The following is a 72089-nucleotide window of genomic DNA, read 5'->3' as shown; positions in this document are numbered from 1 at the left end:
TTTCCAAGTTGGTGATCAAGTCTGGCTGTATATCAGCAAAGACCGAATGTAGGGTGAAGGTAAGAAGCTAAAGCCAATAAGGTATGGACCTTTCAAGATACTTGAGAAAATTGGTGAAAATGCTTTTTGCCTTGATTTACCAGCTGACATGCACATCTACTCAATTGTTAATGTAGACAACGTGAGACTGTTTGAACCTTCATTAATTGAAGATCCCGAAGAGAAAAGTCAATTGCCTTCTATTCATGATCTATTGCCTGAATATCTCAATGAGTTGCAGGAAGATACAATTCTGGACAAGAAGGTGAGAACTACACGTAGAGGGGATGTTGAGTACCTTAGGATTGGACTCAAAGGTTCAAAACCAAGTAGTGTGAAATGGATAGAGATTGAGCAAGTGAGGAATCTATACCCTCACTTGATTGATGCTTAAAAAAAACCAACTTTTGGTGGTCCAAAAGATTTTTCAGTGGGAAGGCCATGATCCGAATTTGATCCTAAAACACTCTCTAAGTTTTCATAACTCTGTAAAATTCATGCCAAAGTTTCAAGTCTTACAAAGATCGAGCTTATTAGAAATATCCTCTAAACAGTTGCAATTTGTGAGCAGCGCGAAGCAACGAGGACCCTTAGTCAAGCGCGCAGACCGTTGGCCCATGGTAACACGCGCTGTCATGAATTGGCAAAATGGGAGGTCTTTTCGAGAAACGGGGGAGGTTTCTGATATGCGATTAGTGGCAAACCCTTTAAATATGGAAAAGCCCCGAGTGACCCAGACCCGAAAAGTTATAAAATGTACGGATATCGCGCCGATTTCGTCAGAGGCGGGGTCCCACACAAAAACTAGCAGGATATCGGAAGGGCTCGAGGTGGTAAGCGGTTTCAACCGAGTCCCACCCAATGCCACACAATGGGTGCCACGCATCCGGCGGAAGAGAGAGAAAACCACTCACATCGGACAGGTAAACATCATGCTACTTACCCGCTTGATATGGATGGAGACCGTAGGATCTAGAGGCCCCAGATCGACGGCGGAAATGTGATCCGATAGATGACCGGATTCAATGGGGTAAGCAGGCCGAGTTGTATAAAGTTTGAAGTTCGGCATGGACGATGAGTTGGCAAATATTTGTGTTTCGCGGGAAATCTTGGAGCAAACAGAAATAACGACCGTTCAAACATTTCTAAGAGAACTGACACTCAGTTCGTTACGAAAAAGGTGGCCACCTCCCTGTGAGGCATTACACAGTGATGATAACACAAAATAGAGGAATTCAAATGGACAGAGGCAAGAAAAGCAGAAAGCCGGGAAGTGGAAATGAATAGTCAGAAAGCAGATTGGCTTAAAAGCCATAAACTGACAGAGAAAAAGGAAGTAATGAGAAAAGCGAGTAAGAAAGCTAAGAGAAGAGAACAGAGAGAAGAAGACGAGTTGAACTGAAGGCAGCATCGAGCCAAATAGAACCAGAGAGAGTCAGAGAGTCTGTGTACTCCAGAGAAGGCTTGAGAGGTTCAAGTAAACTCCTCTGTACAAGCCTGTCATTTATGAGTCTCAGATCGGGCTCATACTACTGTGACCAGTAGACGTCGAGTTTCAGTAAGGAGAGTCTGTGTACTCCAGAGACTTGGGGAATCCAAGTACAGTCTTGTTGATTATATCTGTTGAGTAAGACTTAGATTGAGCTCACTGTTGTAAAATCCTCTACTTTGAAAACATAACAGAGAGGTCACCTCTGAAGGATGGACCAGGAGACGTAGCCCAACAGTGTTGGGTGAGCTCCTTATTAAACTTGTTGTGTTTATATGTTTTCCTGTTATGTTTTCTCTAACTGCTTCAGTGTCTGTGTATTTCACAATCTTATTGATCTGTTGCATAAAGTAACATAAGCACATCCATGCACATGAGTCTGTAATACCTTAATTAATTGTCTTGGATCAATTCCAGATCATTGGAGGGTCTTTGTCGCAACGACAACACTTGGCGACACACTGGGACAACCCCAATTTCTCTGGTTTAGTCCCTCTGTATGCGTGAATTTTAAATTCATTGGGAATTATTGATTTACTCATTGGATTGTATCGACTTTCCCATTCCACCCAATTATAGATATAGTGTCCAGGGTTCCATGATTTAGTCAAACACAATTCAACATTTTCCAAATGACAATTGTTTCGATCCAAGAGAAGGTAATATAGTAATGGTGAGTTAAAGATAGTAAGAGTATTAGTCTTCATCTCTGGTGTTTCTGTGCTTCCAGCAAGTCTGTACAGTACCCCAATAGAGTCATTACAAGAGCGCAAGCATTGATTCACTACCAACGAGCCTGAACAATACCCCGATGAAGTTACTTGCGTCACTTGTCTGCGTAGGAAGCCTTTCTCTTAATTCAGCCCCTTTTATTATTTGTTATTTTATAAAACAGATATGCATTAAGCATTTCTTCATTTTTCTTAGGGTAGAAGAGGGATCTCGACTTATTGAGAGCAGGAGAGGTTTCTCCTTCAAATAAGTGTGTGTGTGTGTGTGTGTATATATATATATACATACCTCTGATACCGGTTTGCTCACTAATGATTTTTCCCTTTCCTTTCACTACTTGATTTCACCAACAAAAGAATACCATAAGTTAGCAAGCCGAATCTAGGAGCAAGGATCCTAAACATATGTGGGTATCGTGGTTCCACCTATGATCTCTCTAGTTTAATGGATCATGTTTTCCATCTAAATATCATCGACCTTGAGGGTATAGACCAAAATAAAGAAACAAGGTAACGAGTTAGCCAAGGGTTGTATGCACTATAATCTTCCCTTTCTAGAATAGCGATATTACTTCAAAGCTCAAATCCAACTTCCATGCAATGTCCTTTAAGGAACAGAAAATTTAAATAACAAAGAGAGACAACATAAGGGATGAGATAAAGAAATAAAAGATGTAATGGAACTAACTAAATGCAACCTAACCTACCCAATGTTACTAGTTAATAAGATCGGGATAAGTGAAATGAAACTTCCAATGCAGCCATAAAAGTTGCTTTTGACCTTTGAACTGAAAGATGTGTTTGCGAGAGAATAAAGATAAAGTGCAGTGAAAAAGATAAACATGCAAAATATTTTCATAAATAAATAGAGACAAATAGTGCAAGCACATCGGTGTGACATTCTTAACTTCTCTATCTGGCAAGAAATTCCACAACAAGATTTCTCAGGCTCACATCCATATAAGGTTTGGTTGGAAAAATGAAGGGTTTGAATATGAGCCATAGGTCCTGATACGAGGATTTCTCTAGCCAAATGCAATAGCATCATGAAAGAAACCTTTTGAAAATTCCTGCAAAAATGAGTTAACTACATACATGTCCATATCATAAGTAAGATCAATGTCTGATTGTGAACATATAGATGGACCATAACTTGTACTGGTGTGTAAGCTAATCTCTTTAATGGATGATAAAGAAGAAATATTGGATCGTGAGATTCAAAAATCTTTAGAGTCATCCTTGGTTTCTAGGTTCCAGATTAAATATTTAGATGGGAAAGAAAATTTCAATGAAATAGGAAGAAAACATGAATCCATTAATAAGGAATCTACTTCCCATGAGACAATGCTAATAACAGAATTATGTAGGAATATCTTAAATTTCTCAAATTCAAAGGAATAATTGGGACAATGGGAACTTGACAGAACCATCCAATAGGCTGAAGTGTCCTGTCTTCTCGAAAAGAATCCAAATTTTTGAAATATGAAAACTTGAACGGAGAAAACATGGTCAATTTTCTATCTAAACAACCCTTATCAAAATTCCTATTATGGTTCAAACGTGATTTAATCAAACCGGAAGCCTCATGGAGTGTTTGATCTTCATTCAATCGATTAATCAGACTGCAACAAAAATCTTCAATGATTGATTGATCACCTTCCTAAGGGGAGGAAGATATACTTGAAAGGAATTCCTCCATGATTGATTCTGACTCTATTTGAAAAATTTGCAAATCTAAATCTTCCTGAGAAAACAAACACTCATCCATAGAGTTTGGACAAATATCATCATGTAGTTCAAGAGAGATAGTATGATCAGGAAAATGTTCGACCAAGAGTTCAATTTGATTAATGGGTTTAAGATAAACAAGTTGATTATCAAGATCATAAGATTAATGATTGAGAAGAAAAGGAGAATCCTCATCTAGGGAAATAGAAGAAAGGAAAATTAATTCTTCATCAGAATATTCTTCAACAATTCAGGTTACCAAACTTATTGATTTAAATAGGGTCGACACATGGGACGTCGAATGGAGGAGGAAAAGGAATCAAAGGGGCTTTAGATTCCTCCTCAGGGCATTGAACTATTCTTGAATAGAATTACATGAAAATCTGATTCAAAATATTTCCTTGAAATTCTGACCAAGAAACAAAATCACTCATCCAAATATTTCCAATCCATGTCTTCATCTAGAAATTCATAACAAAGGTGAAGAAATATGTCATCAAATTGTTCAAGAGATTCATTCAGTTCCATTCTAAGATGATTAATTTCATCAAGAACATTATGATAATACTTTTCAAAGACGCAACAAATCTCATTAATCAATTGTTTAAAAGAATTGATAGAAGCAACATGAAGTGAATAACACCACTACTTAGCACAACCATCCAATGTAAGGGTGAAAAACCTTGCAATAATATCTTCATAATACACTCCACTTGCAAAACAAAATTGAAAAAACTCAATTTCATAGTCAAGTACGGTAGTCAAACCCTTGCCATCAAATTTTAAGTGTGACAAGTTATGCAAGAATTCCATGGGGATTAAAAGATCTAATGCTTCTAAAAAATACCTCAGGATTATGATTTAGTATGAAGTCATTATAAGTAGAATATTAACGTGGGCTTCATGGGGTTTAGCTTTTCATATGGCCCTCTTCCTAGCACCAAGAATTTTGATGGTGTTGGATGTTGCCAACATACATGGGATCTCCCTGATATGAAGTCTCAATTAGACCTCACACCGTTTAGTATAGGAGTCCTATCCAAAAATGTCGTCTGAATACCATTGTGAATGGTTTAGATATATGCTTTGGTTGCAATACAGACACAAGAGACCATAACATGACTTTGGGGCAACAAGTATGTAAGCTTTATGTGACACCAAATACAGAGTGTAAAGGAACTCTCACGAATATAGGGAGAACAAGCCTCTTATTGGGAAGTAATAGTACTATCCTAAGAGATACCCACAAGCATAAGTAAACAAACACTTGTTGGTTAACATGCAAATTAGTTCACAAGATAAGCAACAATCATGAAAATCATAACAACATCTATTCAACAAGATACATATCTAAAGAAATAAAATAGTTCATTATCTTTAGCATGTTATACCAACATATACCACAAATATAAAAATAATAGTCTTACTACATTCACCATACATGCATGAAAGAGCGCTGGCTCGAAGAGCTTCTTATGATTAATGAAAGATTCCAAATACACAATTACATAAATGGAACACTGGCTCCAATAGTGGAACATGAAGCTACAACTTGCTTCTCCAAAGACTGATTTTCTCTCCTATGCACCACTAGAGAAGCCAAAGCCAAAAAATTCCCAAGGTCCAAGCCCTTTCTTGAGTTATGAGGACCTATTTATAACAAATAACAATGACTCTTGAGTTTCTTCATGACTCTTTCAATTATATGACCTATGGGCTTCCATGTAACCCATCACATTTTACATATGACTCTTAACATTTTTCTCTTCACATTCCACTTGTGCCACTTAGAGTCTTTTGAATTGGATTCATTATTTACAAAAGACAAAATACATATAAGGCGATGGGTACTTAAGACAAAACTCTAATATGACAAGATATCTTTATAAAGAAGAAAGGGAAAAATCAATGGCTTCATCATGGATTTCATCTACGATATATGAATGTGATGATTTTAATTCTACTACGATAACTTTGACTCAGACCGATAGCTCTGCGACATATTGCATCTTCACCTCCAAAGCTTATGACAATATAGATTTGGAGCTAGATTGCACACTATTCCATATCCAAGAAGTTTAACATGAACCTTGGTCGGTATGATTGCATACTGTAGAATAATATCTCTGGTGATGTCCAATCCTTCCCGAGCTACTATTTTCTTGATTTGTTTAATGTACTGCCTCATTTCCCACATAATGACATCCTTGCTCCTTGTTTCTCCTAATGCACCCACAGTAGGAAACCGATGCTTCTGTACCAAGGATTCCAAACTACTATGTAATCGACCATAGGTAGCCATAGTGTTGGTCGATTATTCATAGAGACAAAGGTAATTCTTAATAGGAAGTTTTAGTTTTACCCTATCCATTTCGGTAGCAATTCTATCTTTTCTAAACAACCGCTCTGGAATATCTAGATACTTAGCAACCCACTCCTATATTAGATCAACTTCCCTATTTTCCACCTTAACGAGTTTCAATATCTCTTGAGCTTTATTTTGTACTCCAACTAGGGGTGCTACCATCTCATGTAGAAGAATCATTTCAATGTATAAATTCCTCATAATATCCTCCTTTGGCTCTAGTTCCTCAGATATGGCTATTTGGAATTCCATTGTACTGAAATTGCTAGAAGACAACTGTTGATTTTCTGCAGTGAGCTGATCTACCTATCACTTTGTCATAACTAAATCCCTTCTGTTGGAAATAATACTGAGAGGGGGGGTGAATCAGTATTATCAAGTTCTTTTAATAAATCTTCCTTATTTATTCTTTGAATTATTTTTGCATGTCAGTACCATAAAATAATGAGCATGAACAAAGAAAACAGATAGTCACACCAAAGAACACAAGATGTAAGGTGGAAACCCAATGTGGGTGAAAACCACCTGCTGCAATATGTCTCTATCTTCTTTCAAATTAGAAACTCCTTTTACAATGATTTTGTACTGGTGCAGTCCTTTACCAGTACGCAGGCTGCAACCTGCAGAGAGCTACAACTCTCTCTCGTTTTCCAGTCTCTCCTGGAAGGGAGCTACAACCCCCTACTTCTTTTCTTTCAAGGACCACTTTTCATACATTTTCAAACTGGATCCAAGAACATCAAAAACCCATCAACTACACTTGCATCATCAATCTCTGATTTCACCAAAGCCAACCCGCATACAGATCTGTAAATATTTCCTTATAACTTTGCAGTTGTTACATCATACATACCCAGATCATAACATGTGTAAAATAAAACATGCATCAATAATTCAGACCCAAATTATTAGATTTATAGATCAAGCGTATGCCACATATCACTGATCAAAATCATATAGAGATACCACTATTCCAGCCTTAAGATTTTGACCCATCAATAGAACTTATCCTTCTCCTTACGCTCAGGTTCCTTCTTCATTCAGATCCAGATCTGCACCAAAACCCAATCACAATATTCCAGATCTAGCACTTTATCAGATATTCGATAATTCAGAAGATGCTTTGCCAAATGATCTCCTTCCTCTTTTATAGTCTTAGGCCTTTCACAATACCACGGGCCAAAACCATAGGATCAAAAAACTGTTGGACTAATACCATGAACCAACCATGAAAGTACGTGAGATCAACACTTTTGACGAGGTACCATGGTCCAAAACCATAGGTTCAAATACCAAGGACTAACTACCATGGACCAAAGGTAAGTTCTCCAACATATACGCTCTTTTCCTTGCATGAAAGTGCGTACCATGGTCCAAAACCATAGGTTCAAATACCAAGGACTAACTACCATGGACCAAAGGTAAGTTCTCCAACATATATGCGCTTTTCCTCATAGGTTCAAATACCAAGGACTAACTACCATGGACCAAAGGTAAGTTCTCCAACATATACGCGCTTTTCCTCATAGGTTCAAATACCAAGGACTAACTACCATGGACCAAAGGTAAGTTCTCCAACATATATGCGCTTTTCCTTGCATGAAAGTGTGTGAACTTTTCTCTACACTATAATTTATTATCTGAGATGAGTGGGTTTCCATCAAGTACAACATATGTATCATAATGCCAACACCTTCAACCGTGCATTTTTTCTCATACGATGTTCAAAATTGTCATGTGTCGCTGATGAAAAAGTGACATTAGCTACATGGATGCTCGAGAGTTCCTCCTGGTGTTGGAAACTATCAACTTCTCAGTGGATACAAAGACTGGATGTTCAAGATTGTTAAGGAAATACCTTCGTCTCTCTCACACGATCCTCTTCTTCAACTAATCAAAGGTGACATTACATACATCTATGACTCGATCCTCTAGTGGAGGTGTAATTCCCATCTCTCTGAATGGGAGATGACAACCTATTAGCGAAGGATTCGATGGAGTGCATGATTAATCTTCAATAGGCTCTATATCATTCTCCTCTTCTTATTCCGCCTCCATTTCCTTGGTCAATTGCTTTTCCTCCAACAATTGTGTAGCTTCTTCCTATTGTAACTAATTTTATTGTTCTTTTGTTATGCTCCTCTTTTCTTCTTCTGCTCTCCTCATCTCTTCTTTTGCTTCTTGTTGTTGTCTAAGCAAATCATCTTGTTGCTCGTTTTTCTCTTCTTCCCTTTGTAAGTATTCCTCCTTTTCTTTGCTTCTTGCCCCTAATCTTATTTTTCCCTCTTCTCTTTATTTTCTCTGCTACTCTGCTTCAATGGCACCCTTTCTCATAGGGTCGACTTTAAATTTCATGTTGGTTTCCGCCACTGGATCATGCTTCAGTTTCTTTCTAGGTGTTGTAGTGACTACTTGAGCAACTATTATTTGTTGTGCTTCCTGCATTTGTACTTATGGAATCTGTCTAATCTTGGAGGGACCTGCTTCACGTACTAGGCGATCTTTTCTTAATGTGTTGTACCAATTCTTAACCTTTTCATCCTCTGATATAATCATTGGTACATATGCCCAAGTGTACCCTATCCTGTCACAATGTTGCCTACACACCTTCCTAGGATCATACATGTGAAAAATTTTGGTTCCAAAATGAAGGCACTTAAGTTATTCAATTTTTGCATTCACTGCCTTAAGGATCTTTAGCTCATACAATCCAATCCGCAAAGGCAAGGTGGGTCAGGAAGCCTTTTTCCTCCTGTGAAGTTGTACAAATAGTCTATTATTTAGCTGATAGGATACTTACTGCAAGATTACATTTTTAGTTACATATCTTGGCATGACATGAGGAGTTTTATGACATCCGAGACATCTTATATATGTACCATCTAATGCAGTAAACCAATCTGTGATGTCATGCAGTGCCTTGGCAAGGAGGTTCAACTTCAAATATCAACTAATAAAGGATGACAAAGAAATGTTCTGCTAGCTGATCATACACCCCTCGAAAACTGGTCTCTAATAGAACTCTATAATGCCAATAGAAAAGTAGCTTCTCTCATGGGGTCCAGTTCCAATCCATCCCAGTGAAAGAATATCTAGCACAAATCCCATCTACTAGGAAGGCTAACATGTAGAAATTCAGGGCTTTCTTTCATAATAAAGTTGATTTGGCGTGCTCAACATGGCATTTCAATTCATGAGAAAGGATATCATCCAAGTTGAAGATCTTTCTTCTTATGACAACCATGTTGAGCAGAAATTTCCAATTCTCCTCAAAAATTTATGCATTCTTTCGCACATACAAACTACACATCATAGCAATGAGGTACTGATAGACCTTTCTTAAGATTCTTGTCGGATATATTGCACATGGTCTGTCATGGAATTTGGCAGGTTCTTTGCACCAAGACATAATGATGCTCTTTGTGTTAAGACTTGCCCATGTAGTATAGAATTGAGTGTTTGCATATTGATTTGGATTTACCATATTTTAGCAAGAGTGCATGTCATGAGGATGGTAAGTGGCAATCTCACTTCCACTTTCACCGCGTAGGACTAAATTTGTACTATCCATGTGTAATATGATCCATTCAATGACCTCTACACATGGCATGACAGGGAATCTACATGCAAACCTGAGTATCCTGGACTGTTTGATATTGATATATATTGCGTTGTCTTCCAGTTTTTCAAGAAATGTTTCTTCCAAGAAAGTATCCTTGATTTGTTTCCACGAGTCCTTGAATAATTTATCAATGAAGAATTGTGTATCTGAAAGGATAGGCATTGTAGGTTTAATAATCTCCATTTCCTCCTTGGTACATTCTTCTAAGGTTTCCTTGGAGACGGGTGGATGGGTGGTGGGAGGCATGGTTCCAACATATGATGAAAGAGTGACATAAATTGTACCTGGAACACCTGCATGTGGAGATACACTCAAGGAAACCGAGAATTAGTTCCAAATAATTTCCTATCTAATGCATGCAAGATCATTAAATGACAGTGTCGAAGGGAAAATAAAGTCTAGCTAAGAACATAAGCTTATCAAATATGCAACATGGTGTTCACAAGTCATTGGGAGTGAAAATTTCATCAAGGAAAAAGGAGGGCACATGTCGGAGCAACAATGGTCAATTTAGGCCTGCTTGGGGCTTGTGAGTGCGCCATGCACTCAAGAGAGAGAGGGGGGGCTCAAGGACGTAGGGTGCATGCTCAAAGCATTGGGAGGGCTCGCTAGAGCTTAAGAATGCATTATGCACTTAGGAGACCAGTGATGGCGCAAGGCACATGAATAGTGGCCAAAGGAGCAAAACTTAGTGCTTTCCAGTGTGTTGTGCACTCAAGGGAGCTAGGGAGAGCACATGGTGCATGCTCAGTGATAATGAAGCTAGACTTGTTCCTTGTCATTGTACCATGCGCTCAAGAGAGGAAATACTTGTTGGGAGAATTTTTTCAAGGGAATGAACTCTTGCTTCTCGGGAGTGCGCTTAGGCAAGAGATTGGCCTCCGATAGTGTGATTTTGCATGTGATGGCTCGAAATAGACTAAGTAAAGGCCAACTACACAATGGAATTGGAACAAAATTGAGGGGAAGGATATACAAGTACTTATCCAGGACATGAAGGGTTATGTAATGCGAAGAGTCACTTGTGACAACAAGTTGACACTGGTAATATGAAGAATGGATATAAACACCACTAAAGAAACTAAAGCAGAGATAAATGCTAGCAAGGAAAACAAAAGCAACAACAAAAATCATGAAAGCAATCAAGAAAATTGACATGCAAGACTTACTTGTGATCAAGATCGAAGAGGATATCCTTGATGAAAAGAAGTGCACTCAGCCTAAAATGAAGAATGAATGAAATATTGGGTTGTTTATAAAGAAAATCTTCATGCAAAACAGAGTCATGCATGCCTGCCACTTGTCGATTGATGAGTTAGTTGAGTAGTTGAAATGAAGTGGTCTCCTATTTTATAGGAGTGCACTCACCATGTAAACAAGGAAAGTGCATGCATGCAAAGGAAGGAGAGCGTAGTCCTTTACATGATGGAGTGTGCTCTACTGGGACCATAAGGGTGCAATCATTGAGCTGAAGGAGTGCACCCAACTGGGGCACAATTGTTGAAAACGAGTGTGCTCTACTTGAAGACTTGGAGTGTGCTCCACTATTTGAAGGAAGTGCACTCCCTTAAGAGTCAGAAGTGTGCTTTTGCATTGGGGGGGCGGGCATAGTTTTCGACAACAATGGCTTTTGTGATTTTTGAGTAAAGAAAGTGCACCTTTATAAGAGTAAAGGCCATGCTTTTCTTGCTTTTGTGTGTGTGCATGTCTTAGAGAGGAAAACTAGTCACTAAGTCGAAGAAAGCTAGTGCTTTCTACCTCAACAAGATAAATCAAGTGTTTCAAAAGATAGAGCGACGAAACTTAATAAACCTTGACTCAGGAGAAGGAACGATACTTAAGCGTAATACAAGGATGATAGACACTTAGAAAACATGAACACATGACAGGACGACGCAAGAGAAATTGAAATGATAGTTCACATAGGCTCCAAAATTTAATTAGATAAACAATTTGGAGGGTTGTTTTCACAACGACAACACTCCCATAACAACATCAACATGATATGGCCATCATAGCGGTTAATTGTTTATTACTTTATGAAACAGTTGTGCTCATGACTAAATTTGGAACAACTTTGAGCTACAGGGGCATCTGCTGGGAAGAGTCATTCACATTCATTGTCTTCTGAGGAGAGAGGAACAACACCATGCAAGAAGGTACTGATTGTAGGAGTTGCATCCAAAATTAATAGATTGACCACTCACTTTGTAGAGTTGGAGGTTTTGAGTCCGCTCCATGTCCCATCACAAAGGAGCCAAGCGAAACCTGTCTTACAACGGTGGTGGGAAGGAGAATAAAAGAGAAAACAATAAACCTAGATGTCATCGTGCCTTGAAGTGTGATTGTTTGATGAAGATAAAATAACTATAAATTATATTCAAAAGTGATTACCATAGTTCAAAAATAGTCCTTGTATCCATTGCACTCTATTTTTTCAACAAATGGAGGAGATCATCTTCAAGAATAAGGATAATATTAAAAACAATATTACTTCCAAATTTAAAGATAAGTTGTGGCACAATTAGGAGTTAGAGGGGAAAATAAGTTAAGATATTATAAGGAGGTGATTAACCCCAATCTTGAAAAACATAATTATCTTTCTTTCTTGACCAGTGCTAAGAAGAAAATGAACATTGTCAAGGCAAGAACTAATTCTCACGAGCTCCAAAGTGAAACCGGGCGTAAGTCTATTCCCAAAACACCTCAGGACAAAATAGTTTGTCACCTTTGTGATACTGAGAGGGCTAAAGATGAAAAACACTTTCTTTTGGAACTCTTATTCACATACGTTCTAATTTTCATAATCTCTGCCATACTACCAATCTTCTTGAATTGTGAAGTCAACAAAACTACGGGGATCTAAGAATGTTTGCCTCCCTTCTTTTCGATCATAAAAATAGAATGTTAAAATATCTCAATTTATCTCTTATTTTCTTAAGACCCGATAAACTATATTAATATTAATAAATATTAATATAATATACATATATATATAATTTATCTATAATATTACATTATTATTATATAATTCAATTAATATAATTTAATAATAAATATTTTCTATTTTCTATTTTCTATTATATAATTCAATTAATATATTTTAATAATAAATAGATTTTATTTTTTATTTAAATTTAATAGACCGCATACAAGCACGTGCTAAGAAAAAAATCATACAACATTCCTGCCATCACACTTACAATTATGTGAATCCTCTTCATGGTATCAGAGCCTGGACCCAGGTTCGATTCCCCCGAGTTGCGTTTGATGGGGGTGTTGGAAGAATCACCGCACCTCTATAGAATCTGTAATTTCCATCCCGGGGATCCTAGTTACTGGTTTGGGATGTTTACCAACACATACGGGTTTTGGTGTAACGACAAACCTCCACATGGTATCAAATCTTGGACCCATGTTCGATTCCCCCGAGTTCCGTTTAAGGGGGGGTGTTGGAAGAATCACGCACCTCTATGGAATCCGTAATTTCCACCCTAGGGATCCTAGTTACTGGTTGGAATCCATAATTTCCACCCTGGAGATCTTGATTTTGGTGTAACAGCGAACCTCCACACTCACTAATCCCAAAATTGCCATATAATTCTAATAAATTATAATTCTCTTATTTGTACAATGAAAGTTTTAGGCACATTTTGTACACCCACAAATTTATGCTCATAGAAAATTAAATTATGAAAATTATTTAATTATGTTGAAATGCCCCTTATAACTTAATATAGGAGATATAATATATTATATTAAAATGAATAAAATAATAATACATTAAAAAAATTAATAACTAAAAAATATTTCAATATTGAATATAAATATCAATTAAAAAAATTGAAGTAAATTATAAATAAAACACAATAATTTCTATTGTAAATAATATAATTAATTACATCAGTTTTATATGTAGAGAGAATATTTAATAGTAAAAAATTCTAATGGTCTCCATAAGTATAGGGAGATCAATAATTCCTTTACTATTTCACATGGAGATTATACTTAGGGAGATCAATAATTCCTTTACTATTTCACATGGAGATTATACTACATATTTATATTAGAATTCACTCTAAGGAGATGTGGAATTCATCCCCGGCTGGATATAGAGTTAACATTAGTATTTAAAAAAAATATTAAACAAAATAATAAAATGAATTCATCCCCGGCTGGATATAGAGTTAACATTAGTATTTAAAAAAAATATTAAACAAAATAATAAAATCAGTGTTAATTTTGTATATAGAGATAAAGAAATTAAATACTACATATTTATATTAGAATTCACTTTAAGGAGATGTGGAATTCATCCCCGGCTGGATATAGAGTTAACATTAGTATTTAAAAAAAATATTAAACAAAATAATAAAATCAGTGCTAATTTTGTATATAGAGATAAAGAAATTGAATGTAAAAAACTTCTCATATGTTACTTTTGCAATAATATTTCAATTTTCATATTAATTTACATAAATTTTATATCAACTTTAGAGAGAGAAATAAATTGAATATAAATAAATTCTTATATTTTTACTTTTGCAGTATGAGTATTTCTCCATTATTGAATGCATAATTTGAATAAAATATTTGAACATCCCTATTAACTAAGATTTTAGTATCATACATAAAAAAAAAGAAGCAAAATAATATTTTAATTCCAATGTCCACCTTCCATGCTTAATATGGAGTTGACATGTAGTATTTTATAATAATGTTAGTGACAAAAAAATAAAATTGACACAAAGAGAAAGAATGAATCCTTTACATGCTTTGTAATTCTGAACATAAGGAAGATTTCTATTTACACATATTTCAATATGAGCAATGTATAAAGCAATTAAAAATACAAAATTTCTTATGCTTAAAACATTTTATAAATGTTTTGCTCAAAAATGAAAGTGATCTAGAATATTATTATTATTATGTTCAGTTAAGAGTTGGTTCCGGGTATATATATATATATATAACCAACATAAATTCATATATCAAGGGCACAAGATAGCAGGGAAGGTGAGGGGGAAACGTGAGAGATAATAGCAATGGCCCGAACAAAGCAGACTGCTCGCAAATCAACCGGGGGGAAGACGCCTCGCAAGCAGTTGGCAATGAAGGCAGATCGTAAGTCTGCACCGGCAATGGAAGGAGCGGAAAAGCCACATAGGTTCAAGCTTGACACTGCTGCTCTCTGGGAGATCCGAAAGTATGAGAAAAGCACCGATCTGCTTATAAGGAAGCTCCCTTTCCAGTGTCTCGTAAGGGAGATTGCCCAGGACTACAACACTAATATGAGATTCCAGTCTTCTGTAGGGGTGGCGTTGCAAGAGGGGAATCTGGGCGCTTATAGGGCTAGATCTGGCAGCCTATACGACATAGACTCTGAGGTAAGGGACAACTTGCATTTCGTATACCTTTTCCATAATCCCGATTTTGTCAACACTGCATTTGTATGGCCATTGAATGGATCTGGGTCGATCATTCCCGCCACGGAAGGCAGTAATATGCTCAGATCCGCTAATGATCCAATAGATCAGGCACTTAGAAGAATGAGCAGCCCACACAAAATCCAGATCTAGGGGCATGCAACCGTCAAGACACCTCTCTGCCCTGAATCCCAGGCCATAAACGCATAAGAATGCCTGATAGGCAAACAGGACAATGGTGATCTAGGGTTTTGGAGCAGGACGACCCGGGTAACAGATCGAGGTCATTCTCAAACGGATTCATACCCTACAGAGGCGGATCTCACACAGTTCTTCATCAAAACACCGGAAGGCAGGCATTATTGCTTGAGGTTTTGGAAGGGCAGCAGGATCCAGGATCTAAGATATAAAATACAGAACCTCCTTGGTATACCAGAACATGGGCAAAATCTGATCTACATGGGACGCAACTTACAGGATAACTACACCCTTCAGGATTACAACATAACCACAGACTCGACCATCATCATCAATCTCTGTCTGCGGGGTGGATGTTCTGGAACTAGCTCAAAGAACATAGGCTCTTTCAAGGATGCAGTCAAAGGTAAAGGGAAAGTGCAGACCAAACCAGTAACAACGCCTGAGCTTCCCGGGCCCTACATTGTAGAACAAAAAACTGAGAATCCTGCTCTCACCATTGCAATGCCTGAGGTAAATGCTTTGTATACAGATCTTTACTCCCATTCAATTATCTATAGATTTAATGGATTTTGGCCCAAATCTGATGTTCTGCACCATTGGATACATACTACATGGACACCAAACTGCGAAATATACTTATGCCCCAAGGGTTTTTTATAGTAAGATTCAATACAGAACAGGAAAAGGAATACATCCTCAATAAGGGACCATGGTTCTGGGGCAACGCAGGGCTCTTCATGACCCCTTGGTTTCCAGACTTCGATGCCAACACAATGGTGGTATCAAAGATGCCAGTTTGGGTTAGGTTGCACAACCTTCCATTACACTTCTGGCACCACAAGGTTTTAATTGCCATAGGGAACACTTTGGGAAAATTTCTAAAGACTGATGAAGACAGACTCACAAGGGGAATATTTACATTTGCCAGAATTTGTGTTGAAGTAGATCTCAGTCAGGGACTACCAGAAAGTATAACACTAAACTTCAATAATACACAGTGGATACAATCCTTGGATTATGAAAATACAGTGTTTCGATGTCGCGGATGTCTACAAACAGGCCACCTCCTTAGTGCTTGTCCACAGGCAAGCCACATCCCCAAATGGAACAAGAAGCAACAGAGGAAGCCTAAAGGATGGCAACATACAGATCCATTGGATGAAGAAGAAGACACAACAGAGACTGCAGAATTCAAAGCAAAAATGGATGAACAAAAAGTCCAGAACAACACACTAACGAAAGAGGAAGCCCCCAATAACCCTTTGCAGCAACAAGCTTCCCAGCCAACAAGAAAGGAAATATCTGGCAACAAGAGAACTCATGGATAAGAAGGATCTGAGTCGGACAAGGACTCTCCCATAACTATAACCGAAAATCAGCTATCCATTGTAACTGCTACCCCCAACACTAGAGGATGGCGAAAGGTGGAGAAAAAGAAAGGGAGAAAAGAATAGCATTTTTTACTTTTTATTTTTTGGTTTCTGTGAAAATAGGAATGGACCATTTGCATATGCTCTTTAGCATCTACAAAATGTAATTTTGTCTTATGAATAAAATTATGACTTTTTCCACGGGAAAAAAAAATATAACCAACATAAATCCATTTTAGCTCTCTATCAAGTGTTAAATGGATTAAATTTCTCCAAGTAAAACCTTTTTCTCAAATTTTGTACTTTAAAATTGGTTTGCAAGAGATTTGATCCTATCTACTATTAATAGATCTGAACTAAGTGTTAAAATATATTAAATTTCTCGAAATATAAACTTTTTCTCAAATTTTACACTCTAAAAATAGTTTGCAAGAAATTTAATCCTATCTACCATTAGTAAATCCCAACTAAAATAACTCCATACTAATAATAGTAGAATTTCAATATTCACTTTATATTTTACAAGAATACTTCAAAAAATTTATAATAATAAATCACATTATTTTTATTATTAAATACACATTTATTATTATATACCATTTTAAATATATGGTAAATTTTTAAAAATTAAAACCATTATAATTTTATTATAATAACAATTTAATTTTAAAATCAGAGTAAGTTACATATCAAATTAAATTAGCGCATAAGATGCACATAATGGAATAAGAATCCACTTTTATCCAGAAATCTAACTATATTAAAATATATATACATGTACAAAGTTCAAACCCTATTCAGCTCTAAATTTTGAAAACTATGGATCTTCAACTAATCTTCTATTTGCTTATTATTATTTATTTTTTCAAATTTTCTTTTTACTGCCTGAGACGGATCAGGAACAGGATACACAGAGATAAGAATATCTATGAGGGTATTTGCTTTTGCACCACTGTTTTGTTTAATGACTGCCACTCCTGTCCTCTACGCGATAAGATAATGTCTTTTCTTCGGGCATTGCATCAATATATACTTTACTGGTCTCATCAATCTCCTCTCTCAGAAGCCCTTATAACAATGAACATAAGCATTTGTAGATGGAGGACAATGAATACAAGCATTCGTAGATGGGCCCTCATTCATAGGGAGCAATGGCCTTTATCTAGGATTTTTAAGGTTGTCAGCGTTGAAGTGCTAGTACAAGAGACAGAACATTGAGTTCTAACACATGTTCTTAGAAATTTACTCTGGGTTAGATAGTTTGACAAACAACTTGAATTTGTCTCCCCGTGAACTCATGTAGTCTCTAATTGAATGACCTAGAGTAACCTGCCATTCTCGACTAGAGATATGAATCAATAAGAGGATATACGACAAATTACACTAAGGTTTAAAACCTGTTTGTGACGCGAAGTTTTGTGGTGGTGATGACTCATTGATTATTTAAGGACCCAATAATAGTGATCTAAATCTTTCCTAATGGACCGATCTATCTAGTGAGGCAATTGATATCCTCTATTCCATAATCACAGTCCAAATTGAATGGTAAGGAATGATCAATGAAATGGCCTCAATAATGGTGGCTCACATCAATGTTCTAGTCATGATAAGTTTTTTTTAATACAATTGAGAGTTAATTCTCAAATGCACATCTAGAAATAAGGGAAGGGAAAAATCCCCGGGTTAGGTCAATGATCTTTTTATGAAGGTTGTTGGGGTTGCAAGATGTGTTTAAGAAACATGCATGCATGTCATGAATAAAAATGAAGTTTGGTGTGGAGGGTATCGAAAAATTGAGTGCAAAAACCACAAAGGGGTCATTGGCACTAAATTGGTTGCTATGCATCGACTATTGCCCACATTTTCATATATTAGCCTAATGATGGATGATCTTTGTTCTTTGATCTTAAATGCATATGGAGAAGCTACTAATGCAAAACTAAATATAGGAAAACTCTTCTAATCCTTTACAAATGGACTCCCGTCTATAATATGAAGTTAGAGAAATATTCTCTCATGTCAGATTAGGTTAAGTTGCTAGGTCATTATTATGGTCACCAAACAAATTTCAAGAAATTCAGAATTCCATTGGCTCCTTTATGGAAGCGAATATGAGCTATGAGGAGAAGGGGTTTGTGAAATGTAGTAGAACAGTTGTAGGGTTGGACCTTCATGAGGGACTAGCAAAGGAGATCTAATGCATTTAGGCCCTATCACCCACATGCAAATGTTGGATAATGAGTATCCTATTCAAATTCAAAAAATGCCACATATATGAGCATTTTGTGGCAGTGAGTACCTAAATCTTAATAAGGATCGTGTGGGTAAAGAATTTTATGAATACAATATTTAGTGAGGCTATAGATAACAGTGCTATTAATTCATCGATGGTTTTGAAAATGGAAATTATGCATCATACCAAAATAGAGGAAGATACACAAAATTTAGCCTCCATGATGAAATATGGAATTGTCATTAAGCTTGGTCTACATGTTGATCATGGGAAGGACAACGATGCACCTTCACAATCCGAAGGAAAAGTGTAAATGCAAATGTATAGCTGCAATTCCCCTTTGTTTCCCTGTGAAAAATTGGACAAAGTAAGGCTTCCTTTCTCCTATTGTGTCACCTTTATAAATCCTTAAAACACAATCAAAATTTTTAATTCAAAATCATTTATTTTATTTAATACATATTTTTAAAATTATTTTAATGTCAAATGTGTATAATAATGACATAGTAGTTGTATAGTTTCAAGGAACATGGTTTCATGTGGTACGAAAAGTTTTTTAAAAATATTTCTTATAGATTGGTGACTTACTCAACACCCATTAGTGCTAGGCTTTTATTGAACTTTATAGATTTATAAAATGTATATGGATCGTATCCTCGATCCCTTTTAAGTGACAATATAACTCCTACTTATTGAAGTAGTTCCATAAACATGAGGGGAAGGAATAAACCATTGATGATTTGTCCTTATGTTTTTAAAAATAGAGTTGTGTTTGCAAATTAATATAAGAAACTAGATTAATTTAACAATAACATACATTAACATTTACACTTCCAATTTCCCATCATTCAAATATCTAATTTTTTCGCTTCATTTAAATGAAATATATAAATCTCAATTATAAAAGGTTAGTGAAAACAACATTAAGATTTCTCTTTTATTCAAATTGGACTACATTGATATCGCATAACATGTCACATAATTGTTCATCTATGCTCTTTTTTCATATGCTATCAACTTACAGCGTTTCCTTTGCCACATTTGATGCAATTACTAGTTTAACTAAATTACACATCAAATTAGTGCATAAAATACATATAATGAAACCAGAAATCCACTTTGATCCAAAAAACTCACTATATTAAAATATATATACCTCTGACAACCCTATTCACCTCTAAATTTTGAAAACTATGGATCTTCAACTAATCTTCTATTTGCTTATTATTATTTATTCCTTCAATTTTTCTTCTTTACTGCCTGAGACGGATCAGGAACAGGATACACAGAAATAGGAATATCTATGAGGGTATTTGCTTTTGCACCAATGTTTTGTTTAATGACCGCCACTCCTGTCCTCTACGTGATAAGATAATGTCTCTTCTTCAGGCATTGCATCAATATATACTTTACTGGTCTCATCAATCTCCTCCCTCAGGACCATCAAAGACAGCTGAGATACAACATTTCCTTCTATCCATCGCCGTAAGGGACGAGCACCATAGACCTGCGAGTGCAACATTATCCATTTTAAGGTTACACAGAATCTCTGACTTTAGCTCTTTCATTATACTTACTAATTTTGATCTGAATTGCACACGAAAGAGGAAGAAGCGTATCCAGGACAAAGAGAGATGCAGGGACCCTAGCAAGACAGACTCTGACTAAGAAAGAAAAAAAAACAAAGTGATTGTTTTACTTACAGGATCATAGCCTTTCCGAAGAATAAAATCCAAAGCTGCGATACCTCTCAGCAAGACGAATCTCTACATCTTTCAACTGTAGTCTAACAACTTTCTTGAGCTGATCGTGAAGGAGAGTATTAAATACAACTATCTCATCGAATCTGTTAAACAGCTCAGGTCTGGAATGTGTTCTAACCTGCCACAAAATTCATAGAAAGGCGTGTCACAGCACCGCAGCCACCTTCATGATAATCATATAAAAAAGATGCAGAAACGTAGTCCAGACAATGCACATACTTCTTGCATAGCGTTCTCTCTTGCTGTTTCTATTGTTGTGTGGCCAGACAATGCAGCAAGGGTTCTGTTCCGAGATTGGATGTCATGATAATGATTGTGTTTGAGAAGCTAACTGTGAGAACTTGTCCATCTGTGAGTCTACCATCATCAAGCACTTGAAGCAAAATGTTGAGGACTGACTTGTGTGCCTTTTCAACTTCATCAAAAAGGACAACACTATAGGGCCGTATCCTTACTGCTTCTGTTAGTTGCCCCCCTTCTTCATAACCAATATAACTGCCATTTCAAAATCAGACGCATCTAACCATTTTAGGTCTGTGCAACAGCAAATTTATTAAGAAAAAAATTAAATAGTTTCATTGTGTCAAACAATTTCCATTGACAACATTTAACTTTTTCACATACCCAGGGGGAGAACCTATAAGCCTTGAAACTGAATGTTTCTCCATATATTCAGACATATCAATCCGGATCAGCTGTTTTTCGTTATCAAACAATTCAGCTGCAAGAGCCTTTGCAAGTTCCGTTTTCCCAACTCAAGTGGGCCCCAAGAAAAGGAAAGATCCAATCGGTTGTTAAGGTCTTCCAAATCCTACCCGTGATCTTAACACAGCTTTGGCAACTGCCTGAACTGCCTCATCTTGGCCAACAACTCTTTTCTGCAACCTGCCCGCCAGACCTATCAGTCGCTCCTTCTCATTCTGACCAAATCTTGTAGCAGGAATACCAGTGCAGCGACTCACAACCTGCAGGCAGCACATAGTTATATATCCAAAAAATCACCGACTATAACTATCATTAATTGTTAAAATTTATTAGGTCAATCATATGCAATGGAAGGCATGTTTAGTTACTTAAAATTCAGACGTTTAATGTACCTCTGCAATCTGCTCAGGTCCCACAGATTTTGTTAACATGAAATTTTCTCCCATCGCAGCTTCACGTTCAGCAATTGCATCGTTTATTTGTTTCAGGTCCCCTTCTCGAACATCAGCAACTCGTACTAAATCCATCCTACGTTCTAGTTCTTGCAGAGATAACAACAATTCCCTACGCTTCTGCTTCAGTGGCAGGATTTCATCCACTTTCTCTTTTTCTTTCTGGTATTTCATCTTCAACGGTTGCAAAGTACCTCTCACGTCATCAAGCTCCTTGTGAATCTGTCACAATCAAAAGAAAAAGAGTATGAGAAAAGAGTATGAGACTAGGGGTTCTCACCGACCAACAATTTTCACTCTATCAAACAACACTGAACACCCCTACATACCCAGAAGTTTCAATACATATCTTTACATCAGAGCATCGCCATCCTAATAAAAAAGCCTATAGACTGATCAACAAGACAGCCAACTTGCCAAGAAAGTTGCAAAGTTATCTCCGACAACTGACCTCAACCAAACGAGCTTTACTTGCTTTATCTTTTTCTTTTTCGAGGGCATGCAGCTCAACTTCTAGTTGAATCGTTTTCCTTTCAAGGGTGTCGATTTCTTCAGGTAGACTGTTTAGTTGCACAGTTACATTTGCACATGCTTTGTCTACCAGATCAAATGCTTTGTCCGGAAGACACCACCCTGTTCAGACAAACAGATTGCAAATCATTTTCATAAAGCCCAAAGGAGTTCTTGATCCCTCAAGAATTAACTGAATATGTCAAAACTTTTTCACAAGTTAAATACTGAGTTATACACATATCACGTATTGTAACACTCCAGTTTTTAATTCCAGATGGGCAATGTATATGTGTATATGATAAAAAGGCAAGAGCTCAACGATGTAATATTTAAATATTGTACACCGAATATTAATATTAAAAAATTACATCATTACATAAGGAGAAGGACAAACAAAAAAATGGGAGGCTATGATTTCACAATAGAAGGATGTAATATTTAAATATTGTACACTGAATATTAATATTAAAAAATTACATTATTATATAAGGAGAAGGACAAAAACATAAGAGGCTATAATTTGACAAGAGAAGAAAGAAAAAGGGTATAGGAAGCTCAAAAGGGGTGAAAGGGAAATAATATTATTTTATCATAATTCTAAGTCATTTATCTCATAGTATCCTAAGTTATATTAACTTAACTTTGAAGTTAGTGGAGGAAGTGAAATATGTGGGCTTATTAAAATTCCTAATGTTGTGGACATGCAAGAGAGGTTTTTTAGTCATTATTCCCTGAAGAATGTTTGAAAGGCTACACCACCTTAGTATGAGTTCCCTTTAGAGAAATTTATTGGCCAGTCTATGTTGAGGCCTAGAGGGAAAGTGGAATAGCCCAATGAGTTGCATGACGGAGAAGAGGATCTTATTTCTTCGGTTGTGGGGGTTGAAGGAGAAATAATGTTGGTGGATTGAGATTGCAATGACACTTTTTATATTGTGGATTGTTGAGAAATTGGGCTATGTGAAACGACTAGAACCATCCATAGGTGACTTCATCCTTGTAGATTCATATCCTCTATAGGGTTGCTTGTTGCATATAGATGAAGTGCAACAAAACCTAAGGTTGGATAGAATGTCCTTTGTTTGCTGCCAATTAGTGTTTAAATAAAAAAAGGTAAGTGTTTGAATTATTTATAGTTATGTTGAGTTTAATGATGTTTATGTTATTCATTGGTTGTTTTGTTTACATAAATAAGTTTACCTCTGTAACATTAAACGATTAATTATATTTGGATAAACTTACTTGTCATGTGCATGCATTCATTATTTCTGAATGAGACAATGGGGAGACTAGCATCAGAGCAAGAAATGGATGGATATTTGAGGCTCAGAGAAGTATCCCTTATCCTCATTAGTTACAAAGGGTATTGAGTATATTACAAATTGGTATTAGAGCTATAACAATGATGGATTCAAGCCAATCACATGGTTAGGCATGTGAGAAAAGTGATATTCAAACTTAATTATAAAATTTAATGGGTGGAATATTGAATACCCCACTACCCCAATAGTGTATAGGTGCGGTTGGGTACATTACAATGTGATATCAAAGCTACTAGTTGCATTGATTGGATTATATAGGCTAGAAACTAGAGCTATTGGTTGCAACACTAGCACTATATGGATAGAAATCAATTTGGACCAAAAGAAATTGTAGTCTGGATATTATATGTTTGCTAAAATGTTTATGTGAAAAAGTGATGTGAAGGTGCAATTGAGAAAGTCATGGGTTTGAAATTTCTCAAACAATGTGAAGCAAATATCATATGCCAATATGAAAGTGTTAATGAGGAAGATTGATAAACAACTTGTCGGAAATAATGATGGGGGGGTGAATTAGTATTTCATTACTCTTTTTACTTAGTTAGTATTGTAACAAAATTCACATCACACAATCAATAATCCATAATGTGTGACCAAAAGTCAAAGTGCAAGTCAAGACTTGAAGAAGGAACACTTGAAAATAATCTACAATTTATTACAATGATTTGTGAAGACACCAATCCTCTGTAAGCACCAACTTACATAAATTGCAGTCTCCAACCTGTTAAGAAGATGAGAAAACAAATCCCCGGTAAGCTCCAACTTATAGTTGTTTTACTATTCAAGAAACAACATTTGGGCTTAGAAATTGATCAAAGAAAAGGTGTGCCCCCTGGCAGCGTGTACCCAACTCAAACTACAACTCTACCTCCATAATGACTGCAACTTGGAATCAACAAGAGCTATAGTTTAGCCTTTGCAATTCAACCTCCAATCGAACTTAAACAATGCACCATAAATTCAACCCTCAAGATAGCCCTGAACTTGTCCTATAAGAATATCAGGTCTCAACCCTCAAGACAATCTTGAAACTCGGCCTTCCACACCAATATTCGACCCTCTAACTAGACGAAAAACTTAGAGAAAACTTGACCCTTTTTCTCACTAGAACTCAGCCTACCGGGTCTCTTGAATTCGATCTCCAATAGGGGCTACACTTGGCCTCAACAAAAGAACAAACCCTTCCCCAAACAATTATGCCAAAAACCCTTTTACATCCTAGGTACAATAAATATATCTCACACAAATTCCTTCAACTCGGCTAGATTTCCAAATCGACTTGGTTCATGAGGTGTAAACATCAAAACTACTCATTCGCTATGCAAGAACAAGACCAAAATTGCACTTGAGTGATGGCCTAATTGTCTCCTCCTCAACACCTATATATAATGTGTTCGACTCCTAAAAGTAGGGCCAACTTGCCCACTAACTAGGCCAACTGGTGTAACTAGCAGAATGTATATTAATATTCGAAAATTTATTTCTCCTCAACTGTGGGGAGTTAGAAGACAATCCATATATCATTAGAAATATCTCAGAATAAGCTTTCCAACCATATATCCTATGATCCCATTTGAGCTAGGTAATTGGAGTAAAAATTCCTTCAAAGATAGGGTATCGAAATGGTAATTTACTCTTTCATTTGGATAGCCTTTGACATCAATAACAACCATTTTCAAAAGCTCCCCCTTTGTTATTGATGGAAATAATTTGATATCTACTTCTTTTGATTATTCGCCCCCCCTCCCCCCCCCCTTATCTGCATTATCTTCATACTTCTTGTCAGATGTCCCCCATGTCTGCATTCTCTCCCCCATTGACATCAATAACAAAGGGTTCTCCCCTTGAGTTTGTGTTTCCTTTATTGAGATAAAGGAGATATCACTTCGAAATTATCCTTGAGATATTCAAAGGTTTCTCTAGGCATAGGTTTGGTGAAGATGTCAATAATATGTTCTTTGGTGCCAATATATTCCATCTTGAAATTTTGCTCAATGACTTGTTTTCTAAGGAAATGCTACTAGATAGGAATATGTTTTTTTTAAGTGCATGATAGGATTTTTTACATATTGACTACACTAGCGTTGTTGCATAAAATGACAATTAGCTGACCATATTCCACTTTGATGTCCTGGAAGGTTTGTTTCACCAAGAGAACTTGGTTATATTTATTGTTGTTATGTATTCAACTTCAGTTGGAAAAACTGATGATTACTTTTTGCTTGACCAAGATGTCGGGCCTCTAAATTATCCTGATCTTACTATTTTTAATGAATTAAGAAGAATTATGTTACCATTTTAACCATTTTCCTCCATAAACATACCGAAACTCCCTCATACATGTTTACATAGTTTATTATTATTATTTCCTTTATTTTTAATGAATTAAGAAGAATTATGCTTGATTTTACTAATAACAGTTTACCAGTTCAGTTTTCGTAGCTCAGTGTAAGTTACAGTGGCCATCTCTGTGATCAAGCTATTAGCACCATTCTAGAAGGAAACTGGGCATGTCAATTTTGTTTCTAAAACCCCCAATATGTCGAATTTTTCCACAAAACTTAAGAATCAGGTTTATTTCTAAGATTATGATCACAAACACACTCAAATGCCACAACACAAGCACTTTGCACAATGGAAAACATATAATAGTGAATCAATCTTGTGCACAAGACAAATTTTAACCCACAACTTGTTATATTACAAACTTTAATACAAGAAACTTAGGGCTTATGTACCATGGATCATGGCCCTTACATACAACCATGATACAATAAACAACTAGGGCTTGGTGTCAACAACTATGAAAACCAATATTTCCATGAACAAAGTACACCTGACCTACTTATTAAAGGTGCACATTACTTAGCCCTTTCAGTGCACATACCTTGAACACATTTGGAAGGTCCTTTGTCATCTCTTTTGTTGATCAATACAACTTCTGAAACTTCAGAAAGCTTGCATCTCCATCCATCCAATCTGCCACCATCAACCCTCCTGCTGCTCCAAAATTGACTAAACATAGACTCATCGAACATCCCACTAGTTGCTCTCCCGCTCCTCCAAGATTTTCAACTCTTAGGATCTTCACCAAAGCTGCCTTCTAGCACTCATATGGCTCCTCCAAAATCCATAAAGAGTAGAAGGTTTTAGCTATGGTGACAGTGGACCATCACCCCATTGTTGTCTCTTGGTCTAGTACCAACCTTGTAGGGTACCCCTCTCCAAGGTCTACTAGATTTTGTGGCAACAGAGTCCACAAAGAGATATTTATAGAGATCTAAGGCCTAACCCCTAAAGGATGAATTTTATATGCTTCTACCTCAAGTTTGGCACCCAAAGGCACCAACGAATGCCCTAGATGGCATAATGCATGGATGATGTCATCTTTTCTTACCCTATGCCTCACATATGTGGGAAATTTTTTATATTGTAGTTCTTGGCTAGTGGGTTGGCTTGTAACCCACCTCATCATTGTGATTTTACTTGTTGAATAGGGGATTTTAGGCTTAATTGTATCTATTCCTTCTCATATAAATATAGGAGAGGACACTTGTATTGTCATTTTCACTTGGACTAGGATTATTTCGGCCTCTTGAGAACTTTGGCCTCTTTATGTTCTAGAGGAAATTGGATCTATGAATGAATTTTGAAATTTGGAGCTACTCACATGTCTTTGGAGCTGTTGTCTTGGATCAATGGATGGAATTTCATGCATGTTATCTTGTAAGTGATCATTTTGTTGAATAAACAATTTTTTTATGTCTAATGTATGGAATATCTTGAATCCGGGTTTTTCTATTGTGCCCTAATTTATTGAAAAATTATTTGATAGAATCTAGATCTCATTGTTGCATACATTAATTATGAACAACATGTGAATGATAATCCTAGTGGCAAACTTTGATTAAGTCTCCCATAAAAATCTTTGAACCATTACATAGGTATCACTAGCATTTTTTATGTTATGGCATCAGTTATCCTTCCTCTTTAGCAACTTTTAGCTATCCAATCAACTCATAGACTTCATCATCCCAAGGAGTAAGGCACTGACCTACCTTGTTGGTGATCAAATTCATTTTTCCTCCATAAAATTTATCTCTCTCTCTTGACCTAATTCGACCCCTTTAAGTCCAAGCATCCAAGTTAGGGCTTGGTGAGAATTACAAGGCAAGGAATATTTTTGGGATTGAAGGGTCTAATGCTAAGGGTATAGTTGGTTGCCTCAAAATCAACCCTGTTGGTAGGCATTCGCTGCAATTTTATTCATAAACTTTCTTCCTCTAGTTGTTTGCCCTAGGTAAACCCTATTTTGGTGTTGCTTCAACTTAGGGGCTTACTTGAGGGTTTCATGCGCCTTTTTCCTTTTGAAAATAATTGTTGGAAACCCTTTCTCTTTGCCTTGACCTTTAATTATCCCAACACTCAACCAACTAAACAAGCCCTATGTCCTCTGCCTCATAAATTCAACCTCTCTTGGAAAAGCGATTTTTCTCCATTTGGTGATTGGAACCTTGTACTCAAGTTGATCTTTTCCCTTAGAAGCCTATTGGTCATCATATACCTTTGTACTTAGAATATCCATCATAGGTGACGTCATATCGGGACTCCTCCCATTGGTGAAAGTCCATAAAGAACCGAGGGTTTTGGTTGTGGTGAGAGTGGGCTACTACCCCATTGTTGTCTCTTGGTTTAGCAATAGCCTTGTAAGGTACCCCTTTGTAAGGCCTACTAGTTTTTGCAACAACATTTATAGCATTGTTCCCAGGGAGGAAGCAAGTTTGTCCTCCGTTAGTTTGAAGCCTTATATTTACTCTTTGAAGTGGGATAATCTCTAATGACAAGATAGATCCCCTTTTGGCAACTCTTAAATCAATTCATTCTACATCACCTACTATCTCTTCTGAGGATAATCCTATAACCATAGCTCCATGAAAAAGAGGCACTAGTAGGAGGGTTGTGGAGGTAGGTGCTTCTCCTATTAAAACAAACACACCTTTGGTAAGGAAACTTTCCCCTGATCCTCCCCCCACTACAAACATGAATAGACCTTAGAACTTTTCTTCCTTTAGACCATTAGACTTTAGTAGGAACCTTGATGATACTCATCCCTTTCCTGATAGATATCATGACTGATTGCCTATATTTAATTGTAATGACACAACTGCTACTAAAAGCCATGTTCACAACTTTTATTAGGCAATGGGTCCTATGTACGCAGATCATGAAGATGAGTATATGATGTTGTTTTCCATTTATCTTGATGGAGATCCTAGAGATTGGTAATTTATCATGCCTCAAGGACGCGTCACTGATTGGGACCCTTTTCATGATGCTTTCAAGAAACCATGGGCAACATAGCAAGATGGAGGTATGCTGCTTGAAAAAATTATAGCTACAATAAAAATTGATAAGGAAACCATTACGGATTTTGTCCAAAGATTCCATAACCGCCTCGAGGAAGTCCCTGATAGGTTTAAACCCTTTGATGCTATCATCCTTGATGGGTTCATAAAAGGTTTCCATGGGAATTTGACTTACGTCCTTAAAGATAATAGCCCTCAAAATTTGGTTGAGGCAAAGAAATTTGTTATTTAAGTTGAACAAAATGTAAATGTTGCTCGAATAGACATGTTCCACTACCCTAGGGCCAAGGTTGAGCCTAAACCTAAGATTAGATCCCAAGATGACCTTTCTATCCAAGCCTTTTCACAAAAAATTTCTAAATTCACTACTAAAATCACCTTAAGGGAAAATGGATCTCATTAATAGAATAACCATGGTTAATGAAATCAAGGTTCTAGGGCGAATTTTCCTCAAAGAACCAATTCAACAAGGACAATTTTTTTGCTAGGAAGGCCACCAATGAAGACCATACCATGTAACAAAATGTGGTAAACACCCTTGCCCCAACCAACTTAGTGGAACAAGAAGATTCACCCTAGTATCCACCCTCTGAGGATCCCAAGGAGGAAGGTCCTTGTGAAGAAGAAGAAGAAGAGGATTACCTAGAACACTTGAATGTTGTAAATGAAACCAATGCATTTAACATCTTACTTGGGGACACTTATGTCCACCCAAAGCCTAGAAAAACCCAAATCAATGTTGATCGAGTTGAACCTGTGTTGGTTGTTGAAATAGTGGAATATTCAAGGGCCTTTAATATTCAAGGAAAAATAAAGATCAAACCCAAGAAAACTCTAACATTGAAAACCTATCTCAAAGGAAAGAAACTTCCCAAGGGAAAGTGCAAAAAAATCGAAGCCAAAACCTAAGAGTAATGAGATTGAGTTGAATGTTGACATGGACAGTATCTTGGGTAAGGTGACTGTGCCAATTTCCCTTAAAGAGATGGCTAAACTTCCTCCCCAAAGGAGGCAAATCAAGAAAGCTTTAGGTCTTGATGAACTTGATGACCCACATATCATATTACAAAATAAGCACATCGAAAAGAACAATGGGGGTCATGATCCATTCTTGGTATCCTTACTAATTAACAATCTTATATTGCATGATTGCATGCTTGATTTAAGGGCATTAGCAAATGTTATGCCATTGAAAGTGATGCATCAATTGGAAATGGAAATTACTAGGCCATATAAGAATGCATGTGGATTTGATTCTAATTCTATTAATGTTTATGGTCTTATCAAAGATGTAAAGGTCTCTTGGAAGCTACCAAGAATATTTCTATATTAATGGATATTGTTGTCATTGATGTGCCTGATGATTGGGGGATGCTTTTGTCAAGGAATTGGTCTGCTTCAATTGGTGGACAATTACAAATGGATTTATCATACGCCACCACTAATGGAACCCCTTTGATCCTCTATAGGGAACCTTAGTTGCCCGAGCATGTTAAAGATATTGAACCATTCCCTTTCTCATCCCACACCACCTATAAGACCACTTCTAAGTTACAAATCACAATCCTCATCATGAGACTTGAAAGCCTACAAAGCCTCCCACTTCTCAAGAGGTCTTTCAAACTAAAAGATTAAACACAAGCGGAGTGTCCCTAAAAATCAATGGGTCCAAAAACCAAAGAGGGACTACCAAGTGGGTGATATTATTTTGGTTGATAAGGACCTTATCCCCGTCAAGATCCATGGGAAAGTGCGTGTAGGTGAGTTTTACATTTCTGAACTAGATCATGAATTTTTGCCTTCCGTGTGAAATGGAGCCACCTCACCTTCTTTAATGGGAATCAACATTCACTTATCATGCATTGTAGTTTAGGTGCATTGCATATTATATGAGCACGCTAATAACATTCATGTCATGTTTCATGTAGATTAAATTGCATTTAGAGTAGATTTTATTATATGTATGGATTTATATTCTCATATAAAACATGGGCAATACCCTACACCCAATGCACATGCTCCCAAATAGGTTGATTGCAATGTGCATGTTACAAGTCTATGGACCCAGGGATTGTTGGATTTATCATGAAATCCCTATGTAAGTATATGGATTATACACTCTACAATGAGCTCATGTCCCAGTTGGATCCAAATGTTACCCACCAAACGTGGGTGATCCAATAGGAGATTTTTTTTTCTCCAGCACTTTGCATCCAGTCAGTCAGCCAACAACCCCATACAACCACCACCAGTTGATGACATGCCATTATTCATCACTGCCACATGCATCATTTATATGCTTCTCACCCATCTCGCAAGAGAACATGAACGAAGGTGGGCTTCGATTAAAAGGTAATTTATTCATTTTGCAATCAAGCACTTATGCGTGTTTATACTTTGAGCTTTCAGCATAGATTATGAGTTGTCCTGGAAGAAGTATGGGTTTTGACTGTGATCCTGTTCAGTTACCTTAAATGGGGGGTTAATCTTTGATCCTAGTCTAGTGGGACCTCCCCTAATGCCCCAATGCTTATAGGAGGGGCACTACTTGGGAAGCTATAATTGAGATAATGTTCCATCTATCTCGACACTATGCTTACCACCTTTCCATCTTACATTACAAACCCTATATTCCATCTCAATTCTTCAAGTTCGAACGACCATTGATTCTTTGGGATTTGGTGCCCATATATCCTCATACCTAGGTAGGGCTCAAAACTTGGCCCTAGGAGGTTGTTGCAGTGCAAAGAAAAGAAAAAACATATATTTTCCATAAGAAAACTAAAATAAAGAATATTAAAATGCAAAAGAGGGTATGTACATACACATTATCTTGTGAGAAAAATCCTAGCATGAGCTCTACCTCTCCCCTTATGGCCATAACCTAGTTCGTTAGCACAATATTGCTCCTATACATCATAAAAGGAACCCTTGCATGTCCCAACCCCAATAGACAATGAGTTGCCTCATCAGTGAGGGGTAATACAACTATTATACATCATACAAAATAAGCGCTAACCCTTTGAGCTACGAGAAGTAATACAAATAAAAATCAAGAAAAAGTATAAGGTGCACAAGAGAGGTGGAAAAGCAAAGGCCAGGTTGGTAACTCATGCATCCACGATTTCTCCGTCCTCACATATATACACTCGGGATGCGAATCCCACCATGTTGGTCCCTTTGACCATGGCACTTGGCCATTAAGTCTTATCTCCTCTGCTACCATCATTATTCACATAACACCTATTGATTGAAGGGTGGACTAAGGAAATGTCACTTCCCCTTAGGGGATGGAAACACCTGATAGGGTTGTCCTATAGCCACTCCTACCTAGGGAGGCAACACCATTACAAGTTCAAATCCCAAAATTTGGAAGGGGATCCTTGTTTGAATTGTCAAATAGCCCTTTACATTCAAGCTTGGTCCACTTAGATGCAAAAATGATTATTGTACCTGATGATTTGTTGCTTGCGAGACTTTCTGATATGTTTGTTAAATGGTTCCACAACCATGACTTGTGAAACCTAACTGGGGCCTAGGCCTGCAAAGAATCATATTGACACTTGCAAGTGAAGCATTGAGAGCCATGGGACTCCAAGCAACAATAGAGCATCATACACACCCTTGGGAACCTCCAACACCACACAATGTTTTGCCACTTTTCCCTGCATTTGATGACTTTTTGGGATGATGCGCCTGGACCCGATAGGTCCCCAGCTGACTTAGCACTTCATGAGAGATGATAGCTAATACAAGGTCGAGATGAGAATGGTCTCACCCCTTGAGACATGGGAGGGCTAGCACCACCTTGGAAGCCCTCAACATTGGAGCAAAGATTGACATTATGACCATTTGGAGACCCATGAGACCACACTTGTGCCCCAAGATGAAATTTGGGGTCCGAGAGGGATATTGACATATATCTAAGGCTAACCCTTAAAGGGTGAATTTTAGGTGCTTCTACACCAATTTTGTTACCCAAAAGCACTAATGAATGCCCTAGATGTCCTAGCACATGGATGATGTCATCTTTTCTTGCCTTGCGGCTCACACGTGTGGGATTTTTTTAATGTTTTAGGTCTTGGATAGTGGGTTGGCTTGTAACACACCTCATCATGTGATTTTACTTGTTGATTAGGGGTTTTTAGGTTTAATTATCTCTATTCATCCTCATATATATAAGGAGAGGACACTTGTATTCTCATCATCACTTGGACTTGAATTATTTCAACCTCTTTTCTTTGTGGAGGAAATTGGTGCTATGATTCTAGATATCATTGTTGCGTACATTAGTCATGAACAACATGTGAATGATAGTCCTAGTGGTGAACTTTTATTGGCTCTTCCATAAAACTCCTTGATCCATTACATAGGTAATTATTAGGGTATTTGATGCTAGAGCATCAATTATTCTTCCTCCTTAGAAACCTTTAGCTATCCAGTTAATTCACAGACACCATCCTTTCAAGAAGTAAGGCACTCACCTATCTCATTGGTGATCAAATTCAATTTTTATCCATAAATTCTATCTCTTTCTCTATTGACCTAATTTGGCTCCTTTAAGGCCAATCATCCAAACTAGGACTTGGTGTGACTTTCTAGGCAAGGAATTTTTTTGGATTGAAGAGTCTAAATGAAAAGGATATAGTTTGTTGCCTCAAAATCAACCATATTAGTAGGAACTCACTTCAAGTTTGTCCATAAAATTTGTTGCCCTAGTCATTTGCCCTACGTAAACCCTAGTTTGGTGTTGCTTCAACTTAAGGGCTTACTTGAGGGTCTCACATGCCTCTGTCTTGTTGAAAATCATCATTGGAAATTGTTTCTCCTTGACTTGACCTTTGGCCATCCAAACACTCAACCCATTAAACAAGCCCTAATTATTGTGCCTCATAAATTCAACCTCTCTTTGAAAAGTGGTTTGCCTCCATTGGGTAATTGGAACCTTGTACTCAAGTTGTGCTTTTTCCTTATAAGCCTATTGGTCATCATATACCTTTGTAATTAGAATATCCATCATAGGTGACCTCATATTGGGACTCCTCCCATTAGTGAAAGTCCATAAATAATAGGGGGTTTTGGCTATGGTGATAGTGGGCCACTACCCAATTGTTGTCACTTGGTCTAGTAATAGCTTTGTGGGGTACCCCTTTACAAGGCCTGCTAGATTTTGCAGCAACAAATCCTGCCAAACAACTATGCCTTGACTTGTCCTACTAACAAGTCATACACTCCATCTCATCACCTGACATAACACCCTCAAGGCCCTCCCCATAGAATCTCTCTCCGACCTAATTGTAAATGTGGCAATCCTTAGGATGCACTGCAAATAGTGAAGCATGGACCATTCTCACAAAACATCTTGTCCTTGAGAGTGGACTCAGGGATTAAGCAGATGATGTCATCCTCTACTGTGTATCTATAATCCTATAGGTTTCCAACCCTCAACATAGAGGAAAACTTGTTCTCTCTATGCTCCATCCCAAGTGGGATACCCAATCTCTAAATGTTGTTGGTCTCCTAGATAAAATACATGTAAACACCTGATAGTGTGCCCCACTTCTCCATCAAAATATCTATCTAATCTTGCTTCCCATGATATCTCACCCTGACTGAATATGAGAAATTGTTGTTGCATCAAATGAATCTTAGACACTCCATCGAGCTCTGCCACATGATGACATCCTCCACCTAGACCCTATTACCCATTTTGGATTCCATCATCCAAAATATTTGAGGGCTCACGTTGCATTATACCTCTAGATATAAGTATCTTTCCAAGCATCACTAACTCAATGGGGTACCAACTCATAATCTCTCTCCATTCCAACTAAAATGGAATTCCAAAATAGGAAGTATCAACAAGAATTATATTATTTTTAGATTCCATCACCTCCCACATAATGTGTCTTCCATCATCTTTAGTTATCAACAACCCCTTAAAAAGACCTCATGTATATGAACACAAGTAATATTCCCACCATGTTGATGTTGTGCCACTCTTATTTGAATTGGAACATATACTAAAGCTCTATCTCATGACCTTACTCAACTTGTAAAAGCAATAAAAGAGAATTAGCTCCTTCTTCCTCATGTCAACTCACCTCCCCACTGTACAAATGTGGATTCATGGTACTACAAGACTTGTTTATGTACTCTTGAAGAGGGTTACTTTGCAACTCCAAAGTAGGCTTATTTTGTTTCCTCATTAGAAACTCTAAATGTTTCCCAACATGGGTTAGATTGGTAGTTGTCCTAGCACACCTAACTCCAAGGAACTCAAGCTCATTGTACTATTGTAATATGGTGTTTAGAGCATCTTATTTCTCTCCTTTATTTCTAGAATGCCTTTTTAAAGATGTTTAATCTCTTCTTTAGTATGTTCCTAGTGGTTGTCATTGAAAAGTCCTGTAGAAGAGATCAGTGAAGTGAAACAACTGTCCTCCTCATGGGTTGTGGCTACCATATAAGATTGAATCTACACTCTAGGCTCATACATCTCTTGTAGTTTAAACCCTATCAACTCCACATTAAGCAACAATTTAGCTTCCCTTCATGTTGTTTGAAAACATCGTATACCAAGTTATAATTAGTTGTAGAAGTGACCTACTTTTGATTCTAGACAACCAATAATAAGATATGATGGGCTACAAAATAACATCACTTTCATCACAGTCATCAATAATTGTACCCATGATAATTCTCATGTGCTCATGAATGGATTTTCCATGGTATTTTTTGATAGCATCAAGGAAATAATGAAACTATTGTAAAACAAGATCATGATAACGATAGTCAAGCATAATAACACATGACCTTACGTCTGCCATTAATTTTAGAATTTTGGTCCTCTTGCAAAAAGATGGATTGTCCATTTGATCTATCCCCTAGAAGCTTCCCATAACCAGCTGAAATATTTTATGCATTATATCCCCCTTATAAGGGTTTTTAAGAGCTGCAACCCTTAAAAATTCACTCATACAATAATGAAAAACAATCCTTAACTCTATTCTTATACCACAATACCCTGTACTCACCCAAGTAAGTTACTTCTAGAACCAAAACTGCTAGAGTCAACTAAGAAGGTGGTTTTCCCACCATTTGTAATTTCCTTGTAACCTCCTCCAACAAGCTAAGAAGGACATCTTTGGATGGAGACAACTGTCCAAGTTGATCTCCTACTATAAAAATCTCTTCTTCGATCATTCTTCTTGTAGGAAACATTTGAGCACTATTGGGGGGGGGGGGTGAATCAATAGTGTGTCTTATTAACAATTTACACCATTTAAACTTCTTTACTGAATCACATATATTAACCAACAACACACTATATCATCACATGAATAAAATAATGAATATAAACAATGTAAGCACCTAAATCAAACAACCATGAGAGAAACAATATACAATAAAACCATAAAACACAACCAAAAAAACCATCACACAAGAGGCACAAGATATCTGGTGGAAAACCCTCCACCAGGCAAAAAATCACCTTTGTTGCTACTGCACTGCTCTAAATCTTCTATTAAGCAAATGATGTCTTTGACATAGATTTGATGACTCCCATCATATAGGAGACTCGACCTCATATACAATCAACTAACTCCCATAGGCCAGGAGACTCGATTCTACTGATCATCTCAGAAGACTATTTTCTCACACGGATCTAGAGACTACTATCTGTTGAAAGCCACCACGATCAACGATCCTAATCCAAGTCTAATTGGAATATCCAACTCCAATTGGATGGAGAAACTGTTCCTTTCGCTGAAACTTTTCAATCACTGGTCCACACCCATGAAGCCACTACTCCTTTACTCTATGTAGACCTCATTTCATATATTTTCACATTAGATCGCAAGACTTCTCTAATCAACTTAATTCAACTCTGCAATACAATCTCCAATAGCAAGACACCATCAATAAATATAAAACACCACAATCATATGCTCTCCACTCAAGAAAAATAGTGGCCACAATCCATCTAACAAAAACTAAATAATATCACAAACAACTAAAACACAACTCATACTCAAACAAAACATCAAACCCTCACTCCAAAATATGAATTTTGCATGATACAATCAGCAACATAAAACACAATGGCTATGTGCCAAATGCACTAGCAACACCTGCAAAATAAATGTGAGAGTCATAAACTTGGAGCTATACCAAGGTCTCCATCTCTTCCAAAAAAAAATTCTCCATATAAAATATCTACGACAACAACCTCAATTCTGATTTGGACAATGATATCTTTGCTTCAACAATATACTCCACTCACTGCCATTTACACTCATGCAAAATCTATCTCTACCTTCAACTAGGTCTGAAGTATTCCTCTACTTCTCTGCATCCTTCCCACTCACATACTATCTTCATCAACCTCACCCAACTACAAAAATGAAGTATATAAAACATGTTGGGTGAAATTCACCTTTGGCCTATGATCAAGAGTGCACAAATTTGACGAAATCAATCCTCAACTATCACTACTTGTGCACTAAATGCATTCACACCCATTGGAAGAATTTTAAAAACAATTTCAACCTTTTTCAATTAATCTAGAAGCCTTCTGATATTTCCAAATCGAATTACATCCAATGTGCATGAGGAATCTGTAGAATTTTTCGCGAGGAAGCTCAACCACACACACAAGCTTGCATGGGTGCGGTTGGGGCAAAGGATGGTTAGAACCCAAAAAATCCATCTCAGAACTGCCTCCAACTTCTTGCTTACCTTCCCCAACTCTTGTACATGCCTCCAAACCTCTGTCACAACCTTTGACACCTCTGCAAATGGATCAAACATGTCTCCCAAGTGTCACTGCCAAGTTGACCTAAAAGTTCAACAAACAAAGGATGACTTGTCTGCCAATAAGTCCTTTGCTTTCCTTTGACACCTACACGAGTTGCAACCCATCTGAACACACTTTGTAGCATCTCTAAAACAACATTTTCATACCAACATACAACTACAATAAGTCATCTCCATCAGCATGAATGAAGACCCAACTAGTGTGCCATATAAACAACATGAATGACAGTTGAGCCATCATCTCCATCACATGTAGATCTGCATCATCCATCTGTAGCAACATCAACAAATCATCATAACATGAACATAAACACCATTAACGACACCAATGCCACCATCTGACCATCAAGATTGACATCATAAGGTTGACATCAATGCCAACACAACCAACTCAATGCCAAGTCAACCAGTTGTAACCATACTACAAGGATGGAATCAATGCATCAACTAGAATACATAGCACTGACATCAATGCTAACTTGAACTAGTTACCATCTATGAAATTAGATTCTTCCCCCAGGCCCTACGTGTCTTGAATCCAGAACGTGTCCCGATTTTCAGACACGAATCTAGATATCAGGAACCCACATGATGTTATAAAGATGTATTTCCCCATTCTATTTTCACATTTAGTTGTTTAGTTTGCTATGGGTGTTTGGGAGCAAGGAGAAAATGGTGTGGGAGTATTTTCAAGGAGATTCAAGGATGATGACTATGAGGATTGATGACTCATGAGTCATGAGCTATCCACTGCCTTGAGGCTTGTATACTTGTAGTTGTTTTGTATTTGCTATTTCTATTTGCCATTGGCATTGCACTACCTATGTAACACATTTTGATTTTGATGACTTGATGAGAAAACTATAGTATCTTTATCTTACTGTCTTGTCTTTCTCCTCTTGGATCATTGATGAATTGAATATGTATTATGATTTATCATTTATGTCACAATTGTATTTGTATGCATAATGTTACTTTGTAAAACTTACATATAGATGAAGATCTATGTTTGATATATATATAACGTATCCGAACGTGTCCTGTTTCAGGGGGTCAACATGTCTGTATCCGACACTCAAATCCCGAATCCTCGTGTCAGGTGACTTAGGTTACCATCATGAACCAATGCTAACATCAGCTAGCTGGAACCATGCACACAATAATGCCAACACTTCCCACCATCATACTACTACTTTGATTTGAAAGGGTACTAGTCACTCCCCTAAACAATCTGGATTTCATTGTTAACCACCCCTTAGGATGGTAGGATGCACATCTCTAATACTACTATAATGTCCCTTTCTTGGGTTTCCCAATCAACCGATAGAATAATTCCTAAATGTGTCAAATTAAATTTGTGCAATAATCTAAGTGTTCATTGAAGCCTTCCGTCAAACAGTTAACATACATTGAACCACTACACTATCCATTAACCCATTGAAACATTTCGTCAAACAATTTATGAATAACCATTTTGATAAACAAATTATTCAAACAACTTGCCTCTAGATAAAAGGGCAATGTTTTTCTGACAAATATTTTGCATGACAATTAAATAGAAACCCTCAACATCATTTGCACAGTAAATAAAGTAATTGCAACCCAACACTTATTTTATTAAAATTGAAGGAAAGAATCTCATGTCAAATCTGGTTACAAAATATCATGGAAACCTAAGAATGTGTGTATAAAATAGGGATTGTTGGGTTTGTTTGTTGTCTCTGCACAAGAATATTTGGCCCTCAGCGTTGAGGTATTTTAGCTCCAATTCCCTAAAGTTTCTTTATCATCCCGCTGCCAAAAAATTAATAGGCTTGGCCTTCCTCGCGCTAATGATGTTGTACTCACAATTTATAAAGCCCTCATTATTATAATTGATATCTAAGATAAAACCATTTGGTCTGACAAACTTAGCTTTTGGATCAATGAAAGACCCTCGATCTAATATTCTTTATTTCAAATCAACATGACCCTTCACTTGGAAAGGGACATGACACAAAACTAGGTAGTGTTTACTAATGTCTTTAGATAATTGACGAAGAGGCAAAGGATGTAGCATGTTTTTTTTGTTAATTGTGGTTCACGATCACTGAGTGGCTGCTACATCTGCGGGTAATAATCCGAGTAGATCCACTCGAAGGGATCTACTCGCTAGCTTATCTGGTCGGGCCTAACCCCAAGGTTGTTGAGGAGATTTGACCTTGTGACCTCCCAATTGGCAAGGTACTTAGCAATAGGAACTCGACCAATTGAACTATCCCTTAGGGCTTAAAGGATGTAGCATGATACTAATGATGAGGATACCAATATAAGTGATGGTGGAACCATGCTTGTTGTTTAGGTTGTCATTTGAATATTCTTGCTTGTTTATTTATAAGCAATTCCCTTCAAGTTCTAATATAATCACTAACGTATTTTGGATGGAATTTCTAACTTCATAATAATATTGTTTATTGTTTATGAGTAGCACAAATTTACTCTTAAACGTTTTTGGAAAATGATTCTCCCAACATTCCTACTCCCATTTTTACTCCCATTTTTTCTCTATTTTGCTTAGAACTTTGGTAATGATAGTCAACAGTGTTGAGGATGCGATTAATACTCTAGGGCTTATGTTGGAATCCAGTGTATCCTCTAGCTCTAATTTGCCTTCTTTCAAGTTTCCCAAAAACATAGAATTGTATAAATTCCACCCACTGTTATTACATGTATGGGCATATGAAAAAGCCACACATCAAAACTTAATTATAAAATTTAGTGAATTTTTTTGAAGTATCTCACTACGTCACACGAGACAAGGGTGTTTGGGTACATTATAATAATGAAGTGTACAAGAATGATTAGTGATTGGGTTCATTATCGTAATGAACACTATTGTTGGAATCATGCCTAGAATTTGACGACCTGCAACAGGTATTTAGTTCCGAGACCCGTATTTGACATGCACACATTAAATTGACACATCAACAATTACTTCTTGTAAAATTCCAAACCCTCACATTGACATTTAAGTGTATCTAGTAATTGTCATAAATTCGAGTACCTAATATAGCACATAGCTTGTCAAGGGAGGTGCCATGTCATCACTAATTGTTAAGGTAGTAATTAAAAAAATTAAATTAATTGTATGTGACTTGTACTTGTCCGATTTTTCCAAATTCCAAGCCAAATACTTATTACCTACCATGGAAACTACCAAATTTGGGTTTCAACATCCATTCATTTGAGTCTTGGACTTCGTTTTTCTTAATGTTGTCGGTTTGCTCTGCTTTGGTGGTGAAACCTTGCTAGATTAATTTTTAGGGGTTGAATTCATTCGACTTATTTTCCTTAAATGCTACTGGGTTTGTTCTGCTTCAATGGTCCAACCCTACTCTATTAATTTTCAGTGGCTTTACTTAGTATTGGGCCAACTTCTTGATAGTGGGTTAACAAGAGTTTTACTAATAAATTCAAAATATATTCGTCCTGAGATTCTTAAGATCCTTCCATGTTTTTACATCATAGCTTCTTGTAATAAGTGATTATGTACATCAATTTCTTTCTTATATTATTTGAAAACTTTTCATTGAATTTGAATAATGTTTTTTTTTTAAATATTAAAATTTTCATAAATCATGAAATCTTCTTATAATTCATTAGAGTCATTGACTTTTTTTTTTTAATGATTTTGGTTTGCTCAACCCCTGTGGTTCAACTATGTTATGTTAATTTTTAGAGTAATCGACTTTGTTTTTTTTAATGCTCGTGGTTCAATTATGCTATGTTAATTTGGAGGGGTTTATTCATTCAACTTTGTTTTTCTTTTTGTTCGACTAGTGTGATTCAACTATGTTATGTTAATTTTGAGGGGTTTATTCATTCAACTTTGTTTTTCTTAACATTGTTGGGTTTGCTTGGCTTCTGTGGCTCATCCTTACTCTATTAAACTTTAATGGTTTTACTAAGTGTTGGGCCTCTTTCATTAGATTGGGTTTACAAGAGTTTTACTAGGTATGGACTCTACTCCAATGGGTTTGCTCTAGTTCATCAATTTTGAAGGCTTTTATTGTGTTTGGTGGCCAGTGAACTTCTCTTTGGGTCAGCGGCGTTCAATTAATTTTCTTTGCTCAGCTCCAATAAATTGATACATGTTAATTATCATATTTCAGTAAAAAAAAAAAATTATAAAAAATTTTAATTTTCGGATTTATAAAATCTAATTCAAATAAACTAATTTTTCTTTTACATTTTTATTATCAATATATCTTATGTAAATATTCAACCACACTTTGTTTTAATAATACAAATTACACACCATTTTGATTACATTATAATGTTTATTTTGAATATTTTTATATAAAAAAATACAATTTAAATAGGTAACTGAAAAGATATAATAATAAAATTTATTTGAAAAAAAAAACTTTAAAATTTTAAAAATTCACCTCAACAAATAAATATCATCACATTTTCACTTAGGAAACAAAATAAAATTGAAATTCCATTGGGAATCATTCATACACAAAATATTTTATTTCAAGAATTTTACCTAAACAAACAAGTTACCACTGATGTATTTACTTGATAATTGAGCCGCAACTACAAGCGCGTTGTCCAATATTTTGACTTCATGATGAACTTCGTACTTTTCCTTTAAACCACGAAGGATGCTGATAGTATCAGTCACGCTAGGTTCAGCCACATCCACCTGCCCCAAAATAGTAATAGTAGTAAATTATTAAGACAGAGCGCTATAAATGCAAAGAAGCCAAATCAATACTTGTATAACCCGGATAAGCACTCACCTGCTGGAATCGTCGCTCAATTGAAGCATCATTCTTTACATAAAAAGGGAGCCACTGTCGTAGCGGTAGTCCCTGCCGGGGTTGACAAACTCCAGTTCTTAGCCCTCCAAGCCATTGATCCAATAACAGCTTCCAGCTTGTAGAATCCAGCTTCCAGCTTGTAGAATGTAGCCCAACTCGACGTTTCAAATTTAAGTTTCTAAGGCAAGAGCCGTCTTTCCAATTTCTACTTTCTCCTTGGCGTTTGAAGTTATGGTCACCGCGTCTTCCCAGGAGTTCGCCCTCGACTCTCTTGCGGCTGCGTCCATCGTTGCCTCCGACGCCATGCGCTTCAAGATCCCTCTTCCAAGAATCCGTTCAAACCTTTGTTTTTCCGAGGATGGTATATTTCTGGTCTTTCCTTTTATTAAACGGACTGCGTCAAATATGTCTCATTATAATATGAATTACATTAAAATTGACAAGGTTCATAATTCCCCTTTACAAAAACATTTCTATCAAATGTAATCCGATATATATGTAATGCTTAAATTTTTAAAATAACAATAATAAAATAAAATCAATGTTTTTAACCTATTAAATTTCTAAGTCGATATGGAATTAAATTTCTAAGTCCCCACACACATATGGAGATGTTTTTATGTAAGTGAATGCTTAAACATAAATCTTAGTACTCCAGCAAGTCAAGAACACACATAAGCATTGGTTATACATTGAAAAGTATTCGCTTTGTTGTTTCAACTACAATCAACCCTTTCACCATTCATTTGTTACCTTGGCTTATGTCGTAGACCTAATGCAAATGGTTGGAGGGCATGAGATATGAGGTATTACAATCATGTTTGATTTTATTGTTATTTAAGCATCGTTGAAAAAGTTATTGTAGTGCAGAATTTAACAAGGGTTGCAAGCACCCAGAAGTCCTTGCCGGTGCATAATACTGTTCTTACATGTTTTAAGCAAATAAATGCTAAATTTGATCTGAATATGAAGAGCAGGAGAACCACAAATTACTTACTAAGTTTGATGGATAGGGGCATATGGAATGCACTTATTGATATGAATCACGGTATATGGTGCACACATTAAAACGAATTGTAGAGGCCAATGGATTTCGAAGTGCACCTCACTGGGAGCGAAGGCAGTGAAGCGACACCATGAGATCTAGAAAAATCACATACATGTCGGCTCCATGGGCCACGTTTAGATTCTCTATTCGAATCGGAGCCCATGATGGGTGTTTTATTCTTGGTAATCCACTAGAATTTCCAGTTAAAAACTTTGGCAATCTTTGATAGTCAAGACTCTTTAAGATATCCAAATTTAGCATTCATTAAATCTAAGAGCCGTGCAGTTTATGCATTGTGATTTAGTAATATTATATGTCAATCCAATTGCATTACGTGCAGACATTTCAATAAACCAAATCGTAAACCAATTAAATGTTTTATATTATGCAGTTGTTGTTATCCGTTGTGGGAAATATATCTCTGAACAAGCCATTGTAACATTTGTTGGTGACTTCTGTTGGTGTTGTCGTTTGTATCTTCTACTGGTGACAGTCTTCCTTCACCGATAAGGATGGATGGGAGAGGAACCCTCAGGCCCGGGGATGAGCAACAGACTTGACTTGACCTCAAGATCTAAGGCTTGTCCTCCCGGATATTAACGAGGCCAGAGGGGATACTTATTTTATAACCGGGTGCACTAACCGAATGGTAGGGCGGAGGCGAATCATCAGGAGTTTGGTGCTGTGGGTTTGATAAAGAGGCATAACCATCCCACAACGGGGATTTGATTCGGCATAGTGCGAAAACCCTAAGATCTAAGAAAGAGGTAGAGATATCAGGCAGTATCAAGAGAGATCGACCAGCAAGCAGGTAGATTTTAAACGGAAACTAATTTATTTTAGTATAGTATTTAATATAACATGTTTATGGAAGAAAGATTAGTTGATAAACTTGATGCATTATAATATTAAAAAAACGACAAATGTAAACAACATTTAGACAGAAGCCGTGACATATGTTGCCAACTTTATTCTTTATTTTCTATTTTCCATGTAATTAAAAATGACAAACGTAAACTACATTTCAACCGAAGTCGTGACATATGTGGCCACCTCCATTCTTTATTTTACGTTTTCCAAGTAATTTTTACAAGGTTTTCTGACCAGATATCCTAGTGGCATCCTCAAGTGGGGATTAGAGCTTGCCTTTGTACACGGAAGTCGAATTCAATTCCCAGGACGGAATTGAATGACCATTTGCAAATTGATTTGGCTTTATTCTGGAAATGAGGTGCTCAGGCTGTGTTTATGCCATGGAAATGAATTGCTCAAGTTGTGCTTCAACCATGGAGATTTCATCAGACTCCATTTTGGCCATGTTGGCCATGAAAAATTAAGAGTATACTATTAATTAGCCACAATTTCTTGCGGGTTGATGGTACTATGTGATGGCCTCCACTCGTATGCGCAGCAAAAAACCCAGCAGATTTATGAATTACCGTTATCAGATCGCCTATCAAATTTTGGGCCATTTCCGAGAACAAATTACGGTCATCGCTGGCCTTAGTGGCACCATAGAGTCGTGTGTTACTAGGGCTCATGGCTTGGGCATAGGCATGGTTAAATGAAAGGATTACACTTTAGGATATGGGGAGTTCCGGTTGTTAGCTACATTGGCTCGGACAATAGCAGATGTGCTTGTATCAATCAATGCTTGGGCTCTGCGCATAAGGAAAGGAAACATAAGCATTCTCGTAAATAAACGTTCTACCCATTCTCCTGGCGGACAGGAACTCCCAAGTTGGGAGCCTCTGACTCATCTCATTCTTTTCCGAAGCAGCATTGACAAGTATTTTTTTGGTTTCCCGATTTTGCCAGCTATTATTTCAACTTCCCTTTACTGCAACTAAACCAGTTTGAACGTTGCTGGACAGGTCCATGAGGTAAGTACATAACTGCTGGACGAGACCAAGAGGTAAGTACAAAACACCAAACCCTACCTTGCAAATCTATTTGGAAGACTCAATAATAGTCAGCGTAATCGATCAATTTGATCTAATTAGGCTACTCACATTCGGACCTGGTAGCCTCCTTGCGCATTGTCAGAATATCGATGGTAGCCTCCTTGCGCATCGTCAGAATATCGATGTTCTTCCCTAAGGCGCTATGAGTGACCAGAAGAATATGGGTGAGCCGAAGGCGCTACAAGCGATATGTCGTTTATGGCGTTATAGCTACTTTAGTGGATTACCAGGTAACAAAGCTACCAAGCACCTTTTCTTTTTGTAATGGGAGCATAATGCGAGCAAAAAGACAATAGAGCAATATAGTCCAAATTTAATGGAAAAGTGTGATGCAGGTTTTCCATAGTGCAGTCTGGAGAAAATTGTGATGTAGGCTTGCAATACTCGCTAACCACCATTTCCTAGATGCATCTTGCAATACTCGCTAACAAACATTGCTTCTTAGTATGATATACTAGTCACCGAGGAAGCCTGGTGGACAACGGTGACAATGTGCATGCACACCAAGTGGCAGGCTTCTTGGTCGAAAATAGTGCAGGTGGTAATTCTTGGTCGACAGTAGTGTAGGTGGCAATGTACATGCACACAGTTGCAGGTGGCAGGCTTCTTGGTCGACAATGGTGTAGGTGGCAGGCCTCTTGGTCACATAAAACAAACTTTGGATAAAATCAGTAGTCCCAACATTCCTGCATCACAACTTTGGATAAAATCAGTTGTCCCAACATTCCAACATTGGGATAATCTAAGCCTGCAATAAGAGGTCGATCTTTTTTCATTGAAAAACTTTGCTTAAAATTTTAATGGATAAAATTGGCAATATAAAACTTTGGTTAAACCCTGATAAAGCTAAAAAAAAATTGGTCAACGAATGAAGTAATGGCCAGTCAACGAGCCTACGTAGGATAAGATGATATTGGAAACTTTGCTTCCACAGCCTACTTTGAATATGATGATATTGGGTCAATCTTTTTGCATCGGGCAACGTTAAGGCTGTAATAAGACCTCAATTGCTTTCCGAACCAAAAACTTTGCTTAAAAGTTTGTTGAATGAAATTGGGAGCATTAAACTTAGGTTAAAATGCCAAAACACTGAAAAAAAAAATCGGTCAAAGTATAAACTAATGCTCGGTCAATGATCGATCGATCCCTAATAGTCTCAGGCAAGGACTAATAATGGTACTCTTTTAGAGTAGTTGCTACAATGCACCTAAATTGGCCCTCAACAAGCATTGGTTTTACTGGATTATTCCCCAACCAAACCCTAAAATCAGTGACTTCGAATAATCCTTAATCTACGTTAATAACATATATGATTATTGGTTGAACAAAGTGTTTAAGCATACATAACCGAAGCACGGTTCTCTTACGAATATCCAGAATCGAAAGAATTCGGTCAATAAAGAGAATAACTTTTCCTTGTGCATCTTCCACCTCTTTCAGTGCAGACTCAAGTCGCTCTGTAAATTCCTCCCAATTGGCACCAGCCTCAAGGGCTTTCATATCCAAGGCTATCAACCTTACATCTAGCAAATTGCTGTGTAAAACCATTTGAAAAACAAAACTAATTAGCTTCTCTGTCAACCTTGCAAGCTGAAAATAATCCTGCAACCAAATATCCACTGAAACGCTGTACACGTGTACAAGCAGCCTTCCTACAAACTAAAATTTGCAAGCGGCCGAAGCATATAAATATATGCAGAAGAACTTACCTCGGTACATCCCCTCTGACAATCTTTCGTGCCACGCCTTCAACCACAGCAATCGTTTCAACGCCAGGCTCTCTAGTGAGCACAGGATTGCTCGTATTCCTCTCAGACAAAATCATAATAACTCTCTGGATTTCTTTATCTCTACCCATGACAGGATCAAGCCCCCCAGCAATTTCAACCAAATCACGGCCATATGTTTTCAAGTTTTTATATTTATTAGCAGTATCCACCATTTTGTCCCCTCCTCCGAGATTCTCCACTTCAGATATCAGTCTATCTACACTCACAGCTGCCTCTCTGAATTAGTGCCGCAATTATAATGTCTGTAATATTATTGGACTCCAGTTTTTATTGCACTCTGTCAGAGAAGTTCTGTGCAGAACTAAAGAAAGTCTTCCTCTTCCTTACACCTACTACATAATCACAAAATTGATCGGCGTCACAAACAGAAAATATAATCTCTAGAATTGTGGCCAAAGCTCGTCAAAAGTTGTGTGTGTTTTTTGTTTTTAAAGTTTTTTCCTCTTCTTGCTCTTCTCAAGGAAGAGGCACAAAGTTACTACAATCATTACATAGAAATGGTAATATTTCGAACAACAAAATAATCAATCTATCTGGCACATCTAAGTAGGGAAGAGGCACAAAGTTAACACAATCATTACATAGAAATTGTAATATCTTTGAACAACAAAATAATCAATCAATTTGGCATATCTAGGTGTTTTAGTTTAAAATAATTGTAATTAAAATACTGAACAACCTGATCTGAAAAATAAGCCTTTATTTATATTAATCATTGAAGAAAAGTTATATGACCATATAATAAATTTCAAGCTCCTACAATGGCATGCACACTACTTATCAAAATGAGAAGACAAATACAATTAAGCACAATCGTGAACCTGGATAGATCCATGAGACAAAATAACACCCACTGGGTTTTCGCCCCTGGGATCAAACTAGGACTAAATGAGAAGACAAATACAATTAAGCACAATAGTGAACCTGGATGGATCCATGAGACAAAATAACACCCACTGGGTTTTCGTCCCTGGGATCAAACTAGAATTAGAACCATGATGGATCCACCAAACAAAATAACACCCACGGGGTTCTCCCTGATCAAACTGGAACTTGAACCTCAATGGATCCACGAGACAAAATAAAACTAGAACTTGAACCTGGATAGATCCACAAGACAAAATAACACCCACGGTTTTCATCCTTGGTATCAAAACACCAAGTTCTCAAGAAAAACACAAGGAGGTAAATATGTATCAAAACACCAAGTTCTCAAGAAAAACACAAGGAGGTAAATATCAAATGCTTAGTTTCTATCCCTTTTATAGGCTTGATGGACTCTCTAATGACCCTGTTTTATTATTTTCCCTGGAAAACTGAAAGCAAATACCATAGACAGATCCTGTCCATTTTGACTAAATCAAGAGCATTTTGACTAAATCAAGAAAAGATAAAAAAGAAAAAATAGAAAAGAAGTTATTATTAAACCCTCCGAATAACCTAAACTACAATAGACCAAATCTCATCAAAACCCTTATAATGGTAAAAGATAGAAAAGAAATCGAGTAAGATTCGCAAATAAGACGTCATCAGAAACTGCTCACAGAGGAACACATAATTCATTGGCCATCAAAGTTCAGATATGCACGCTTGAAATTCTGCTCAAACGTTCAAAAGATGCTATTCAATAAAACCTTGTCAATTAAAATCTAGTAGAAATTCAAAAGTAAAAACCTAAGATTCACGCGCTTCGCTAACGGCCGTGAAACATCATTTGTCACGAAGAGGGCTTCAAAACGCACATTCAAACGCACTCAAATTATCTATAATGTATCATGAAGTGATATAAACTAAAGCTTCAAAAACCGGAACAAAAAATAAAGATTTCTGCGGCATTGCCATCAGACTCCAGTCTCGAGTGTCAATTACTGTTTTCGGTTGAGAATTTCGACAAAAAGTCACAGAAGTAAAGCCTGATCAGTCAATATATTAAAGTTTTAAACGGTAAACGCTACAACCTCAGATCCATGTTCCATGTTTTCCTATGCATTTTAAAAAATATGATTAAAACCTCAAAATGACACTTTCAAAGTTCAATGAATGAGAAATCTTGGGCAATGAGGTGATAAAAACTAAGATTCCAATGGAGGAAAAAATGCGAAGCATTGACATCAGAGTCTAGACCGCCGATAAAAGCAACAACAGTTTTGCCGATAAAAGCAACAACAGTTTTACCTGAAAACTTCAAAGAAACCAGGTAAGCCGCCACGCAACAATTCCCTGCCAAAGGTTCTGAATTTTAAGCTATAAACACATTAGCGAGGAAGAAGAAGAATACCGGAAACAACAGTTCAGCAGCTTGATGAAAGATATGGCTGGAATGTAACGCGCAACTTCATTGAGCAACTTGTCACTTTATTAAGCGACCTCCCAGCATAGTGATCGACTTGACGCCAGAGTACTTTCTTACTTGGGGAGGAAGATTAGAATCTAATAAACTTCGCGGAAATGCTTCGAGGACGGCTCTGTCCCAAGTACTGGTCTAAAGTATTTTGACCAATTACTTTTGAGAAATTCTTTTCAATTTCCTTTTCAAAAATTATATATATTTTAATGTGTATCTCTCAAAAGAAAAAGGAGTTTCCACCTTTGGTGAATCAGTAATCAGGTGGACGAACTTAACATAGGAATCAGTAACAAGATAAGTTAAAAATAACTTATCAATATGTAAATATTTTATTAATCCTTTTCTAATTCATAGGAAAGGGAAAATGTTATATCAGACTCTAATGGAGTTGAAGAACCTGTTAAAAAACATAAAATACTTAAACACATGCGATAACCGGTATACCATCATGGAGTGGAAACGCTGTTCCAGCAGCAATATATACGGTTACATACTAGCATCTGTATACTGGCTTAAAAAATTGAACAAAAAGGAGTAAACCCACTTTACACAGTGGGTAGTGAGTAACGAGAAAAGGAGTAAAAGAAGCTTTACACAGTGGGTAGTGAGTAACGAGAACGATAAAGATTTTAGTATTACAAGGTGGCCAATGCATTCTCAGACATGGGGTGGAAACCGCTACATTGATAAAAAGAAAATGTCTCTTTCCCTTGTTTCAATTTCTACCTCAAAAATATCATTGCCTTCAAATTTTCACAAGTTCCAGCAGCCACCAAAATAGCATCGCCTTTAAAATTTTCACAACTTTCTCAGAAACAAGGCCCTGAACTCCTGCTCCTGCTGCTAGAGCGCTCAGTGATATTTGAAGGAGAAAAGTAGCAGAGTCTTCCAAGGTAGGGCTAATCATTCCAGCCGCCACCCAAATAGCATCGCCTTTAAAATTTTCACAACTTTCTCAGAAACAAGGCCCTGAACTCCTGCTCCTCCTGCTAGAGCGCTCAGTGATATTTGGAGGAGAAAAGGAGCAGTCTTCCAAGGTAGGGCTAATAAAAAATAAATGGGGAGAAAGATGTGGGAAAGATTTTGGTTTAGTGTATTTTTTAAAATCGTTTTTATTTAGTTAAGAGTTTGTTTTTTAATTTAAGGTAATAGGTTAACTATTCAAGATCACTAATATTTAATAAGAATAAAAGTACAACCAAAAAATAATTTCAATACAATAATAATATAATGAGTCAATCTGCATTAATTGATAGCAATCAATAATGACTCTCTCCTTACTAGTTTGATAACTGAATTAAGTTAAATTTTCCCATATATATGAAAAAAATAAGAGAAAATTTGAACATCACATTAAAGAATCAAGGACTTGTTTTGTTGAAATGTTAACTTCCCCTGCTGTGTACTGTTTCTAGAAAAACCAGTACGCTTCCGAGCACAAATTAAAACATCAGACACATGGACAACAGTTTTGCCAAAGCAATTTTCCCTGGAGCAAATAGAGCCGTGCGATATGGATGGGAAGTTGTCTGATTGAATGTACATGCCTGCAGCAAATTAATTTGACGTGAAGTAAAAGCTTTTTGTTTGACCACCAGTTTCAGTAAAGTAATTGATGTATTTATTTTGGTTGGCAGAGTTGGTAAAAATAGTAAGCAGCAGGTTTTATTGCGGACATGGAGATTGTACCGCAACATCCAGAAATCTCAGGAATTAGATTTATTTGTCTGCTGCTCCATACCTTGTTTTAATTTCCAGTCTTGTCATAATAATTTTAAGCAGTTTTTCTGGTGTGTTGTTTTTAATGTAATGAGCAGCAGCATAGAAGCAGAGCGTGAGTAGTGTTAATCCCTCTGCAATATAGCGCAGCAGCGCTCGAATGTAATTTTTGTATTTTTTGAAAGAATGTGCAGCAGCACGAGCTCAGATGAATGAATCTTTCATGCACAACAGTGCAGGGACTGTAAATGAAATATAAGATAGAAGCGCAACAGCATGAATGATTGTGCTGCAACAGCGTGAGAGTAATTTAAGAAGTTGTTTTATGCACAGCAGTGCAGTGATAGAGGGAGTGTTGAAACCACAGTGCTGAAACACAGTGCTGAGACAAAGTTTTTGTAATGGAATATGCAGCAGCATAAATGTGTTGAAAGTTTTACACACAGCAGTGTAATGTTTTTCAGGATAAGACAGAGTCTATAATCTACAGCAGTGTAGAGCATATTGCAGCCTGAGTGCCATTGTGAAGAGTAATGCGAATGAAGATATTTTCACACACAGCAGTGTAAAATATCAGGCAGACACAGTAGTGTCAATTTGGACAGATTGAAGTGCCTCTAAAGCAGGCATGTTGAAATCCCTCTGTTAAGAGGTAGATGTTATTTGTGTGGAACAGAAGCATTCCTTAGTGAATCCCTCTGTCAAGAGGAAGATGCTCTTAAGCATACACTGGTGAATCCCTCTGTTAAGAGGAAGATTCTCTTTAGCATAGACTGGTGAATCCCTCTATCAAGAGGAAGATGCTCTTAAGCATACACTGGTGAATCCCTCTGTTAAGAGGAAGATGCTCTTTAGCATAGATTGGTGAATCCCTCTGTTAAGAGGAAGATGTTTTGTAACAGCAGTTGTGAAATTCCTCTGTGTGAGGAAGACTTATTTTTATCAGTTAGTTTGTCGTTTATAAATAGAAGTTTCTTTTTGCCTGTTGTTGTTACACCGTAACTCAAAAAATACTTGACGTCAAAAATTTACGTTGCTGCAACACCACGAATAGCGTTGCTGCAACACAAGTTACAGCAACTGAAAAAAAAACTGCGTTGCTGCAACACCGTTTCCAGCAAACGATTTTCAGTTTTCTGAGTTTACTGTGTTAAAAACAGAGTGTTAAAACAGAGCATTTTTTTTGTCTGTCTGTTATGGAATTTTCATAAATTCCCAACATGGTATCAGAGCATTGTTCTGCTCTGTTGAATTTTGTTTGAAATTAGCAGAAATTTCCAACATGGTATCAGAGCTAGTCCAGGCTCTTTGAAGGTCAAAGAAGCTGAAGGAAGGATTTCTTGCTGCAGCAGCTTCTCCAGCAGCGTGAAGACTCAGCCAAGAAAGAATCTAAGGTATTTCTCAAGAATTTTTCTGTGTTACTGTTGAAGACAGACAATGATTTTTAAATAAAGTCAAGTATTTGAAGCATAATTTAAAGTGTAAGGAATTTCCAGCGTCAGCACTAGCGTGGGTATGTTTAATACTCAGCTCCGACTATTAAATGGGAAAAACTATGATTATTGGGCAATAGTTATGAGAGCTTTTCTTTTCTCAGAAGATTTATGGGAATTTGTTGAAGATGGTTTTGAAAAACCAGCAAATGATGATGAGCTTAATAGCTTAACTCAGGCAGAGAAAGAGCTGTTGAAGAACTATAAGAAGGAGGATGCTAAGGCCCTCTACTTCTTGTATCGAACAGTGGATGAGAGTGTGTTTCCAAGGATAGCAGCAGCTAAGACATCCAGAGAAGCATGGGAAACTCTCAAGACAGTCTATCAAGGCATGGAGAAAGTGAAGACAGCAAAACCTCACTTCATTGAGGAGAAATCTTGTGATAAAAGCTTAGAGAAAACAGTGAATGATAAAAATTGTTTGTCTCATAATGAAGGTGATGAGGAGATGGCTGAAGTACATCCCCAAATAGCAGCGCCAATGCAAGGGCAACAACAGACACCCTTGAGGAGAAATGAACAAGAGGCAACAAATGAAGGTATGAATTATTTGTTTGCTTTATCTAGTCATGTTGATGACCCTGTTCATTTAGAAGATGGAGTTAAAGATAAGAAATGGACAGAACCCATGTATGGGAGAAAGGAATTGAAGTTCCTTGAAGATCTATTTAAAGAATATGGAGTTCAATATGTAATTCTTGCTAAGATGGCTGAGATGGGCTTCACTGCCAAGACCCTTATCAATATGTCAAAGGAAGAGATTGAAGATTTGATGAAGACCCTGGTAGAATTCTATCATATGGATCTTCCTATAGGGGAGAGAAATGAAATTAAATCTCCCATGAGAGCAGAGAAGGAGTAGGTAGCAGATATTCTGACCAAACCATTGGATCAGAAAAGTTTCGAATTTTTTATAAAGTGTCTGGGTATGACTGATAACCCAGCAGTTGAAATTAAAGGAGAGTGTTGAAATGTTAATTTCCCCTGCTGTGTACTGTTTCCAGAAAAACCAGTACGCTTCCCAGCACAAATTAAAACAGCAGACACATGGATAGCAGTTTTGCCAAAGAAATTTTCCCTGGAGCAGATAGAGCCGTGCGATATGGATGGGCAGCTGTCTGATTGAATGTACAGGCCTGCAGCAAATTAATTTGACGTGAAGTAAAAGCTTTTTGTTTGACCACCAGTTTCAGTGAAGTAATTGATGTATTTATTCTGGTTGGCAGAGTTGGTAAAAATAGTAAGCAGCAGGTTTTATTGCGGACATGGAGATTGTACCGCAACATCCAGAAATCTCAGGAATTAGATTTATTTGTTTGCTGCTCCATACCTTGTTTTAATTTCCAGCCTTGTCATAATAATTTTAAGCAGTTTTTCTGATGTGTTGCTTTTAATGTAATGAGCAGCAGCATAGAAGCAGAGCGGGAGTAGTGTTAATCCCTCTGCAATATAGCGCAGCAGCGCTCGAATGTAATTTTTGTGTTTTTTGAAAGAATGTGCAGCAACACGAGCTCAGATGAATGAAGCTTTCATGCACAGCAGTGCAGGGACTGTAAATGAAATATAAGAGAGAAGCGCAACAGCGCTTGAATGTGATTGTGTGCTTGAGAGAAGAGCAGAAGACGCTGCAGAGCGTGAATGTCCAGTTTTTGTGGAGAGAGAGAAAAGGGGAGCAAGCATGAATGATTGTGCTGCAACAGCGTGAGAGTAATTTAAGAAGTTGTTTTATGCACAGCAGTGCAGTGATAGAGAGAGTGCTGAAACAGCAGTGCTGAAACACAGTGCTGAGACAGCAGTGCTGAGACAAAGTTTTTGTAATGGAATATGCAGCAGCATAAATGTATTGAAAGTTTTACACACAGCAGTGTAATGTTTTTCAGGAGAAGACAGAGTCTGTAATGTACAACAGTGTAGAGCATATTGCAGCCTGAGCGCCATTGTGAAGAGCAATGCGAATGAAGATATTTTCACACACAGCAGTGTAAAATATCAGGCAGACACAGTAGTGTCAATTTGGACAGATTGAAGTGCCTCTGAAGCAGGCATGTTGAAATCCCTCTGTTAAGAGGTAGATGTTATTTGTGTGGAACAGAAACGTTCTTTGGTGAATCCCTCTGTCAAGAGGAAGATGCTTTTCAGCATAGTTTGGTGAATCCCTCTGTCAAGAGGAAGATGCTCTTAAGCATAGACTGGTGAATCGCTTTGTCAAGAGGAAGATGCTCTTAAGCATACACTGGTGAATCCCTCTGTTAAGAGGAAGATGCTCTTTAGCATAGATTGGTGAATCCCTCTGTTAAGAGGAAGATGTTTTGTAACAGCAGTTGTGAAATTCCTCTGTGTGAGGAAGACTTATTTTTATCAGTTAGTTTGTCGTTTATAAATAGAATTTTCTTTTTGCCCGTTGTTGTTACATCGTAACTCAAAAAATACTTGACGTAAAAAATTTACGTTGCTGCAACCCCACGAATAGCATTGCTGCAACACAAGTTACAGCAACTGAAAAAAACTGCGTTGCTGCAACACTGTTTCCAGCAAACAATTTTCAGTTTTCTGAGTTTACTGTGTTAAAAAACAGAGTGTTAAAACAGAGCATTTTTTTTGTCTGTCTGTTATGGAATTTTCATAAATTCCCAACATGGTATCAGAGCATTGTTCTGCTATGTTGAATTTTGTTTGAAATTAGCAGAAATTTCCAAAATGTTTCTGAGAAATTAAAACCACAGCATGACGGACAATGGGTTTTCTCGTCGAAGAAAGGAATCGAAATATTTTTACCCTTGCCATTAATACCGTTACATGCTCCGCATTGCCATCAGACTCCAGTGTCGAGTGTCAATTGTTGTTTTCGGTTGAGAATTTCAACAAACAGTCACAGAAGTAAAGCCTGATCAGTCAATATATTAAACGGTAAAAGCTAGAACCTCAGACTCCAGTCTCGAGTGTCAATTGCTGTTTTCGGTTGAGAATTTCAACCAAAAGTCACAGAAGTAAAGCTTGATCAGTCAATATATTAAACGGTAAAAGCTAGAACCTCAGACTCCAGTCTCGAGTGTCAATTGCTGTTTTCAGTTGAGAATTTCAACAAACAGTCACAGAAGTAAAGCTTGATCAGTCAATATATTAAACTGTAAAAGCTAGAACCTCAGATCCATGTGTTCCTGTGAATTTCAAAAAAAATATGATCAAAACTTCAAAATCACACTTTCAAAGTGCAATGAATCAGAAATCTCGGGCAATGAGGTGATAAAAACTAAGATTCCAATGGAGAAAAAAATGATAAAAAATTGCTAAGGATTGACATCAGCGTCTAGACCACCGATAAAAAGCAACAACCGTTTTTACCTGAAAACTTCAAGAAACGAGGAAATATAATCTCTAGCATTGCGGCCAAGGATTGGCAAAAGCCTAAATGTAAAAGATAGGGGAAAGGGGAAAGTAATCCAATAAGATTCGGCAATATGACATCATCAGAAACTGTTCAGAGAGTAACACATAATTCATTGGTCATGAAAGTTCTGATATGCGCGCTAGACCTTTAGCGAGAATCTCAAAACGCTAAAAGCTGCTGAAAGGTTTCAGAAGGCTGTGTTGAGTAAAATCTTTTTAAATAAATCCCGTGCAAATTCAAAACTGGAAACCTAAGATCCATGGGCTTCACTGACGGCCGCGAAACATCATTTGTCTTCACTAATAAATGAAGCCTTCAAATCGCAGATTCAAACGCACCCATGAAGTGATGTAAACCTAAGCTTCAACCAGAGGGAACGAAAAGTTTAAGATTTCTGAAACATTGCCATTAGACTTCAATATACTAAACGCTAACACTCGATATTTACAAGGGAACAAAACTGAATTGCTGATTTTCTATCCAAGAGGGGTTGTTAAGGAACGGTGAGCTTAAATCGATTGTAGATTCCCCGAATATTCAGGAAAAAGATTTGAATCAAGATGGAGAGTACTTTCTTACTTACAAAAGAAGATTTGAATCAATAAGCTTTGCAGAAATTCTCATTCCGGGATGTCACTGTTACATGTGATGGTCTGAAGTGTCTTTTTCTCTAAATTAAACGCAAATGTTTCTCTGCGAAAAGTATAAAGTACATATATTTTAATGTGGACCTTTCGGTCGATGTGTTTGGACTTTGTCTGGCCTCCAGGCTCTGGGCACTTTTTTTCCATGGCGTTCTCCAGCAACATCCATTCTCTGGCTACCAACTCGTCCGGGCAACTCCCGGTTTCCGACCCTTTTTTCTGCGGATGATGAATTTGACTTTTATATTTATATTTATATTAATGAATAACCTGCAGTGGTGGATGCATAGTAGTGCTGAAAAATATAAATATAATAATATTTTGAGCTTGGTGTTTCAAATCAAATAGAATATGTTAGGTTTGTTTGTCGCCGGAATATCCATAACGAAACCTTTGGCCTTCAGCGTTAAAAAAATTGAGAATTGTTTTTGGTAGGTCTTAGATTTTTATGATCACACAATGTAGGACTTGGATTTTAGTTTTCCATTTTTAATTTTATTTATCATTAAATATTACTAGCAATTGCCTTAAAAAGTGCAAAGGGAGGTCGATAAGTTTTTTAAATTGGAAAAATAGTATGAGAAACACATTTGTAGATATGTATGCTATATGTATTGGCAAATTTAAATTTTATTTAGATATTGTAAAAGATGATATATTAGTTTTATGGATCTTTATTATATATAATAAGTTGTACATATTTTTATATAATTATTTATGATTATTTAAATTAAGATATTGTAAAAGATGATATTTTAGTTTTATGAGTCTTTATTTTCTATATATATAATTTCTGGAGCTCAAACTAAAAATACTAATTTGATATATTTCTAATAAAACACTAAAAATAGAAAATAACTGTGATTGGAAACCACTATTTAAATTCAATTAAAATAATGATTAGATTATATAATTGGAGATGTATATGTTGAATGTGTTTACCGAAGTGGAGATGAGACTACACATGAACTGTGGCTTATGCCTCAACATGTTAGCACAAGGCATGGCGATGTGGAATATGCATATAAAATTTATTAATTTTAACTGGAGATTGGGAATGGAGATACTTTGTATTAATCTCCTTGGTGGGATTTGTTACTATGATCATTTCAAGAGCTTTAACCTGAAATTGAGTAGTCTTTTTAGATGCAGATGGAGTTGTTAGCCCTGAGGTGCAACGTTGCTATTTTTATCGAAATGTCCCATGTTTCAGCTCCGATGGTCCATGTCCCCTCTTGCTCTGCTTTGGCCATAAGCCGGACTTAAAAAATTATACACCCGTGCTCATAAATATTGACGGGTCTGCTCTTTGTTCATCTCTTTTCTGTTGCGCTCTCCATTCTCCGATCTCCCATCAGATCGATCTACGTCGTCCATTTCATTTGCTGATCCAACAGCTATCGCGCATCGCTTAATCGCCCATCGGCGTATCACCGTTCCATCGCACTGTCCGCCAACCCTTCACCTCTGTGATTAATGATTAGATCTTGACCGTTGATCTGAACTCGATCCGACGGTTGTCGCTTAGTTGATCAAATCAACTTGCACGATGATCCTCAACTGTCGATCTTCCTCCATCATATTCGACAGTTCACAACGATTTCAGGTGAGCAACAAGCGAGAGGGATAGCTGCCCGATAAAAGTGATTTCCTCTCTCTCCTCAACTGCTATATGGCGTGCGATGAATGGCATTGGGCGGACTCCAATTTTTACCGTTTACCACCCGATGACCGCTCGATAAAAACCATTTCTACTCAAATGAAACCGCTCTCGGGCTCCAACTTATAGTTGTTTTACTATTCAAGAAACAACATTTAGGCTTAGAAATTGATCAAAGAAAAGGTGTGCCCTCCTGGCAGCTTGTACCCAACTCAAACTACAACTCTACCTCCATAATGACTGCAACCTGGACTCAACAAGAGCTATAGTTTAGCCTTTGCAATTCAACCTCCAATCGAACCTAAACAATGCACCATAAATTCAATCCTCAAGATAGCCCTGAACTTGTCCTATAAGAATATCAGGTCTCAACCCTCAAGACAATCTTGAAACTCGGCCTTCCACACCAATATTCGACCCTCTAACTAGACCAGAAACTTAGAGAAAACTCGACCCTTTTTCTCACTAGAACTCAACCTACCGGGCCTCTTGAATTCGATCTCCAATAGGGGCTACACTTGGCCTCAAAAAAAGAACAAACCCTTCCCCAAACGATTATGCCAAAAACCCTTTTACATCCTAGGTACAATAAATATATCTCACACAAATTCCTTCAACTCGGCTAGATTTCCAAATCGACTTGGTTCATGAGGTGTAAACCTCAAAAGTACTCATTCGCTATGCAAGAACAAGACCAAAATTGCACTTGAGTGATGGCCTAATTGTCTCCTCCTCAACACCTATATATAATGTGTTCGACTCCTAAAAGAAGGGCCAACTTGCCCACTGACTAGGCCAACTGGTGTAACTAGCAGAATGTATAATAATATTCAAAAATTTATTTCTCCTCAACTGTGGGTAGTTAGAAGACAATCCATATATCATTAGAAATATCTCAGAATAAGCTTTCCAACCATATATCCTATGATCCCATTTGAGGTAGGTAATTGGAGTAAAAATTCCTTCAAAGATAGGGTATCAAAATGGTAATTTCCTCTTTCATTTGGATAACCTTTGACATCAATAACAACCATTTTCAAAAGCTCCCCCTTTGTTATTGATGGAAATAATTTGATATCTACTTCTTTTGATAATTCGCCCCCCCCACCCCCTTATCTGCATTATCTTCATACTTCTTGTCAGATGTCCCCCATGTCTGCATTCTCTCCCCCATTGACATCAATAACAAAGGGTTCTCCCCCTGAGTTTGTGCTTCCTTTATTGAGATAAAGGAGATATCACTTTGAAATTATCCCTGAGATATTCAAAGGTTTCTCTAGGCATAGGTTTGGTGAAGATGTCAATAATATGCTCTTTGGTGCCAATATATTCCAACTTGAAATTTTGCTCAATGACTTGTTTTCTAAGGAAATGCTACTAGATAGGAATATGTTTTTTTAAGTGCATGATAGGATTTTTTTTTCATATTGACTGCACTAGCGTTGTCGCATAAAATGACAATTAGCTGACCATATTCCACTTTGATGTCCTGGAAGGTTTTTTTCACCAAGAGAACTTGGTTATAACCATTTATTTTTGTTATGTATTCGACTTCAGTTGGAAAAAATGAAGATTACTTTTTGCTTGACCAAGATGTCGGGCCTCTAAATTATCCCGATCTTACTATTTTTAATGAATTAAGAAGAATTATGTTACCATTTTAACCATTTTCCTCCATAAACATACCGAAACTCCCTCATACATGTTTACATAGTTTATTATTATTATTTCCTTTATTTTTAATGAATTAAGAAGAATTATGCTTGATTTTACTAATGACAGTTTACCAGTTCAGTTTTTGTAGCTCAGTCTAAGTTACAATAGCCATCTCTGTGAGCAAGCTATTAGCACCATTCTAGAAGGAAATTGGGCATGTCAATTTTGTTTCTAAAACCCCCAATATGTTGAATTTTTCCACGAAACTTAAGAATCATGTTTATTTCTAAGATTATGATCACAAACACACTAAAATGCCACAACACAAGCACTTTGCGCAGTGGAAAACATATAACAGTGAATCAATCTTGTGCACAAGACAAAGCTTAACCCACAACTTGTTATATTACAAACTTTAATACAAGAAACTTAGGGCTTTTGTTCCATGGATCATGGCCCTTACATACAACCATGATACAATAAACAACTAGGGCTTGGTGTCAACAACTATGAACACCAATATTTCCATGAACAAAGTACACCTGACCTACTTATTGAAGGTGCACAGTACTTAGCCCTTTTAGTGCACGTACCTTGAACACATCTTGAAGGTCCTTTGTCATCTCTTTTGTTGATCAATACAACTTCTAAAACTTCAGAAATCTTGCATCTCCATCCATCCAATCTGCCACTATCAACCCTCCTGCTGCTCCAAAATTGACTAAACATAGACTCATCGAACATCCCACTAGTTTCTCTCCCGCTCGTCCAAGATTTTCAACTCTTAGGATCTTCACCAAAGCTGCCTTTTAGCACTCATATGCTCCTCCAACATCCATAAAGAGTAGAAGGTTTTAGCTATGGTGAGAGTGGACCATCACCCCATTGTTGTCTCTTGTTCTAGTACCAACCTTGTAGGGTACCCCTCTCCAAGATCTACTAGATTTTGTGGCAACAGAGTCCACAAAGAGATATTGATAGAGATCTAAGGCCCAACCCTTAGAGGATGAGTTTTATATGCTTCTACATCAAGTTTGGCACCCAAAGGAACCAACGAATGCCTTAGATGGCATAATACATGGATGATGTCGTCTTTTCTTGGGAATTTTTTTATATTGTAGTTCTTGGCTATTGGGTTGGCTTGTAACCCACCTCATCAATGTGATTTTACTTGTTGAATAGGGGATTTTAGGCTTAATTGTATCTATTCCTCCTCATATAAATATAGGAGAGGACACTTGTATTGTCATTTTCACTTGGACTAGGATTATTTTGGCCTCTTGAGAACGTTGGCCTCTTTATGTTCTAGAGGAAATTGGATCTATGAATGAATTTTGAGATTTGGAGCTACTCACTTGTCTTTGGAGCTATTGTCTTGGATCAATGGATGGAATTTCATGCATGTTATCTTGTAAATGATCATTTTGTTGAATAAACAATTTTTTTATGTCTAATGTATGGAATATCTTGAATCCGGGTTTTTCTATTGTGCCCTAATATATTGAAAAATTATTAGATAGAATCTAGATATCATTGTTGCATACATTAATTATGAATAACATGTGAATGATAATCCTAGTGGCAAACTTTAATTAAGTCTCCCATAAAAATCTTTGAACCATTACATACGTATCACTAGCAATTTTTATGCTATGGCATCAATTATCCTTCCTCTTTAGCAACTTTTAGCTATCCAATCAACTCATAGACTTCATCATCCCAAGGAGTAAGGCACTGACCTACCTTGTTGGTGATCAAATTCATTTTTCCTCCATAAAATTTATCTCTTTCTCTCTTGACCTAATTCGACCCCTTTAAGTCCAAGCATCCATGTTAGGGCTTGGTGAGAATTTCAAGGCAAGGAATATTTTTGGGATTGAAGGGTCTAATGCTAAGGGTATAGTTGGTTGCCTCAAAATCAACCCTGTTGGTAGGCATTTGCTCCAATTTTATTCATAAACTTTCTTCCTCTAGTTGTTTGCCCTAGGTAAACCCTATTTTGGTGTTGCTTCAACTTAGGGGCTTACTTGAGGGTTTCATGCGCCTTTTTCCTTTTGAAAATAATTTTTGGAAACCCTTTCTCTTTGCCTTGACCTTTAATTATTCCAACACTCAACCCACTAAACAAGCCCTACGCCTTTTGCCTCATAAATTCAGCCTCCCTTGGGAAAGCGATTTTTCTCCATTTGGTGATTGCAACCTTGTACTCAAGTTGATCTTTTTCCTTAGAAGCCTATTGGTCATCATATACCTTTGTACTTAGAATATCCATCATAGGTGATGTCATATCGGGACTCCTCCCATTGGTGAAAGTCCATAAAGAACCGGGGGTTTTGGTTGTAGTGATAGTGGGCTACTACCCCACTGTTGTCTCTTGGTTTAGCAATAGCCTTGTAAGGTACCCCTCTGTAAGGCCTACTAGTTTTTGCAACAACATTTATAGCATTGTTACCAAGGAGGAAGCAAGTATGTCCTTCGCTAGTTTGAAGCCTTATATTTACTCTTCGAAGTGGGATAATCTCTAATGACAAGATAGATCCCCTTCTGGCGACTCTTAAATCAATTCATTCTACATTACCTAGTATCTCTTCTGAGGATAATCCTATAACCATAGCTCCATGAACAAGAGGCACTAGTAGGAGGGTTGTGGAGGTAGGTGCTTCTCCTATTAAAACAAACACACCTTTGGTAAGGCAACTTTCCCCCGATCCTCCCCCCACTACAAACATGAATAGACCTTAGAACTTTTCTTCCTCTAGACCATTAGACTTTAGTAGGAACCTTGATGATACTCATCCCTTTCCTGATAGATATCATGAGTGATTGCCTAGATTTAATGGTAATGACACAACCACTACCAATAGCCATGTTCACAACTTTTATTAGGCAATTGGTCCTATGTACGTAGATCATGAAGATGAGGCTATGATGTTGTTTTCCCTTTATCTTGATGGAGATGCTAGAGATTGGTAATCTATCATGCCTCAAGGATGTGTCACTAATTGGGACACTTTTCATGATGCTTTAAAGAAAACATGGGCAAGATAGCAAGATGGAGGTATGCTGCTTGACAAATTTATAGCGGCAGTGAAAATTGATAAGGAAACCATTATGGATTTTGTTCAAAGACTCCAAAATCTCCTCGGGGAAGTCCCTGATAGGTTTAAACCCTTTGATGCTATCATCCTTGATAGGTTCATAAAAGGTTTCCATGGGAATTTGACTTATGTCCTTAAAGATAATAGCCCTCAAAATTTGGTTGAGGCAAAGAAATTTGTTATTTAACTTGAACAAAATGTAAATGTTTCTCGAATAGACATGTTCCACTACCCTAGGGCCATGGTTGAGCCTAAACCTAAGCTTAGATCCCAAGATGACCTTGTTATCCAAGCCTTTTCACAAAAAATTCTAAATTCACTATTGAAATCACCTTAAGGGAAAATGGATCTCATTAATAGAATAACCATGGTTAATGAAATCAAGGTTCTAGGGTGAATTTTCCTCAAAGAACCAATTCAACAAGGACAATTTTTTTCCTAGGAAGGCCACCAATGAAGACCATACCATGTAACAAAATGTCGTAAACATCCTTGCCCCAACCAACTTAGTGGAACAAGAAGAGTCACCCTAGTATCCACCCTCTAAGGATCCCAAGGAGGAAGGTCCTTGTGAAGAAGAAGAAGAAGAGGATGACCTAGAACACTTGAATGTTGTAAATGAAACCAATGCATTTAACATCTTATTTGGGGACACTTATGTCCACCCAAAGCCTAGAAAAACCCAAATCAATGTTGATCGAGCTGAACCTGTGCTAGTTGTTGAAATATTGGAATATTCAAGGGCCTTTGATATTTGAGGAAAAATAAAGATCAAACCCAAGCAAGCTCTAGCATTGAAAACCTATCTCAAAGGAAAGAAATTTCCCAAGGGAAATTGTAAAACGAATCAAAGCCAAAACCCAAGAATAATGTGATTGAGTTAAATGTTAATATGGATAGTATTTTGGATAAAGTGACTATGCTAATTTCCCAAAACGAGATGGCTAAAATTCCACCCCAAAGGAGGAAAATCAAGAAAGCCTTAGGTCTTGATGAACTTGATGACCCACATATCATATTACAAAATAAGCACATCGAAAAGAACAATGGGGGTCATGATCCATTCTTGGTATCCTTAGTAATTAATAATCTTATATTGCATGATTGCATGCTTGATTTAAGGGCATTAGCAAATGTTATGCCTCTAAAAGTGATGCATCAATTGGAAATGGAAATTACTAAGCCATATAAGAATGCACGTGGACTTGATTCTAATTCTATTCATGTTTATGGTCTTATCAAAGATGTAAAGGTCTCTTGGAAGCTACCAAGAATATTTCTATATTAATGGATATTGTTGTCATTGATGTGCCTGATTATTGGGGGATGCTTTTGTCAAGGAAACGGTCTGCTTCAATTGGTGGAAAATTACAAATGGATTTATCATACGCCACCACTAATGGAACCCCTTTGATCCTCTATAGGGAACCTTAGTTGCCCGAGCATGTTAAAGATATTGAACCATTCCCTTTCTCATCCCACAACACCAATAAGACCACTTCTAAGTTACAAATCACAATCCTCATCATGAGACTTAAAAGCCTGCAAAGCCTCCCACTTCTCAAGAGGTTTGTATAACTAAAAGATTAAACACAAGACTCAATGTCCCTAAAAATCAATGGGTCCAAAAACCAAAGAGGGACTACCAAGTGGGTGATCTTATTTTGGTTGATAAGGACCTTATCCCCATCAGGATCCATGGGAAAGTGGGTGTAGGTGAGTTTTACATTTCTAAACTAGATCGTGAATTTTTGCCTTCCATGTGAAACGGATCCACCTCACCTTCTTTAATGGGAATCAACATTCACTTATCATGCATAGTAGTTTAGGTGCATTGCATATTGTATGAGCATGCTAATAACATTCATGTCATGTTTCATGCAGATTAAATTGCATTTAGAGTAGATTTTATTATATGTACGGATTTATATTCTCATATAAAACATGGGCAATACCCTACACCCAATGCACTTGCTCCCAAATAGGTTGATTGCAATGTGCATGTTACAAGTTTATGGACCCAGGGATTGTTGGATTTCTCATGAAATCTCCATGTAAGTATATGGATCATACACTCTACAATGAGCTCATGTCGTAGTTGGATCCAAATGTTACCCACCAAAAGTGGGTGATCCAATAAGAGATTTTTTTTCTCCAGCACTTTGCGTCTAGTCAGTCATCCAACAACCCCTTACAACCACCACTAGTTGATGACATGCCATTATTCATCACCGCCACCTACATCATTTATATGCTTCTCACCCATCTCGCAAGAGCACATGAACGAAGGTGGGCTTCGATTAATAGGTAGTTTATTCATTTTGAAATCAGGCACTTATGTGTGATTATACTTTGAGCTTTCGACATAGATTATGAGTTGTCCTGGAAGAAGGAGGGGTTTTGACTGTGATCTTGTTCCGTTACCTTAAATCGGGGGTTAATCTTTGATCCTAGTCTAGTGGGACCTCCCCTAATTCCCATATGGTTATAGGAGGGGCACTACTTGGGAAGCTCTAATTGAGATAATGTTCCATCTATCTCGACACCATGCTTACCACATTTCCATCTTACATTACAAGCTCTATATTCCATGTAAATTCTTCAAGTTCAAATGACCATTGATTCTTTGGGATTTGGTGCCCATATATCCTCATACCTAGGTAGGGCTCAAAACTTGGCCCTAGGAGGTTGTTGCAGCTCAAAGAAAAGGAAAAAACATATATTTTCCACAAGAAAAATAAAATAAAGAATATTAAAATGAAAAAGAGGGTATGTACATACACATTATCTTGTGAGAAAAATCCTAGCATGAGCTCTACCTCTCCCCATGGCCATCACCCAGTTCGTTAGCACAATATTGCTCCTATACATCATAAAAGGAACCCTTGCATGTACCAACCCCAATCGACAATGAGTTGCCTCATCAGTGAGGGGTAATACAACTATTATACATCATACAAAATAAGCGCTAACCCTTTGAGCTACGAGAAGTAATACAAAGAAAAATCAAGAAAAAGTATAAGGTGCACGAGGGAGGTGGAAAAACAAAGACCAGGTTGGTAACTCATGCATCCACGATTTCTCCGTCCTCACATATATACACTCGGGATGCGAATCCCCACCATGTTGGTCCCTTTGACCATGGCACTTGGCCATTAAGTCTTATCTCCTCTGCTACCATCATTATTCATATAATACCTATTGATTGAAGGGTGGACGAAGGAAATGTCACTTCCCCTTAGGGGATGGAAACACCTGATAGGGTTGTCCTATAGCCACTCCTACCTAGGGAGGCAACACCATTACGAGTTCAAAGCCAAAAATTTGGAAGGGGATCCTTGTTTGAAGTGTCAAATAGCCCTTTACATTCAAGCTTGGTCCACTTAGATGCAAAAAATGATTATTGTACCTGATGATTTGTTGTTTGCGAGACTTTCTGATGTGGTTGTTAAATGGTTCCACAACCACGACTTGTGCAACCTAACTGGGGCCTAGGCCTACAAAGAATCATGTTGACACTCGCAAGTGAAGCATTGAGAGCCGTGGGACTGCAAGCAACAATAGAGCATCATACACACCCTTGGGAACCTCCAACACCACACAATGTTTTGCCACTTGTACATGCATTTGATGACTTTTTGGGATGATGCGCCTGGACTCGGTAGGTCCCCAACTGACTTAGCACTTAATGAGAGATGATAGGTAATCCAAGGCCGAGATGACAATGGCCTCACCCCTTGAGACATGGGAGGGCTAACACCACCTTCGAAGCCCTCAGCATTCGAGTAAAGATTGACATTATAACCACTTGGAGACCCATGAGACCACACTTGTGCCCCAAGATGAAATTTGGGGTTCGAGAGGGATATTGACATATATCTAAGGGCTAACCCTTAAAGGGTGAATTTTAGGTGCTTCTACACTAAGTTTGTTACCCAAAAGCACTAATGAATTCCCTAGATGGCCTAGCACATGGATGCTGTCATATTTTCTTGCCCTGCGGCTCACACGTGTGGGATTTTTTTTATGTTTTAGGTTTTGGATAGTGGGTTGGCTTGTAACACACCTCATCATTGTGGTTTTACTTGTTGATTAGGGGTTTTTAGGTTTAGGTATCTCTATTCATCCTAATATATATATAAAGGAGAGGACACTTGTATTCTCATCATCATTTGGACTTGAATTAATTCAACCTCTTTTCTTTGTGGAGGAAATTGGATCTATGAATCTAGATATCATTGTTGCATACATTACTCAAGAAAGTGGGCAACTCTCTTATCATCCTTGTTCTTTATGTTGATGATCTTATTCTTACTGGTAGTGATCCCAACCTTATAAACCATCTGAAGTCCAGCCTTAAAAAGAAATTTGAAATGACAGACTTAGGACATTTACACTATTTTCTCGGTCTTCAAGTCTTGCAATCCCAAGAGGGTATTTTCCTTTCCCAGTCCAAGTATGCTTGTGATATTCTTCGTCATTTTCACATGGAAGACTGTAAGCCAGCCCCTTCTCCCTTTCAGTCTAGAGTCAAACTTTCAGTCTCTTGTACTTCTCCTGAAGTTGATGCTACCTTATACCGTCAACTTGTCGGAAAACTCTTGTATTTAACCCATACTCGTCCTGATCTTTCCTTTGTTGTTGGCCTTGTTGCTCGTTTTATGCAAAACCCCCGTGAAAGTCATTGGAAAGAAGCTAAAATAATACTTCGTTATGTTCGAGGTACAGTACAGTTTGGGATTCATTACAGTGCCAAAGCAGCTCCTCTGTTAGTTGGTTTCACTGATTCTGATTGGGCTGGTGACCCTGATGCTCGGAAGTCTACTGCCGGTTATGTCTTCACTCTTGGTTCAGGACCTATTACATGGGCTTGTAAGAAACAGGCTGCCATTTCTCTTTCGTCAGCAGAAGCAGAGTATCGTGGTGCCGTGGAAGCTAGTAAGGAAGCCTTGTGGCTTCGTCAGATCCTATCAGAGTTTGGCTTTGAGCAGCAGCATCCAACCACACTTTGGTGTGATAATCAAAGTGCCATTCAGCTATGCAAAGATCCAGTCCAGCATCAGCGCAGCAAACACATTGAACTACACATGCACTTCATCAGAAAGCTCATTCATGACCATGTTCTTGAAGTGCAATATTGTCCAACAGATGATCAGGTTGCAGACATCTTCACAAAGGCTCTCACAGAGGCGAAGTTCACTAAACTTCGATATATGCTTGGAGTTCAGGAAGTTGTCGCTAAGGGGGATAGGCTCTAGTGCCTCCTTGCTTCTCCTATTGTGTCATATTTTTAAATCCTTCAATCCTATCCCAAGTTGTTCTTAAGGGGGGATGTTAGGATATTCCGACACATAGGATATAGTTAAGTTCAACTTGGTCTAGTATACAGTTAGGTTAGAGTTAGGTAAAGTGTGTTTCTTTACCGTTGTACATTTTGTAACTTACAATCCGACGGTCACGATATGTATTGATCCGACGGTTCACTCTCACCTCGGTATTACCGACACTTGATCCGTGGCTTGACACCCAATTGGTCCATGAGTTCTATTTAAAGCGCATGGAGGGTCATTGTTCGGGTAATCCGTGCATGAGAGAAGCTTATGTAAATTTTCATTCTTTGATTAATAAATTGCCTGTAGTACCCACATTGGGACAGGCCGTGGACTGTTTCCCTCCTTGCACTCTGAGGGTTTTAACCACGTCAAAAATACTGGTGTATTGATTTGAGATCTGGTTGTGAGCGGTGTCCTTTTGGTATTCTTTCTGTGGAACTTACCCATCTGGTCCATACTTGGTTCTGTAAACCCATTTACATCTAACAAGTTTGCGTCCCTTTGGTAGAGGAACAAGATCCCATGTATCATTTGTCATTAATGAATGATATTCTTCATTCATAGTTGCTTCCCAATGTGGATGGCCTGAAGCTTCTGCAAAAGTGTCAGGATCATGATTTACTGGAGCTTGAGCCAGTAAAAAAGAGGCTCTTTCAAACTGAGAACGTGTACGTCGCTGATCTGTAGGATCACCGGCAAGATCACCTGCTGCATCCCGAGTAGCACGGACCCATCTTGGAAGTTGAGGATCCTGAGAAGGTGGGGGAGGATTATCATCCTCGCTTTCATCATCTGAAGAAGAAATGTTTTCAAAAGTAGAAGAGAGAGGGGGAGAGAGAGAGAGAGAGAGAGAGAGGGGGGGGGGGGGGCTTGGTTTGCGTGCTTTCCTTGAGAAAGCTCTTTTTCCCTACAAAACACAAAACACAAAACCCAACACGAATATGCAAAGAAAAATGAACCTTACGGCTCGAAGTTAGCTTTAGCCAAAAAACTAGAAATTAAAAAAAAAAAAATCTCAAAGTTAGCTTTAGCCGAAAAACTAAATATTTTTCTCAATGTTTCTGATTTTCCGAGATCACACTAAGGTGCAGGGAAAAGAGCATACACATGAGAAAAATCCTTCCTTTCTGTTTCTGATTTGCCCAGATCGCACAGAGTCGCAGGGCAAAGAGCATACGCAGAAATGAAAGGTATAGATCCGGTTAAAAAAAAGGCTAAATAAACTGAGACCGAAATAAGCAGAGAGAAAATAACAGTAAACTGCAAAAAAACACTGTATACCTCCCGATCTAAAAAATGACGCAACTAGGGCTACCGGAAACCTTTTCGCGTGAAACGAAAGGGGTTCCTCACTGGAACAGATGCCCCGAACGCAACAGAGTAGTCCTCTCGGCCCGAAAGAAGTCAGAAACAGCAGATCTAGGAAAGGACAGCCGCATGCAGTTCTACTGGCTTCAGATTTGGATCACCAACGGACGCGGCCCTCAGATAGCTCTGATACCATGTAGGAATTTACAGGGTAAGTTCCACAGAAAGAATACCAAAAGGACACCGCTCACAACCAGATCTCAAATCAATACACCAGTATTTTTGGCGTGGTTAAAACCCTCAGAGTGCAAGGAGGGAAACAGTCCACGGCCTGTCCCAACGTGGGTACTACAGGCAATTTATTAATCAAAGAATGAAAATTTACATAAGCTTCTCTCATGCACGGATTACCCGAACAATGACCCTCCATGCGCTTTAAATAGAACTCATGGACCAATCGGGTGTCAAGCCACGGATCAAGTGTCGGTAATACCGAGGTGAGAGTGAACCGTCGGATCACTACATATCGTGACCGTCAGATTGTAAGTTACAAAATGTACAACGGTAAAGAAACACACTTTACCTAACTCTAACCTAACTCTATACTAGACCAAGTTGAACTTAACTATATCCTATGTGTCGGAATATCCTAACATCCCCCCTTAAGAACAACTTGGGATAGGATTGAAGGATTTACAAATATGACACAATAGGAGAAGGAAGGAGGCACTAGAGCCTATACATAATGTGTCTTCCATCATCTTTAGTTATCAACAACCCCTTAAAAATACCTCATGTATACGAACACAAGTAATATTCCCACCATGTTGATGTTGCGCCACTCTTATTTGAATTGGAACATATACTAAAGCTCTATCTCATGACCTTACTCAACTTGTAAAAGCAATACAAGAGAATTAGCTCCTTCTTCCTCATGTCAACTCACCTCCCCACTATGCAAATGTGGATTCATGGTACTGCAAGACTTGTTTATGTACTCTTGAAGAGGGTTACTTTGCAACTCCAAAGTAGGCTTCTTTTGTTTCCTCATTAGAAACTCTAAATGTTTCCCAACATGGGTTAGATTGGTAGTTGTACTAGCACACCTAACTCCAAGGAACTCAAGCTCATTGTACTATTGTAATATGGTGTCCTAGAGCATCTTATTTCTCTCCTTTATTTCTAGAAGGTCTTTTTAAAGATGTTTAATCTCTTCTTTAGTATGTTCCTAGTGGTTGTCATTGAAAAGTCCTGTAGAAGAGATCGGTGAAGTGAAACAATTGTCCTCCTCATGGGTTGTGGCTACCATATAAGATTGAATCTACACTCTAGGCTGATACATCTCTTGTAGTTTGAACCCTATCAACTCCACATTAAGCAACAATTTAGCTTCCCTTCATGTTGTTTGAAAACATCCTATACCAAGTTATAAGTAGTTGTAGAAGTGACCTACTTTTGATTCTAGACAACCAATAATAAGATATGATGGGCTACAAAATAACATCACTTTCATCATAGTCATCAATAATTGTACCCATGATGATTCTCATGTGCTCATGAATGGATTTTCCATGGTATTTTTTGATAGCTTCAAGGAAATAATGAAACTATTGTAAAACAAGAACATGATAACGATAGTCAAGCATAATAACACATGACCTTACGTTTGCCATTAATTTTAGAATCTT

The 72089-nt window shown here is 37.4% G+C and overlaps 1 pseudogene across 1 annotated transcript; it reads right to left on the bottom strand.

Moving 5' to 3' along the window:
- Nucleotides 1-20540: 20540 nt before the first annotated feature.
- On the bottom strand, nucleotides 20541-48074 carry LOC149184675 (chaperone protein ClpB1-like; annotated as a pseudogene). The gene is made up of 11 exons (XR_016256821.1): nucleotides 47675-48074; nucleotides 47309-47499; nucleotides 47141-47203; nucleotides 42933-42991; nucleotides 42694-42835; nucleotides 22576-22757; nucleotides 22065-22346; nucleotides 21592-21932; nucleotides 21187-21462; nucleotides 20908-21085; nucleotides 20541-20711 (listed from the first exon to the last, which is right to left on the bottom strand). The product of XR_016256821.1 is annotated as a chaperone protein ClpB1-like (transcript).
- Nucleotides 48075-72089: the final 24015 nt, after the last annotated feature.

The sequence above is a fragment of the Pinus tabuliformis genome, chromosome 3_2, assembly GCF_031772625.1.
Source record: "Pinus tabuliformis cultivar Carrire ecotype Pingquan chromosome 3_2, CPIR1, whole genome shotgun sequence".
Classification (NCBI taxonomy): domain Eukaryota; kingdom Viridiplantae; phylum Streptophyta; class Pinopsida; order Pinales; family Pinaceae; genus Pinus; species Pinus tabuliformis.
This window is presented reverse-complemented; position numbering and strand designations above follow the sequence as displayed.